General features: G+C 45.3%; 2 long non-coding RNA genes across 2 annotated transcripts; one reads left to right on the top strand and one right to left on the bottom strand.

The window, feature by feature from the left end:
• Positions 1-21,081: 21,081 nt before the first annotated feature.
• On the top strand, positions 21,082-39,806 carry LOC120883521. The gene is made up of 4 exons (XR_005725803.1): positions 21,082-21,224; positions 22,713-22,870; positions 39,046-39,189; positions 39,559-39,806. It is a non-coding gene; the product is annotated as an uncharacterized LOC120883521 (long non-coding RNA).
• A 5,212-nt stretch (positions 39,807-45,018) lies between these two features.
• LOC120883516 lies at positions 45,019-49,295 on the bottom strand. Its single transcript, XR_005725801.1, has 2 exons — positions 49,145-49,295; positions 45,019-45,634 (listed from the first exon to the last, which is right to left on the bottom strand). It is a non-coding gene; the product is annotated as an uncharacterized LOC120883516 (long non-coding RNA).
• Positions 49,296-72,089: the final 22,794 nt, after the last annotated feature.

The raw sequence follows: 72,089 nt of genomic DNA, 5'->3' as shown, positions 1-72,089 counted from the left end.
CACAATTCTGTGGGACGTACCTTTGCTGTTGCTTAGTTACTCAGTCATGACTGACTCTTCTGTGACCCCATGGACTGTAGCCCACGAAGCAACTCTGTCCATGAGATTTCCCATGCAAGAATACTGGACTAGAGTGGGTTGCCATTTCCTGCTCCAGAGGATCTTCCCGACCCAGGGATCAAGCCCATGTCTCCTGCATTGGCAGGTGGATTCTTTACCACTGGTCCACCAGGGAAGCCCAGGATATACCTACTGTGTACGTAAGAAGGAATTCTGAGATGTATCAGAATTTTTCTGGAAGAAAACATAAAGGTGGTGGAATTGTTCTTTGAGCCACACTTTTGTTACAAGAACCGTGAAAGGAGGGCCTCTTTCCTGGATAGTTTTCTTACCCCTCTTATTTCATGCTGCTTATTGTGTATTTTAGACTTGGACCACTCCTTGGACTGCAAGGAGATCAAACCAGTCAATGGTAAAGGAAATCAGTCCTCAGCATTCATTGGAAGGACTGATGCTGAAGCTGAAATTCCAATAGTTTGGCCTGATGTGAAGAACCAACTCACTGGAAAAGACCCTGATGCTGGGAAAGACTGAGGGCAGGAGAAGAAGGGGGTGGCAGAGGATGAGATGTTTGGAGGGCATCATAGACATGAGTCTATGTCTATGTTGATGAAGGACAGGGAAGCTTGGCGTGCTATAGTCCATAGGGTTGCAAAGAGCTGGACACAACTGAGCGACTGAACTGAACTGAATTGATGGTAAATTCGAGAATTAATGGGGGCTGGAGGGAATATTTCTCCTTTAAGGAAAGGTCTCCGGCTTCACAGTGCTTCCCACTCCACCTCCCTCCTTTCTTCAAGCCTCCCCCGTCAGGCTGGTCCTGGCCCAGCCCTCTACTTTCCAGCAGTGATTAGGCAACTGCCTTTTGTGGTGGCCTGAGGGCCTGCCTGGACTGTAGCTGTGCAGTGCAAGTCCCCAGGTTGGGGTTGGGGAGGGGAGCGTAGGGTCTGGCCTTACCAGGTAAGGTCCCAGTCCCAGAAGTCTTGCACAAGCTCCTTCCATCAGGGCATGGGTCCTGAGAGGCCTCCCTCTACTACTCCCAGGCCAGGGGGAGCTCTGCACACTAGCCCCTAACTCCTTGGACAAGAGGAGTCCTTTCCTGCTGACTCCTTCCTTTTGGCTTCATTCTGAAACTGCTCTGATTGACACACCAGACTATGTCCTCAGTCTGTGCATTTTAGACTCAGGCCACAGGAAGTCTCTGAGACACTATGGTAGGGGTCATCTGTCTCTAGCAGCGTGCACTAGGCCCTGTCTCTGGGATTTGTCTTGGAATGCTTCCACCAGCCTTTCCATGGTCGACCAATTCATGGTAGGGGTGTTCTCTAAATTTCTCCTTCTTTCTACCATATCTCCTTTCCAGGCCTTTGTGGTCCAACATGGTCCCTTGAGGTTGAAGAGAATCACCATTTAACACAGGGTTCTGCCCAACATAGATGCTCCGTTGTTGAGTGATGCTTCTTATCCTGGCTCAGTTCAGTTCAGTCACTCAGATGTGTCCGACTCTGCGACCCCATGGACTGCAGCACGCCAGGCTTCCCTGTCCCTCACCAGCTCCTGCAGTTTACTCAAATTCATGTCCATTGAGTCAGTGATGCCATCCAACCATCTCATCCTCTGTTGTCTCCTTCTCCTCCCGCCTTCAGTCTTTCCCAGCATCAGGGTCTTTTCAAATGAGTCAGTTCTTCACATCAGGTGGCCAAAGTATTGGAGTTTCAGCTTCAACATCAGTCCTTCCAATGAATATTCAGGACTGATTTCCTTTAGGATTGACTTGTTGGATCTCCTTGCAGTCCAAGGGACTCTCAAGAGTCTTCACCAATACCACAGTTGAAAAACATCAATTCTTCAGTGCTCAGCTTTCTTTATAGTTCAGCTCTCACATCTATACATGACTACTGGAAAAACCATAGCTTTTACTAGACAGACCTTTGTTGGTAAAGTAATGTCTCTGTTTTTTAATATGCTGTCTAGGTTAGTCATAACTTTTTTCCAAGGAGCAAGCATCTTTTAATTTCATGGCTGCCATCACCATCTGCAGTGAATTTGGAGCCCCCCCAAAATAAAGTCTCTCACTGTTTCCATTTGCCATGAAGTGATGGGACCAGATGCCATGATATTAGCTTTCTGAATGTTGATTTTTAAACCAACTTTTTCACTCTCCTCTTTCACATTCATCAACAGGCTCTTTAGTTGTTTGATTTCTGCCATTAGGGTGGTGTCATCTGCATATCTGAGGTTATTGATGTTTCTCCCAGCAATCTTGATTCCAGCTTGTGCTTCATCCAGCCTGGCATTTTGCATGATGCACTCTGCATATAAGTTAAATAAGCAGGGTGACAATATACAGCCTTGACATACTCCTTTCCCTATTTGGAACCAGTCTGTTGTTCCATGTCCAGTTCTAACTGTTGCTTCTTAACCTGCATACAGATTTCTCAGGAGACCGATCAGGTGGTCTGGTATTCCCATCTCTTTAAGAATTTTCCAGTTTATGGTGATCCACACAGTCAAAGGCTTTGGCATAGTCAATAAAGCAGTAGTAGCTGTTTTTCTGGAACTCTCTTGCTTTTTCGATGATCCAACAGATGTTAGCAATTTGATCTCTGGTTCCTATGCCTTTTCTCAATCAAGCTTGAACATCTGGAATTTCACCAATCATGTACTGTTGAAGCCTGGCTTGGAGAATTTTGAGCATTACTTTGCTAGCATGTGAGATGAGTGCAACTGTGTGGTAGTTTGAACATTCTCTGGCATTGCCTTTCTTTGGGATTGGAATGAAAACTGACCTTTTCCAGTCCTGTGGCCACTACTGAGTTTTCCAAATTTGCCAGCATATTGAGTGCAGCAGTTTCACAGCATCATCTTTTAGGATTTGAAATAGCTCAACTGAAATTCCATCACCTCCACTAGCTCTGTTCATAGTGATGCTTCCTAAAGACCACTTGACGTCAAATTCCGGGATGTCTGGCTCTAGGTGAGTGATCACACCATCATAGTTATCTGGGTCATGAAGACCTTTTTTGTATAATACTTCTGTGTATTCTTGCCACCTCTTCTTAATATCTTTTGGTTCTGTTAGGATCCACTGTATAGCGCAGGGAACTCTACTCAAAATTCTGTAATAACCTACATGAGAAAAGAATCTGAACATATATATATATGACTCATTTTGCTGTACATCCGAAACTAACAACAAAGGACCATTTCTGTCCTTTATTGTGCTCATCTTTGCATGGAATGTTCCCTGGGCATCTCTAATTTTCTTGACAAGATCTCTAGTCTTTCCCCTTCTACTGTTTTCCTCTGTCTGTTTGCATTGATTATCCAGGCAATGCTGTACTTCCTTTGCCATTAAAATTTTAAAATTGGTTTGTGTTACTTCTCCCTGGACCGACTGCTCAATCCCCAATCACTTTCTTTCTTTCCCCTTTAAACATTTTTATTGGAGTATAGTTGATTTCCAGGTAACGCAGTGATAAAGAATCCACCTGCCAATGCAAGCAAAGCAGGAAATGCAGGTTCGACCCTGGGTCAGGAAGATCCCCTGGAGGAGGGCATGGCAACCCACTCCATATTCTTGACTGAGGAATCTCATGGACAGAGGAGCTTGGCAGTACAGTCTATGGGGCCACAAAGAGTTAGACATGACTGAGTGACTGAACACACACACACGGTTGATTTAGTGTTAGCTGTGTTAGTTTCAGATGTACAGCAAAGTGAGTCATATATATATATGTTCAGATTCTTTTCTCATGTAGGTTATTACAGAATTTTGAGTAGAGTTCCCTGTGCTATACAGTGGGTTCTTCCCTATTACTCTCTTAAGCACAACTCCATCTTCCTTGGGACAATGGTAGCAAAGTCCATCACATCCAAAGGACCTTGTTACTTTTAAGTTCATCAGCTTCCCAACAAGGCAGAGAGGAGCTGGCCTTTGTGGAAATCATCTTCAGCTAACATCTTTAATAATTTTAGGATGAGTCAGCCTGCTTGGCTTTCTTCTAGGAATCCCTCCACAAGTTCACTTTATCTGCTCAGAGTAGGCCAGGGACAGCCTCTCCAAGAGGGAGACACATCCCTGAGTATGTCCCAAGTATGAAATGAGATTTATCTTTTTTCTCTCCATTTCAGAGCCTTTTACCATCTGAGTGGCCTAAGTCCCCGTAAGACTCTCCGGAGAGTGCTCCTGCCCCTCCCGCTTCTGCTAGCACCTCTGTGTCTGGACCTTGGGTTTCACCCTTTCTCCCAGGGTCCCCAGCCTGGCCCCTTGGCAGAGGGGAGTGCAGCCTCAGCTCTTCAGTAAAGAGATGATACCTAAGAATGAAATATACTCCAACATGTATATTTCCTGAGACTAGAGACTACACATTGCCCACATTAAGACTAACAAGCTATTTGACTAAGGAGATTCTTTTTCTTCTCTTTTCTGTTCACCACCCTATCCCCTTCCTTTCAGTTGCTTTTCACACCAAGACACTGAAATCACAGAGTATGGGCAGTATTTTTCTCTTTAGAAATCCTTTTTCAGGCAACAATGTCAAGAATGTTTTCATACTTTAGGTTGGATAGGAAGGGAGGGGAAAAAAAGGCTTAATCCCCCCAGATGGGTCTTTCTCTGAAAACAGACATGCAAATGCTGGGCTTGTCAAACCCTAAAATGTTTTCTTTCTTCCTAAGAATTATGGCATATTGCCCGCTGAGCCTGGGAGATCTGACAAGTGAAGGAGGAAGCCCCGGCGGGTGGAGGAAGCAGAATGTGGGAAAGGGCAGGAGGCAGAGGCACGCGCCAGATAAGCGGGGGCTCCGGGGACAACCTCCCTGTGCCTTGTGCATCAGGCCGTTCTGCCTCAGCCCCTCAGGCTGATGAGGTTGGAGGTCGCTTTCCAGGAACTGGAAGCGGGATACAGGAAAGATCAGATGGATCACACTCCTGCGCACGCGCACTGACAGCTCGCACTGACTCCACTGATGAGGGGCTAGCCCGAGTCACCCGATGTCCCAGCCAGCCAGCTGAAGCTCACACCTGCCAACGTGAGTGCAATAATAGAGACTTAGTGAGGCATTTTCATGCCTAGGATAGTCACTTGAGGCTTCTAGCAAGGACCCTCTCTAGATTCTCCTTCACCAAGCGACCTGGAGCTGGGAGGGAGACAGGTTTAGCAAATGCTTCCTGCGGGCTACTGAATAATTGCAAAGCACTTCACAAGGCCTTGCTGCCCCTAGGTGATGAGTTCACAGCTCTGTGGGAGAGAGAGACAAGAAAACATGCTTGCTAAAGGAAGGCAGCCTAATGCAAAAAGAGAGGTGCATCCCTACCCACACCAAAATATGGTTAAAACATCTATATCAGCTGAGAAAATGGCTGTGCAATATATGACTGCAGCCCTAGAGAAGAGCCGTTCTAGTATTTTAGGTTTTGGTTTCCTACTCCCCAAACCTTTGCCTGATGAAAGTACGGGTAGGAGGTGGCCTCCTATGCATGCCTGGCACGGTGTGACTGAGGCTGCAGAAAAGACCCTGGAGTTGGCTGCTGCCTGACTTACCTCTCTGAGTTATTGTTTTGAGGATCAAATGAAGTCATGGTTATGATAATATTTGGCATATTATACATCAGTAAATAACCAAAGAGCAGTATTATTCCCTTAAGACTTACAGCCCTGAAAAACCTTAATGACGTCTTCAATTTATTGAACATCTACTATGCTCCAGGCACTCTCTAGGGACTTAGCACATGTTATAGCCAACTAGAATGTAAGTTTGATGAGGGTCAGGATTTGGCCTTGTTCCTCTGTAGTCCAGGACCTAGAAGAGTGGTAGTCACAAATCAATAGATATTTCATAGAGATTGAAAAGGGAATCTCTAATGCTGGCAGATCCCCGGAAGTTAGCCCAGCTCCACACACAAGGATATGGAGGCTTGGAAAGGTTGAGTGGCCTGCTTTAGGTTCCACTGCTAGCTAACTACTAACTTGGGACTGGAGCTCAGTTCATCTGTCTCTCAGTCCAGGCCCTTTCTATGAAGCCCAGACCTGCCTGGAGCCCCTAGACTATCTGTCTCCTGGCTTTACTGGACTTAGTTGTCCTTGTCAAAGTAGGTTGCTATGCCAGGAATAAGTGGGAGTCCAGGGACAGCTTCAGCGACAGGCAGGTTCTTCCCTCCTGGTTCTAAGGACCAGGCAAAAAGTCTTACCCAGTTAACTTCATAAATGCCCCGAGCTCTTCTTTTAAAAAAGAAGTGGAACAATTTATCTATGGTAGACAGAAAAATGGTCCCCCAAAGAGATCAAAGACCTTTAGAACCTTTTGTTTTTCGTGTCAAAGAGCAATTAAGGTTATAGATGGGTTGCTAACCAGCTGACCTTGAGATGTGGAAATATTTGTGACTTGTCCTGGCAGGCCCACTGTAATCACCAGGATCCTTATAATGTGGAAGAGGGAGGCGGGAGAGTCAGTGTCAGAAAGATGGGATGTAAAGAAGGCTTGCCTTACCATTACTGACTTCAAAGGTGGACAATGGGGCCACAAACCAAAAAATGCAAGTACCTTCTAGAAGCTGGAAGAAGTAAGAAAAGAGATTAGCTACATTAGAGTTTCTAGGAAGGAAAACCCCTTGAGTTTTAGCCTTGTGAGGCCCATTTTGTACTTCTGAGCTCCAGTCTGCCAGATAATACATTTTTGGTGATTCATTACAGCAGAGACAGGAAACTAATATAGCATCTTAGTAAAGAGCAGGCCTCAAGTGGGTTTAGCCTTTGCCTTGGACTCCAGGGAGAGACATGATAGAAGCAGACACAACCCTCCCAGGCTTTCCAGAGACCACCCCTCCCCTCTTGCTCCTCTTACCAAGCTGTGGCATAGCACCCAGGTATGCACAAACTTTCACTAGCTTCTTGGAGGTGCTCCAGCTGTTTCTCACCCTGGACCACCTCATGTATCTCTCACTTCCTGTTTTGGGATTTCCACTGTGTGGCCTGGGCACTAACCACTGTGTACCTTGGAACTGCATGGGACCACCTTTGACTGATAACACAGAGGAACCTACAGGTAAATAAGTCTTCCTGTCGACTCTCAGGTGCACAGTTCTAGGATGCTTTTCACAAAGCTCTATAAGAGTTTCCAAGGAGCAGAGCACCCAGTTGCCTGATGAAAAGTCCCTCAGCCATGCATCCTTGTATTGGCTCTCCTCTCTTCCCTGTTTCCCTCAAAACTGGACCTTACTTCTGCCTCTCACTCCCACCCGGATCATCACCCATGTGAATACCTGTATGGAAACCTCTGTCCCCAGCCCTGCTTTTGGAGGAAGTAAGACACTATGCCTGAACAGACCAGCTGCTTCTCTCATATTTACTCAAGAGTGTTTGATCTGCCAGGTCTCTGGAAGCTGTGGGGAGTTCATGCAGGCAAGAGTGCTGAGTGGCAGCAGGCCCTGGGACTTGCAGAGAGCCACACAGATGGGGTCATGCCAGTCCTGGGGTCTTGGCTGAGGTCGCTTCCCGTCTAGAGAGGAATAAGTTCTGGAGGAGGAGTTGCCAGGCCCTTGGGGACATCAAGGATCCTGCTCATTGCATCATCCAAGTCCCCTGACTCTGGTAGGGCTTCCCTTAGAGCATATTCACTGTGCCTGTCATTGATAACAGATGGTTTTCTGATGAACTTAATTACATCGTTAGCAACTAGGCTACAAAAATGAGTGATTTGAGAGGGACTGGGAAGCTGGGAGTCTCCTAGCTGGGCAGCTGTTCCCAGGACTGGCTGAGCATGCCTTTGCAGTGGGCTCCTTCCCATCCCCCACGCCAGGCTGCCGAGTCATGCCCATAGGCTGAGCTACCCTCTCTCATCCCCAGGCTTTCCCACCAGCCCTTCCTAGGACAGATGGAAACGAGTCTCTTGGGTATCTCCAGCTGATGTGGATTTCACAGCGGGCGGAAGAAAGTGAGGGGGAGCAGATAAGCCACCCCTTCCCACAGCCACTTGGGAGGCCACACTGGTTGTTCAACTGTCCACCCTCACTCCTTGTGAAAGGCGTGGGGCTTGACACTGGGAGCTCCATTCCAATGGAGGTGAGCCTAGAAGCTAGGAATATAAACTACCCCATTTCCTTATGGTTTTTAACCTGAGCTCCAAGGAGCCTTGGGGGTTAGGGACCCCTTACCATCACTGCTTCTGCCAGAGTAGAGTTTCTTTCCAGCCTCATAAAAGGCTACTCTATTTGCTAGTTCCTTAAGTTTCCCTCTCCCTCCCCTCATTTCCTGTCTTGTCATCCATCTTCTTTATGCACAGACTCATCCATCTCATCCTCCAGACCTGGCTCAAGTGCCACTTCCTCCAGGAATCTCTACTCTTCTGTCTCACCTCCCTCCAGTTTTAGTGGTAATCTAGCCCTCTTGCTTCTGAAGTCTCCTAGGGCTCCATTTTCATTACTAAAATTATACCAATCGCTTTATGCCTGCAATAATCACTTATGTACTTGGTTCATTTCTCCCACTGGACTGAGTTCTCTTCAGAGCATGGAATGGCTCTTTCTTGGCTCCACAGTCTCCATGGGAGATGCTGGGGAAAATGTCTTTTTTACTTTGATTGCTTTTGTTTTTATTTTTAATGAGTCTATGTAAAAAATGCATATCAAAACTGCTTTTCCCAAAGACGCTGTCTTAGTCTGATCTGGGTGATACAACAAACTACCATAGACCCTGTGGCTTACCTGATAAATACTTATTTCTCACAGTTCTGAAGACGGAGAATTCCAAGGTCAAAGTGCTAGCTGATTTGTGTCTGGTAAGAACCCTCTTCCTGGCTTACAGGCTGCTTCATTCTTGCTGTATAAAGACACAGATCCTATCATGGGTGCCTTACTCTCATGACCTCATCTAAACCTAATCACCTCCAATGCCATACTTCCAAATACCACCATATTGAAGATTACAGCATCATCATACGAATTCTGGGGAACACAAACATTTCATCCATAATCTATCTTGCAATAACCTATAAATTCAATATAGAGAATTCCATTCAAAACAATCCCCTTTTGAGTATCTGCTGTGACAGGCACTGGGCTGCGAGTTGGAAGGAGGATTTGATGGGGAGACCCAGTCACTGCTCTCTGGCAGCTCATAGTCCAGTGGAGTTCCTACTGCACAGTCTGACAGCCATGCATCACTGTCAGTGCTAGGATGGCCGGGGCTGTGGAGGTGGGCCAGAGCTCGTCAGGGGTCACAGGAGGGAGAAGAGGCATCCTGGTGAGGGTATGCCACTGTGGCTGTCTCTGGGTGGACTCCATCACCAACTCTGGTCAAGCCCTAATGGACTTTGAAAATACAGTCCCGGTACACACCAAGTAAGAGTACTTTGAACACCAAGTTAAGAAGCCTCTTCCTCCTTTCAGTTGGTGTTTATTGTCTTACTCAGGTCTTTCAAGGCTTTACCAGTCCCCACATACTTGACATTTTGCAGTATTTTTGGATGATGGAGATGGATATAGAGTTGTGCCATCCAACATGGTGGCTACCAGACACAGATAGCTATTTAAATGTGTTCAGTTAAATGCAATAAAAGGTAAACAGTTTATCAGTTGCATTACCCTCACTTCAAGTGCTCCATAGCCATATGTGGCTAGTTGCTACCATATTTGGTAACACAGATGATATTCTATCATCAAAATTCTATCGTATGTTCTATTGAATAGCCCTCATGCAGAAAGTTGCTTTTTAGTCCCTAGCTTTAGTATTTTATTTATTTTTAATTGGAGTATAGCTGCTTTACAATGTTGTGTTAGTTTCTACTGTATAGCAATTGCTGCTGTACGGTAGAATCAGCCACGTGAGTACATATACCCCCTCCCTTTTGGACTTCCTTCCCATTTAACTTACCACAGAGCACAGAGTAGAGTTCCCTGTGCTATACACTTGTATATCTGTATACAACTCATTCTCATTAGTTATCTGTTTTATACATGTGGTGGTGGTTTAGTCACTAAATCAAGTCCAACTCTTGCGACTCCATGGACTGTAGCCTGCCAGACTCCTCTGTCCATGGAATTTTTCCAGGCAAGAATATTGGAGTGGGTTGCCATTTCCCTCTCCATAGGATCTTCCCAACCCAGGGATCGAACCCCAGTCTCCTACACTGGAGGCAGGTTCTTTATTGACCGAGCTACATGTAGTATATATATTATTTCTTTAACAGAATAAAATAAAATTTAGTTTTGTTTGTATGAGGAGGATGTGGCAGCACAAGAAAAATGAGACCAAAAGACAGGTTAGGCAATTGGGGCTTATATGCTCTCTAAGAGAAGGAGAAGGGGATAGTGGTTTGGGACTTTAAAGGGTTAGTGTTTTATTTTTAAAGGTTAGCTACTTTTTATCTTCTCCTTCCACTTTTCTTCTTAAAGGATCTCTCCCTTTGGTTTCTTCCCATAATTTTTTGAGGACTCAAGTTGCTAGTGATGCTATTGACACCCTGTAGGTCTAGCCTCCCTTCCACTGTTATTCATTTCACTGGAGCAAAGAACTGTGCCTAGTTTTCCATGGGCTGCTAATCCTGTCCCTCAAGCCCCTCAAGCCACTGAAAGAACCAATGGGAAGGGATTTAAGCCAGCCAGAAGAAAAACGAGCCAAGAGGTCAAAGTAATAAGGATCTTTCTGTACCTGGCGAGAACCTGCCCTACTTCAGGACGGATCACACTGACCTGTTTCTTTCTTGGGGATTGGGGGTACTTTGCAAAGGGAGCCAGGTTGTCTGGGAGACAGCTTTTCTTTAAGTTCAACTAGAATGCCTGAAAACACAGCGTCTGTTCAACAGATGGAGTGAACATCAAGACAAGCTTCATCTGAGCTATAAATGTACTATTACGATAATATGTAATTTAAATTGTACTGTTTCTCCAGACAAGTAAATTCCCTTCCACACTTACTATGATGTTTATACTGTGGATATCTCAAGAGTGAAAGGGGGCATCTTTGGTGGGACAGCCAATGCAAACTTCAGAGTGTTTTGCCATCTATTTGGAACTCATGTGTAGGTAACACCTTACATGCAGAGATTGTCACTGATTTCATGGTCTCAATGGCAAGATTTCCAGGGCAGTCCCTACATACATAAGCCCCTATGCCAAGGGACAGAGTTGGTCCACCAAAAGGGAAGACCTCAGTGGATAACATCATATACCGATTCCTTCTCTTGAACTTTACTGGTTTGTGTATCCTGTCACTGGTTTGTAGTGGGCAGAGAGAGAGGTGATGAAACCAGATTCTTGTCCTCCAGGCAGAGAACGAGTTTCTTAGAACTTAGTAAAGGCACTAGTTCTGCTGAAATAAAAACTAGCTTTATATGGATGTGATTCAGTGAGGCACCAACAAGTTTCCTTCTTCCATTTTCACTGTACCTTTAAATTCAAGTATTGGCCTAATAAGCATCCACTGAATACCTCCTGCAGGCTGGCCCTGGCTTGGAGCTGGAGCTGAAATGGATGTGGAGCTCATCAGTGGAAGCCTTGCATCAGGGATCTCAGAGCCTGTGATGGAGATACTGCTGTGTCAATGTACACAGAGACTGTGATCAGCCCTCTAAGTGGGGCCCCACAGACAAGAACCTTCGGGCAAGAGCAGAGACTCACTGAAGCACCATCAGAGATGGCAAAGCGCTTTTAGAGCTTCCCTCACCAGTGGGCTAGTATGACTCTCCCAGTGTCCTTACTCAGGGCTCCCTGTGGCTTTAAGCGGCCTCGGTAGCTGGTGTTTGCCAGGCATGGGTGGGGAGGCTCACTCTTGCTCTCCCAGTATCCTGAGATGCTCTGTTCCCTTGGTGGGGTCAGGGGAGAGACTACTTTCTCATGGCCTCAGTGGATGTCAGCCCTGGAAAATGCTCCAAAGAGGGTTTAGTCCAGCTCTCCTCATTTGGAGAAGCTGAGTCCCAGTGAAGGGAAATACCTTCCTGTGAGAACCCCAAAGTGGTAACTCAACACATCTCTGGGCCCTCAGGGCTTGCATTATTGCTCTGAAGGTATCTGAAGAACACAGAGCGAGAGGGGTAACCTGCTGCCTACAACACACAGAGACATCTGCAGAGGGAACGAAGGAAAAAACCAGCAGTGAATAAGCCATCCATTCTTGCCTGAGCCATTTTCCCACGTCAGGAGCAGACTGTGCAGAAAAATTTAAGTTTCTCCTTTCATGTTGCCTTTCACTGCTCTCTGGACAGAATGCTTTTCTTTCCTCCCTTTTCTTTGGCTGGATCCTCACCAAGTCAGTAGAAAAAGAATCTTTTAAGAATATATCTATCCATCGATATACATTCAGGCCCTGACAGTGACACGAAACTGTAGTGCCTCTTAATTACCCAGGAAGTGACAAGGTCAAGAGTGTCTGAGAGCTGCCTTGTAAGTCCTGCCATTGATTTTTCACCATTGTCTCTGCTTCACAAGTGAAAGTGGGGGCCACGGCTCCTGGGTTTTTCCACTATTTACTATTTGAATTTCTTCCTTTCTTCTTCCTTCCTTTCTTTTTTAATTTGAAAAGAAACTTCTGGCATTTGGGGTAGTAATTGGAAATTTATAAAAGCAGGATGTGTTTCAGGTTGGCTGACCAGTCATAATTGCTGCCTGGGCACCCGGAGAGGAGGTCAAGTTCTTGCAAAGACACCCCCTCCCCCATACCCCTGGGCTCTGGCTACTCTCTTCCACTTTCTTCCTATTACTTTTGGACTTTCCAGGAGAAAATGACAAGACAGATTTTTTAATGTCCTTGAGTAGTCACTGGCTCTATTTATAATGGACACATAGTTTGTGTCCTTAGTTCCTGACCCAGAGTTTTGGGGCAGAAAGTGGTATTTTTAAAGGAGGGGAGTTGACCACTGAACCATGGTCACTGAGAAATTACATTAGGATACAAAGACAGAATCAAAGGTGTTCCTGGACACGTCAGACTAAAGTTTTAGAAATTCCTGTGACGTTTTGTTGAGTTGTGCTTTGAGATGCAGAAGCCAGATCCTTCTTTAGAGAAATCAGAGAAATTAGTTCACAGAGGCTTACTTGAGTATTTTTTTCTTCAGTAAAAACAGTGAAATATGATTACATCACCAGAGTAGAGAAATATATTGACATCTACTTCTAAATGCTAGTAAAAAATCATCTGGCTTTAGGTTTGGGGGCAAATCAAAACATATCTGGCCCTTTGTCATCTGTAAATATTGACTGCACAGCACTTAAAACCTATCCTGAATTAAATATTCCCAGTACCTTTCTCTGAGATCAGAAATAGACTGTGGATAGATAGACAAGACAAAGAAGCTGTAGAATAAAGGTGAAGCAAGTAAATATATGAACATGATACAGATACCCAGATATGAGGATGTCCCATAACTCCAGGAAATGTTGCTACCTGTCCACTCGACAATTTGTGCATTTTCCAGCCATGCCCCCCACCTTATGTCCATACATCCATTCACCTGTCAGTTCACCAATATGCCATCTTGTTCCTCCATATACTACATGGCAGGTGAGTGTCATAACAGGAGGTTTAGAAATGTGTTGGGGGCTCAGATGAAGGGGGAGACCTTTCTAGCTGGAGTTTTTAGAGGAGGTTTCATGCAGAGTTGACATTTGAGCTGAGTTTTGAAGGATGGATAGCATGTGAGGAAGAAGGGATGATGTGAGGAAGAGAGTATGAGCAAAGACTCAGAGGCAGGAAAGTCCTGTGTTTGTCTAGGATGCATTGAACAGTCAAGAAAGGAGGTCAAATAAGAAAGAAGACTAAAGAAACATTAACTTTGGGGATCAAAGCCATTAAGGTGAGTAGCCAACAGTGTTTTGGACGATCTTGGAACCAGTCATTTTTACAGCAGAGAGAGCACCAAATGAGAAGGAAGTGGAGGAGCAGGGAGGGGGGCGGAGCCAGAACAATGACTAGCACATTTTGTTGTGGGAAAGAGTGTGTGAGTAAAACATGGAAAGGCAAGAGGAAACTCTGTGTATTGTATGAAGTTTTACAAGTGCCTTACATTCAGTCTCCAAGAGTTCTCCAAGTAACTCTTTATAAAACTCAGAAAAGTCAAGGAGATTGAGTTGGTAGGAGACTCATTAAGGAGTGGGAGGTAGGAGGATGTGAAAGGAATTTCAATGTTTTTGTATGTGTGTGAGACAAGAGCCTTTCCACCTTCCTGCACCTGGCCCTCTTATGCTATTTTTCTGGAATTGCAGACTTGGAACTTGGGTGGGCGGAGTCCATTGCTATGCCTTGAGCCAGATGGTTTTCCAGCTTGGGAAGCACCGTCTGGACTGAGGGCTGGAGGAGGAGCAGAGACCTGGGCTGGAATCCTGTGTCTTTACTCCTCATCAGATGCGTGATGCAGAAGAACTGCACAAACTCTTTAAAATGGTATCATTAAAAGGTTTCTAGTAAGGATTAGTTCCAATGACAGGAAAAAAACTAACCCAAACATTGTCTCCCAAATATGCTGGTTCTTCCACAGGTCATCTCATTTCATCCCTGAGATAGCCCACGGACGTAGGAATTATTTCCCTTATTTTGCAAATAGGATAATCAAGCCTAGAGAATTTGAGCAACTTTCCCACAATCCCACAGCTAGTTAAGCAGTGGCAGAACTAGATTCCAAACTCAACACTCTGGATGACCAGTTAGTTACTTAATGATTTTTGTGCTTCAGTTACTGAAAAACTCTTGGAATTAGGGATTCCTGAAGGCTCTGGGCTATTAAATATTTAGCATAGATCTTTGTAATAGTGATATATTATATAATTATATTAAGCAGAAGACGACTGGAAGATCATGGATGAAGGGCGCTTTGGAGGAAAATATGAGTGGAAAAACTAGGAGGCAAAGTAATTTTGCAAGTTCCTTAAAAGAATTCTTCACAAAGGAGAGGGCAGTAGGCGGAGAAAAGATGAACCGATCTGCGGGGATGACTAAGCCAGACAGCCTCAGCCTCAGTGGCCCCTGGCCTTCCAGACCATGCTCTGGCTTGGGGCGGGTGGGGAGGGGGGAACCTAGTAACCACAGTGTGCAGCAAAGCAAATACTGCCTTGTTGATTTTGCTAAAAGGAAATAAGAGAAACACAGTTTACTCCCTGAGGTTCTTGTGCTGAGCCAGCTGTCCTGTAGCCTCCATGCTGGGCTGTGGTGCTCTGCTCCTAAGATACCTTGAATGTCCAAGTGAAGAGAAATCCAGGCTTTTTCTTTCCTTATACATGGAGAAAGGCTCACATCTGAAGTACTCTGTTTTGATCAATACATATCAAGGCCTAGAACATTCCTGTCACCCTAGAAAGTTTGCTTGCAGTTCTTCCTAGTCAGTCCCTGCCTCCCCCAGCATTCATGATCTGATTTTTATCACCCTTGGTAAGTTTCAACTCTTCTAGAATGTCGTATAAATGCAGTTGTACTGGGTGTTCTGCTCATGTTTGTCTTCTTTTACACAGCATATTTTAAGATCCATCCGTGTCGTTGCCTGTCTCGGTAGCTCATCCATTCTTATTACTAAATAGTATTCCATTGCAGCTTGGTTATCGAGTCTCCTGTGACTGGAATCTGGGTTATTTCCAATTTTGGCCTATAATGAAAAAAGTTGCTATAAACATTCTTATGAGACTGTAGATATATGTTTCCATTTCTCTTAAAATATCTATGAGAAGAATTGCTGGGTCAGGGGGTGGTTGCAGTGGTGTGCTGGGGAGGGCAGATACTGACTGGCAAGAGGCAATTCTGCTCATCCCTTTCCAATTCAGCTCTCAGTGATGTCACTAGCAGCTTGAAACTGGCTATGATCGAATTGATACCAGGGAAACTGGCAAATGCTACAAAGCAGGCTTGTTTTTCTTTTGGGGAGTCCGTTGTTAAACATTTACCAGTACACCACAGCATAGATGTGTGTTTAACTTTTAAAGAAACTATTAGGTTTTCAAAGTGACTGTACCATTTAACATTCCTACCAGTGATGTATGAGAATTCCAATGGCTCCATGTCTTGTCCAACATCTGGTGCTGTCAGTTTTTAATTTCAGCCATTCTTATAGGTGTAGTCTCATTGTAGTTTTAATTTGCATTTTTCTGGTGACTGATGATGTTGAGGGCTTCCCCAGGTGCTTATTGTGGTCCTTTGTATAGGTCCTTTGTATATTTTCTTTGGTACAGTGTCTGTTTAGGCTTTGGCCATTTAAAAACATTGATTGTTTGTCTTTTTATTGTTGAGTAGCAAGAATTCTTTTATATCCTACATAGAAGCCCTATATCAGATACATGTTTTGTCAATAGTTTCTTCTAGTTTACAGTTTGCCTGCTTATTTTCTTGATGGTATATATTTTTAACGAGTTGATGGTTTAAATTTTGATGACACACAGTTGATCAATTTTTAATGTATGGTTTGTATTTTCTGTATTTGCTTTAAGATATTCTGCCTGGGGATTTCCCTTGAAGTCTAGTGGTTAAGACTCTGCTCGTCCAATGCGGGGGTCGGTGGAGGGGGGTGGGTACAGGTTCGATCGCTGGTTGGAGAACTAAGATCCCACATGCTGCAATGCAGCCAAAAGATAAAAAAATAAAATAAAATAAAGATATTCTGCCTGCAGTGTCCTTCCCCATTGCCTCTGTCTGGAGAACCATTCATTCTTCAAGGCCTAATACAAAGGTCATCTTTAGGGAACCCTTTCTGAACTTCAACTAGCAACATGCTCATCTCTTACTTAATTCATACCTCTGATCATGCTAAAATATAACTTTTTCTTTTTTTTTTTTTTTAATAAAATTTGGGCAAGCAGCACGTGGCGGCAGCAGTAGTGCTTCAGGCCCAGTGCGTCCAGGGCGTCCCCCTCAGTGTACTCGGCCTGCAGCAGGCCCAGGTAGGCCTCCCACTTGTTGCTGACAATCTTGCCACACGTGAAGCAGCGAACGGGGCTAACTTTTTCTTTATAGGTCTTTCCCACCTACTTGACTGGGAGCCTGAAGTGGGATCTGCAGGTCTTCTGGATTTTATTCTCCTTTGTATCTCCTCATCCTCCTAGCCTTCTATCCCATTGCCAACAGCAGCACCCTGCTAAGGTGTCTGGCCTATTCACAGTGAATGCTAGCTGACTGAGTGAAGGAGCTTGAACATACCCAGGACCTCATAAATCTCCATGGTTGACCTATTTGTCCTTGATTATGTTGTAAGCTTTGAGAGGATATTGCTTACGGATCAGAAGCTGGGGTAGTTTATTTCCCAGAGCAAAGGTGAGTTTGAAAATTCTACCAGGTTCAGTTATTGAGAATCCTCAGTGAGGCTCCACTGTGATTCTGCTCCAAGAAGGTTAAGGTTAGGCAGCTCTTTGTGCACTTGTATGCTGGCGGGCTGGGAGAGGGAGAGAGTGTGTGCCAGGTGTAATCTGAACTGCATCTAAACTTTGAGCCTGAACTGACAAAGCACTGGGCTGGTGGTTTGACAAACCTGGGGTCAAACACATTTATAGCTATGTGACCTTATGCAAGTGGCTTCACCACTTTTAGTCTCAATTTCTTTAGATATAAACCAGGGGCAATCAACCCACTCCAGTGTTCTTGCCTGGAGAATCCCAGGGACGGGAGCCTGGTGAGCTGCCGTCTATGGGGTCACACAGAGTTGGACACGACTGAAGTGACTTAGCAGCAGCAGCATACTACACATTGCCTTTGGAATTAAAGGCAATGTACTTAAGAAAGATCTAAAAGTAGTCAAGTTTCCAGGAAACTTGCTGACCCTAGGGTTTGGGTCACTCCTGTGGCGTACGCTTGGTGGGTTCCTGGCTCTGTGAGGTTTTCCATGAGTGACGGCTCCTGTGACTTCCAGCTTCAGTGGTACCTGTCTGGAGCAATATTAGATACAGTTCTGGGGGTAGGAGAGTTGGAGGAGTCCTGGGGAGTCCATCCAGAAGCCCAAGCGAGGCAGAATACCCGGAGTGCTTGCCGCTGGTAGACACAAATGTCCACCCTGAATCGGGAGGCCCCCTTTTCGAGGAATTTACTAATTGCCTGTTTTAGCAGCACTCAAATGGTGCCGGAGTGGGCTGTGATCAAGGCTTCCCTAGCCCATCAACAAATAGGGAACTGTGAGAGTGGGTCTTGGGTCGAGAAGGGCAGATCTCCTTACAGACTGAAGGTGGAATATGGAGTCTTCTTGCCCCCCACCCCCTGCCCCGCCAGCGCCCCGCCCCCTGCAGTTCCCACCTAAATCTAGAGGCAAGAGCGGCCCCGCCCCTAGCCAGTCACTTTCCCTGAGGCCAGTTTGCAACTTTGCAAACTTGGGGGTGGGGCTGTTGCTATTACCTCTCTCCCCTCATCCTTCAGGGTCTTTACAAGAATGTGCGGAAACAGTGGGGGTTCAGGCGTTTGGCAATTGTGAATAACTGCAGAGGCACGTGGTGGGTAGAAACCGGGAGCAGCTCCCTTTGCTTTGTTCTTCGTTCACTCGTTCGTGTATTCATCCCACATTGATGCAGCGGCTAGGTGGGCCACGGACTGGGATGAGACACAGAACACAAGACCAAAGCCCTCTGCAGTTATGTCTGGCCATCCAAGAGTTAAGCGGGCGGCGTGGGAGGCAGGAGGGCGCGCGGCGGGTGCCAAAGTCGGAACCTGCTCGGCGGCGGCTCCGGCGCTGCCTTGACTCGCGGCCAGGCCTGGCGCGGCCGCCGGCTGTGGAATGTGTGAGCGCCATGTGTCACCGCCCCAGACTGTGGGAAAACGCTGCTCCGCTCACCTCCCAGCAGCTGCCCCGCGCCCGCCGGCCGGCCGAGCCGGGAAACGGGAGCCGCCTGCCGCGCGGGCCCCGGGGCACTTCCGAGCGTGCCTGCCGCACCCGTCGCTCCGCTAGCCTCCGCAGCAGCCCGGCAGGGCCCTCTCCTTCCCCTTTGGATCCCGAACGATTTAATTTCTTTCCGTTTAGTTCAGTTGGCCCTGTTTAGACCCAGGAGCCTTCTAAACGCAGGGCCTGGGGAATGAGGGCGGGAGGGCTGTGGTTTGAAATACCACTGGTCCACCTGAGCACCTTCCTGGTTCCTTGCCTGGCGCCCTGAGGTCACGCTCAGTGATCACAGCTCTGAGTAGGAGGCCCCGATCTACCTTCTTCCCCCAAATCAGAAACAGCTTCCCCCAGGGCCAGGCAGGGCATTTGCAGGCCGCCCCACCTCCCGCCCACTGCGGGGTCACTTTTCCACTCCCGGGCACACCCAGGATGCCAGCCCAGCGCCAGGTGTGAGTGGGAGCCATGCAATGTTCAGACCCCTCCCCCTTCCCCCCCCCACCCCTGCCCAGACCAAGGACTTAGTCCAGTCATGCCGGGAGATTTATCCAAGGTCGCCCTGCCGGATGGCAGCAGAACTACCCCTAGAATCCCAAGTCCAGTGGCCCTCTGCCACACTCCGAACATGCTCCTCCTAGGTGTCCTGACTTCTCAGCAGTATAGGGCCCTGAGTTCCCTGCCTTAATCAGAGAAGTTGGGGGGCTTCCCTGGTGATCCAGTGGCTAAGATTTTGAGTTCCCAGTACAGTGGGCCTGGATTCCCTCCCTGATCAGGGAACTAGATCCCACATGCCACACCTACAGCTGCATGCAGCAGCTAAAGATCCTGCCTGCCAAGGAAGATTAAAGATCCCATGTGCTGCAACTAAGACCAGACACAGTCAAATGAATAAATAAATGGATGAATTAAAAAATTATAGAGAAGATGGAATTGAGACCCATAGGGATAGGAGTAAACCATGTGTACTGGGACCCCAGCTGCTTTCCCAAAGTCAGCCTTAATGCCTCCAGAGGCCTCCTCCTGTCACTTCACCCTGTCTTCCTAGTGGCTGCACCACCTGCAAGCTTTGGGCCCTGCCTGGTTAGGGAAACCCCCACTGCATCCCAGCACTCCAGCTTCTTCCTGTCTCTGCACCTGGCTTCTGCTCGCCCTTCAGGGTCTGGGTCTGAGGCCGGGGTCCATCTGGTCCCTCTCCTGGACTCCTGACACACTTGATTCCTGGCCGTTCTTCCAGCCACCTACGGCTCACGATCTCCACGCTCTCTCCTGTCTTCCACAATTTCTTACGGACGGGACCTATGTTGCCCTCTTTTCTATATCCCTCACAAACAATAGTTTGGAAGTTCTGCTTAGCGGTATCTGCTCTGTGTGTTGGCTGGCTGAACTAACACGTGACTGCTTTGACACGTGACACATAACACATGACATGATTCCCAGGGCAATCTATCACGGGCTCACTATTTCACTTTCCAGATGTGTGACCTGAGCAAGTTACTTAATTCACCTCTTTAAGTCTCAGTTTCCTCGCCTACAAAATGGAGGTAAGTTCAATCGTTCTTGGGTCTGAAGTGACTTGTGTAGTGGTTGGCACATAGCAGATGCTCAATTAAAAATACATATGTATATGCATATGTGAAATTGCTAAAATAGTTACTACATGAATGCTTAGCATATGCATAAAACATGCAAATAATGGCAAGTATTTTCAGTGACTATTTCAACATAGCACATCTGTCTGTTTGTTAGCTAGACTGGTGGTTGGGGAAACTCCTTGTTATATCAGTGTGTGTTGTCTTTTCTGTATATTCCCCTTCTCAGTGTCCTTCTGGGAGCTCTGGTTACAGAGCCAAGACTTGACATAGGGAAATAAATGTCTGGGCGTGTCTAAGTGTGTGCTCCTAAAAGTGTCCTGAGATGGTGGGACAGACGACTCCTGTCTTCTCGAGACCACTTTTCTTCCTCCATCAGGGCATGACTTGTAACCTGCTAAGCATGTCTCGAGCACCTGCTGTGTGCCATGCTTTGTGCTGGGCCTGCGGCTAAGTCCTCTTGTTCCTACCTACAGAAAGCTTCTCTTTATCGGGGGAGCAACATGGGCACCTGTGGGGGAAATTATTCAGTCAGCAGGACAGTGTCACTAATTTAGTGCTATCAAGTGAGGGGTAGGTGACAAGTGACACAAGGTTCTGAGGAAGGAGAGAACAGTGACGGTGGGTGTGTCCGTCTACTTGAGCTGCATAACAGGAGGCCATAGACTAGGAGGCTAGCCACATTTGCTTCTCATAGCTCTGGAGGCTGGGGAGTCCAAGATCAACCTGCTGGCCAGTTTGGGTTTGGGTACGAGCTCTCTTCCTGGCTTACAGATTGCGACTTTCTCACTGTGTCCTTACATGGCCCAGGTAAGATTGGCGGGGTTGGGGGGAGACAGTGCGGGAGTCTTTTCTTATAAGATTTTTCTCGGGGGCACAGTACTTGAGGCTCTAGCCTATTGTGTCCCCACATTGCCTGACGAAGTAATAAAACCACTGTTTCCTTCTCCTCCACAGCTCTCTCTCTGAATTTCTGTTTGGCATTCCTATGCAGAGAGCCAAGATTTTGGCAACAGCATGAGCCACCTATTCTCCTTGCTTGGCCTCACAATAAAAAACCTTTTTCTGCTAAAAAAAAAGAAAAAAGGTTTTTCTCAGGCATCTTTTTTTATAAGGACACTTATGCTATGGGATTAGGGCCCTACCCTTATAAATTCATTTAACCTTAACTACTTCCTTAAAGGCCTTATCTCCAAATATAGTTCACATGAGGGATGATGTTAGGGGTCAACATTTGAATCTGAGGGGAGAGCACGTCCATTTCAGTCCATAGAAGTGGGGAAAAGGTGTAACTCGGTCTAGAAAGAGACCTCCTTGGCTAGATGGGCAGAGGGCATGCCTGGTGAAGGGAATAGCTTGGGCAGAAGGGCAGTGGCAGGGGTGAGCAGGCCATGAGGAACCTGGCATAGCTGGTACCAGAAGCATGTGCTGGGTGAGAAATAGGTTTAAGAATCTGGGGGCATGGCCAGATTATGGGAGGTTTTGAATGCTGGGTGTTTGGAGGCTCTTTTAAATGCTTGGTCTGTGCTTCATGTGCCTGAAAATAGGAGCTGAAGAAAATAGGAGTGGAGGAGGAAACACTGATTCAATGATAGGGCAACAATAAAGCTTTGAAAATGCTCCTCATAGGCACCAGATATAGGAAACCTAACCCTAGTCTTCAGATGAGGTCGCTGAGGCTATGAAAGGTCAAGTGACCAGACTTAAGGCCAACAGTGAGTTAGTGGCATGCCAGGATTAACAGTGGCACTTGGCTGGCTCCACAGTGGACACCTCTTCCTTGGCCCCTGGGTTCCAAGCGGTCAGAGGGGCCCAAGGAAAGTCCAGGTGCTGGACTGGTGATGAGTGGATTAATGCAAGGTGAGAGCAGAAGTGAAAGCAGCTGGAACTCCAGCAATACTCTGGATGAGGCGCCTCCACCTCCCATCTCCCCAACCTGGCTAGGGCAAGATTAGCCTACATGAGACTGTTGAGCTGTTAGGGAACAGTGGAGAATGGATCTGAATGAGTTCTGAGGACTGAGAAGCACTTGGAATGGGTGAGCAGGCAGAAATAAGGAAGGTCATTTGATATCTGTTGGACATTTTGGTTGCTATCATCATTGCTGTTTAAGATGGCACTCCGAACCATACAATTAAAGTTAATGCTTTAAATAGTAACACACCAGATTTAACCAAAATCCAAACAAAATGACGGTACAGACAGAAACATCTGGGAGATATTAAGTGTCTGTGGAGCAGTGGTTTTTCTAAGCAAAGTCCATGGGACTGACTTATAGAAAAACTGTTTATTTTCTAGATGAAGAAACTGAGGCTCAGAAAGAAGAAGAGCTGCTAAAAGCCATGCAGACAATGAGTGGCCGAGCCGGTTGACCCCAGATCCATCTGGCTCCAATGTGTGTCCTCTTGCTATCCCCGTGATGCTGACACTGGGCCTTTTTGACACTTGGATATCAGGTATCCATCTGGTAACTTTATTTTCCAAACCCTAAATAGGGACACATGGTCTGACAAGTGTGAAGTCACTTACAGGGACAAGAGGCTAGAATGTTTTAAATTAGGACCATCCAGGCAAATCCAGGACATCTGGTCATCAGAGATATCTAGGGGCTGCCCACACCCTTGGCACGAGGTTGGCTGTTGCCATTTAATACTCTTCCCCATCCTGAATGCCCAAGGTCTATTTTTCGGTTGGAGCATATGCCACAAACAAATGAGAAATTTTTAAAAAGATCAAACAGCTGGAGAAAGATTGCAGTGGACATTCTTTTTAGGGCAGCCTAAGAAGGGGAAGGAGAGCAGGGGAGGGCAGGGATGTGGTTGAGGGTCAGAAGAACAGTCCGCAGCTTCCAGATCCCAGGAGGTGGGAGGCTGTGTGAGCAGAGGGCAGACTGCGACTGGAGGGCTCGTCACCAGTCTCGGGAATGGGGCTGCCCTCCTATCCTCTCTCTCCATCTTTCCCATCTCTTCCACTTGCTCTTTCATCTTTTTGGACTTCAACTGCTCCCTCCCTGCCTTCCTCCCACTCGTGCTGAGAGAAAGGGTGTGCAGCTGCGCCTGGTGCCCCTTAGGGAGGGCCAGCAGCCCCTGGGGAGGGGAGATGACTTATTAGCTAGTGATGTGAGGGCATCAAGCCCTATTCTGTGAAATGGGCCCAAGGGGACAGATTACTGTAGAATTCTGTCAGATCCTATGTGAAACTGTTGTGGAAATGATAAAGAATTGTTCATGCTCAGTGGGAGTTGGGGCTCACTATCATGTTGACATTGTTACAGTCAAATACCAGTCTTAGAAACATGCGTCTGGACAGGTGTGTGTTTGATGTTGTTTGTTTGACTCTTAAGAAAGGAGACGTGAGGTGGGAGGGTATGTGGATTTCTGTGTATATGTGCCTGTGTAGAGAGAGGGAGAGAGAGAGATTTGGCATTTGCTGGAAATCATTTACTCGTAGAGTATTAGAGACAGGCCTCAAAGAGTGTATAACCCATCCTCTTTACTTTATACATGGGGACACTATAGTCCAGACAAAAAGGTTAACTACTAGTCAGTGGTCACAGTGGACTTGGTCCAGGTCTCCAGGTCATCAAGCTGATGGCCCTCTGGTAGGAGCACAGGGAGGTGAGCAGGAGAGGTGTGATCTCTAGTGTCTGGGTCTCACAGACCAACTGGGAAGTCCAACCCCAAGCAGAGAACCACTCCAGACTGTGCTGGTTATGGTGGGAGATCCAGAGATACAGCCCAGGAGCCTGTGAGAATTTAGCTACAGTCACAGCCATCCGAGTTGGATGGTTGGGGAGGACTTGGGGGACAGCTGGAATGCTGTAGCATTTCCCTCAGTAATATTTTGGGCTCCAATTCTTGCCTAGAAGTGGTTAGTTAGGCTTTTAACCAGCATTTGAATTCACATGTACCAGTCCTTAGCTTTCCCTGAAAAAACCCATAAAATTATAGTAATGGCTCCTAAAACTTCTCTGCAAACGGTTAAATGTCTGTGATATTTAACCGGTTAGTATATACTTTGTCATCAGCCCAATGTACTAAAGGAAAGCCACTCAGTAACTGGCTGGCAAAGCTAATTTGTTATTCAAGTGTTTTAACCTATTGAGCTTTTAAAAGCATTATTCTTCCAAAGCATTTCAAAAGTCTATCTAGTTCCTCTTGGGGAGAACTGATTAGCAAGCAGTTTTTACTTCCCAGTACAAGTTCTCATTACAATAACTCATCTTGTTTTCCTTCTTTCCTGGAAACATAGGGAACCTCTGGAAGATGTTCATCTCTCCCCGCTCCATTGCCCCTCCCGTGAATTCTTGTCCAAGGGGGGCTCTTAGGGATCTTTTGTTGGATTGACTTGATGATCAGAGTAGGAGGCATGTCCAAGTTACTCCCAACTCTCTTGAACCCCAAGCCTTGAGGTGCTCACGACTCAAGTTATTGGCTCTGAAACTGTGGTTGTCCTAATGCCTCATGTGAATTTCCACCATAAGCAATGGCACCTAAGTCTGGGCATCCTGAGGAAGACTGAGTAAGATACCAAAATGAGACCAAAGATACCGTTTGGTATCTTTGTGCTTAGTGTAGTGCCTGGTACATAGTACGTGATCAGTAAATGTTTATTGGATGAAACAGAAATGAAACACACTTTTATTAGGCTACTTCTATCAGACTATGTATCATTACAAGTAAAAGAGATTTAAAAGAGCATTTCCTGCTTTTGAAGCTGTACTGTTAGCTTCTTTTCTCAAGGTCACTGTTTCTGATCTGATCTCTGTAGTTCACACAAGAAATGACAACTTCCCTGTTACTTCAAAGTCCCTCTCTCCTACCTGATTTTTTTAAATTTTAACTTTTTAAAAGCATAGACTCATCTTTGATCTATGCCGGACAATGGATCTGTGTTGACAAGATGTTTTCCCATAGTTTCCTCATGTAAGTAAGCTTTAATGAGTTTACTCCTGCCTTGTTCTCGTCCTAAAAGGATTTTCTTTTTTGGACCCAGAGTTTATCATGGAAATTCACGTTAGAGAATATTTCTGCATCTTTCTGGGCTTTTCACCTTCCAATGATTAGGATAAGACCCTCTCCCCCAAGCCTTGTCCATTCTTTGGATTATAACTTTTTTTAAGAACATGATCTTGGGCTGCATATTTATTCATGCGATGATTAACTGATCCAGAAGAACTTGACTAGCATGTAAATACTGCAGCTGGAAGGCAAGTTGAAAACCATTCCCTATAAAGAAATGTTAATCTTTCTTTTGCCAAGGGGAAGCTCAGCAGTTTAACAAGGCGATTTCACGCATTTTTACATTTAGTAGAATCTTGTTTCCTTTTCGTTTGGTTGAGATTGTTTACAAGTAACAGGTAAAGGCTAAAAGTCCACAGAACCACCCAATCTTCCTGTTTTAATGTCAGTCCCACCAAAGATGTTTAGAGACATCACTTCTCTTACTACAGTATTGATTAATACCACCTACTAGTATTTAAGTCACTTGAACTATGTCGCCAGAGGTTGAATGACAAAACTATGTTTCCATTATGTGTATGTGTGTGTGTATGTGTGTGTGTGTGTGTGTGAGAGAGAGAGATATGTGGTGGTGGAGTGCTGGGCTTTGTAGTTTCATACAAAGTAACAAGAGAAGAGTCTAAATTAAATGAACAGTGAAACTATAACAGGCTTTTCTTATGAAACAAACTCTAGATTTTTTTCCATATATCAAGAAATGGTTAAATTCTTCCATAAAAAAAAAGTAAATCTTTTTTGATTTTTAAGAATGTTTGGACTTCCCTGGGTGCTTGTCATTGGGTTACTTTTAGATGGAGAGCTTTGGAAAATTTGCACCCCTCTAATAGATACCAAATTGGAGACTAATAGTACATAAAATAGCCTGGGGCATTCTGGGATAAAAATGGCTCCAAGTTGACCTATTATCCAGACTTCCATACTTCTACTCTCTCCAGCTCAGCCCTGTCTCTTAGACCAGGTCTAAAATAGGCTGTTTCCAAAGAATGGGTATTACCCTTGGGTTAAATAAATATTTTGTGTGATTTTTCCACCTGGTCAATCAATTATTGGCTCAGATTAACCTAGAACCTTCTGGTTATTGTAATTTCTGTCTCTACTCCTAAAGAAAGAATCTTCTATTATCTCAACAACACACACACACACACACACACACTTTTATAGCATTTTGAAGTTTTGGTGATATGCCTTAACTTATTTAAGCAAATTACACAAATAAAGTAAAACACTCACATCTGTTTTGAGATAGACTTCGGTAGCACTAGTGTTATTAGATTTTATAAAAAGGAATTCCAGTTACAGCAACTACATTTATAAAAGCACAACTGGGGTGGGTGAAATTGGAGCAGTTCACTAGGTTAGATCAATATTCAATCCTGGCTACACATTCACCTGGGGAGCTTTTGAAATATACCCAGGCCTGGTCCACACATCAGACCAATTAAATCAGAATCTCTGGGGGTGTGGCTGGAGCATCTGTATTTTTAAAAGCTCTTCCAGAAGATTCTAATGTGCAGCCAGTGTTGAGAACCACAGAGTTAGATAAAAGGAATCTGGGAATCAGGAACACAGTGATTAATTTATGCCATGTTCAATAACAGAGTCTGATCTTTTAATTTAGGATAGATCTTCCGATGTTAGAGCTAGATAGGACTTTAGAGAGAATTTCTCATTGTAGAGAGGGGGCACTAAGGCAGAGAAGCTTATTAAGGTTGAATGACAATATAGGCAGCGAGCTCAACCAGGTACTCTGTGACAACCTAGAAGAGTGAGATGGAGTGAAGGGATCAGAGGTAGGTTCAAGAGGGAGAGGGCATATGTATATTTATGGCCGATTCATGTCATTGTATGACAGAAACCAACATAACATTATAAAGCAATTATCCTCCAATTAAGGTTAAACAAGGTTAAAATACACACACACAAGATAACATAGGCAGCACAAACTCTAGAAACCAGTGCCTTTCACTGTATGCCTCTGCCCCTAAAAGTTATATTGGAAATTAAAAGATCAGATACACCTTTGTGTTCCTGTGTATCCATTTAGGAAATGGTTTATGGTGGTGAAAAGAGCACAGCTTTGCTGCTCTCAGACCTGACTGGCATGAACATAAAGACTGCATCATTTATTAGCTAGATTTGATCCAGATTTGATCCCTGGTTCTGGAAGATCCCTGGACAAAGGAAAGCCTACCTACGCCTGGAGAATTCCACGGACAGATGAGGCTAGCGGGCTACAGTCCATGGGGTCACAAAGAATCAGACATGACCGAGCAACTAAATGCACACATCCTCTCTGAAGTTTTCTCACTTGTAAAACAGGAATTAAGAGGAACTCCTTCCCAGCATTATCACAAATAAGTCAAACATGTAGTATGTGCTCAGTAAATTAAATAGTAATTATAATTATTAACTGCATTTAAAAAATCTTGGACTTTATGTAGAAATAGCTGCAGAGGGGATAAAAAGATATGTTAGAGTTTCTTTGCATGAAATAATCTTGCAAAGGTTGTTTTTGGTTTCTGTTGATTGAAAACACAAATAAACCCCAACTGAAGCACTTCTTAGGAAGGAATGAATGGATTTCCAATCTGTGTTTTCTTGTTTACAGTGGAAAATATGCCATGCAAGGAAAACACAGGTGGTTAACTGATCAGTGCCTTCTATTTTTATCGTATGCATAGGGCTGTAAGCATACAAACGCAAATATTTTAAGTAACAGAAAATGAAGACTAACTTCTCAAGGTTAAATGGCTTCAGGTTTCCTATACCAAATTTAGACTTTTTTTCTTTCCGCCATTTCTTGAAAAAGAGCTCCAGATCCCACACAAGCTGAATTCCAAAACAATTAAGAAAAACAAAACAAAAAAAAGCTCACGATTAGCATTTTTAAAGAAACGTTTCTTTTCCCTTGGGGTCTTTTTGTTTTGTTCTGCATCCTTTTTGTTTTGCAAAAAGAGTATTCCAATTGGGAGAGGAAAGCAACCTCCGCGGGTTGTGTGTTTGTGAAACGAAGATGGGAACAGAGACGCGGCAGGTCCCCGGAGAAGCTGGCCGCCCCCGCGTCCCCAGCCCCCGGGCGGGCTTGTGCGGACGTGTCTCGGGCGTGACCTCTGAGCAGCTGCGCCACCGGCTCAGCCTCGCGGCGGGAGAAACCCGAGCTCCCAACAAAACAGTTCCATCTTTGGCAAGTCCTCTGGTATTTAAGGCGCTGCCGGTGGGGAGAGAGACCGCGTGCCTGAGAGGCTCTGGGAACTCGCTAGCCTTCCCCTCCTTGGTGTTACGTTTCTGAAGGGTCTGAGCATCTGCGGTGGAGCCTCGAGTGTCTGGCGGAGTGGGGGCGGGGGCGAAGCCGGCCGTGGGATCTTCCTGGAGACCCGAGCGAGTCTGGTTCTCCATCCTCCCTGGGATGCGCCTCAGGACTTGATTTTTCCTTCTTTTTTTCCTTTCTTTTCTGCCGATACTGTGTGGGCAACAGGGGCTAAGAAGATTTAAACCCTTACAAGAAGAAATCTTTCGAATATCTTTCTAATAAAATCTTTCCCTCCCTCAAACTGATTCAAGTTGTCACTTTAAAAGTGCCTCTACCTGCCTGAAGTGCTGGTGTGCAAAGTTGAAACTGACAACTTTCCCGTTCTTTGAGGGAAAGACTCTGAAAGAGGCTCCATCGTAGTAGTTAACATTTACTGAGTGCTTCCTCTCTGCTAACCATTTTAATGCAATAATTCACTTAGTCCTCACAACAATCCAAAAGTAGGAATTATTATCACTGATTTACAGCCAACAGAAGAGGCACAGAGAGGTTCTGTAACTTGCTAAGGATCACACAGCTAGTAAATGGTAGAGCTGGGATTAAAACTTAGGCAGTCTGTGCTTGTAACTGCTGTGCTCACCGGATGAAAGATCCTGTGTTCTTGAATTCCTCTCCTAGCACACCGTATCTCAGCAAGGTGGAGAAACAAGCTCTGGGAAGTTGGGAAATAAGTGACAAAGTCAGGATCTTCTGAAATGTCCTGAATTAATCGGAAGGAGCTGGGGCCCAAGTGCAGTGGTGGTGGTGGGGGGCTTGTATACAACATTCATCAGGAATTGTGTCTGTCCTGCTTTGGACATGTTGATGGTTTGTTAATACTCACCCTGTCATTCCCTGGAAGGGTTCCCTGGCAATTCGACTTATAGGAAAGTCATAGGACAGGCAGTGACAAGAGCTGAGGATTGTAGTCAAGCGGCTACAAGTATTAGTCTGAAAAAAGGAGGGGTGTGAGCATGACGTAAGGCTTCCCAGGTGGCTTAGTGGTCAAGCAGGAGATGCAGGTTCGATCCCTGGGTTGGGAAGATCCCCTGGAGGACGATATGGCAACTCACTCCAGTATTCTTGCTTGGAAAATCCCAAGGACAGAGGACATCCCCTTTATGGTATGCAGGAGTAAAGGGTGGGATGAGTCGTTAGAGGATGACGCTTTGGGGGAAGAGGGCAGTGAAAAAGCCAAAGTTCTGGAATGGTTGGGAGGCTCATTTCTCTGCAGTATGGAAGAGCTAGAAGCTTCACTTTCCTCACACACACACAAACTTCAGGAAGTTCACTTCCCGCTGGTCTGAATGTCTGTCTAGACTAATCCTCACTCACAGGTTCTATTACCTGTTTATGGTAATGGCTTCTATGGTGCCATTTTATACCTGTGAAAGTATGTATGCATGCACCTACCCATATGGCTCCCACTCCGGGTACCAGAGTGAGGGTCCTGGCTCACAGCAGGAGTGCAGAAGGTGCCACTGCTACCCACCTTTACAAGGACAGTGATTAGGGCACAGAGCAGCTGTGGGGCTGTACCTGGGTGTTACCAGGCCAACCCTCAGAGTAGTGTTCCTTTAGATGGGTAAACTGTGGTGGGACATGATACCTTTTGTGGGATCCTTTACACTTACTGGCTGTGTGACCTTTGGCAAGTTACTTAACTTTGCTTGCTTTGGTTTTGTTGTCAGCAAAATGGTCCTAATACTAATAATCACGTTAGAGGACTGTTGTTAAGAATTTAAATGAGTTAATAAAGGTAAGATGCCTGGCACATGGTAAGTTGCTTAATAATTAGCTTCTGCTTTTACTACTATTAGATCTATTATTATTAGGCAACTCTAGTCAGCTTACTTTGCCTCTCTGAATCTCATTGTTCTCATATGTAGAATGGGTGTATTGCTATCTGTTTTATAGGATTGTTGTGAGAATTAAATAGTGTTAATTACTGTTGTAAAGTGGGCAGTTTATATGTTGCTTTAGCCTAGTTTATTTCCTAGGCGACGACTTTATTTTCACATATGAGGGGGTTTCCTGTAAGAGCTTCAAAATACTGACCGTAGCTGGTGAGGGTGCGGGACACTGCGTTACCTCAGCCACATCCCCTTTCCCAGCTGTAAAATGGTATAATAACCACCCGGAGGAATCTCAAGGACATTACGAGGGAAAAAATAGACAATAATACACAAAGCATTTTGAGCTCCTCTGAAGAGAGACGCACATAAATGGAAGGTGGGACTATAAGGAGGAGTAATCACTGGTTTCTCTCCCCTTCTTTTTTATTTAATGAGAAGAAAACTAGTCATTAGGAAGCATGGTCTTGTTAAAGCCGTGGCCTGGGAAATCGTTCTCTTGGCTCCTCATCAGGGCTTGTGACACGGCAAGTTTTTGCAAAATGTGGGCAGCAGAGGACCTCCCCACAGGCTCTGTGATAGGTCTGCAGATTGTCAGGAATGTGCTGTCTGAGGGCCATGGCCTGAGGTGGGTGACGCCCAGCCACCAGGGGAGCCTCCCCCGTCTCCTGCTCCCTGAGGAGGTCTCCCCCACCAGGTCAACAAGGAGACTCCACCCAGCTCCAGAGCCTTAATCCCTGAGGCCTGAAGTCACCCTTATCTGCATGTTTGAGCTTGCTTTTGTCCTGGATCCAAGCTTTTCCACCCCTGGGCCCTCTTGGCCACATTGGGGCGACCGCAGGGCTCTGAAAGCTCCTCCCATCTGGTCTTTTTGCTTTAAGTTGGTAGAGGAAGAAATCAGCTTACTTTCCTCAAATTGGCCAGAGCAGAGTAGGTGTCTGGGGCCTCTGCTTGCCCCCTCACTGTGCCTGGCTTCTTAAAGCTGCCTCTAGCTGGGCAGGCTCCCACCTCTCTGTGAGACCCAGTCTGCCCATTGTTCTTCTGAATCCTGCTAAGAGTCTGCCTTAGGAGGCCTTCCCCAGGCTTCCCCAGTGCCATTACCCTCTGCTTCCTCTTCTACACGCTATTCGATAAAGTGTGGTTTTTGTGTTGTTCTTGTTTAGTCGCTGTGTCATGTCCGACAACTTGTGACCCTCTGGACTGTAGCCCCCTGTCCATGGGATTCTCCAGGCAAGAATACTGGAGTGGATTGCCATTTCCTTCTCCAGGGGATCTTCCCAACCCAGGGATCGAACTCTCGTCTCCTGCTTGGCAAGCAGATTCTTTACCACTGAGCCATCAGGGAAGCCCTTGAGTTTTGTGTTAGTTCTTGACTTATCTCGGAGAAGGCAATGGCACCCCACTCCAGTACTTTTGCCTGGAAAATCCCATGAGCGGAAGAGCCTGGTAGGCTGCAATCCATGGGGACACGAAGAGTCGGACATGACTGAGCACCTTCACTTTCACTTTTCACTTTCATGCATTGGAGAAGGAAATGGCAACCCACTCCAGTGTTCTTGGAGAATCCCAGGGACGGCGGAGCCTGGTGGGCTGCCATCTTTGGGGTCGCACAGAGTCGGACATGACTGAAGCGACTTAGCAGCAGCAGTAGCAGCTTGACTTATCTCATCTCTGACTCTGAGCTGCTGGAAGGAAGGGAAGGAGCAAAAATCGAAGAGGTAAAGTATACTCAGCCAGGTGCCATGGCCAGAATTATGAGCAGAACTGACTGAGTTGATTCCTCCTCAGTGCATTGCTGAAGCAAGTGGAAGCCTTTCTGTAAAACCCTGAGATGGGCAGTTCTTCTAGAAATTATGAATGATTTTAAATATATAGAAAATACTATAATAGGCAGGCATATATCTACCATGCAGGTTACCAGATACTAATATTTTACTATATTTACCTTAAATATCTTATTTCTTTAATAAAACTTTTAGACTTGGAAGCAACTGAAATGTCACTGACAGGTGAATTGAAAAAGAAGAGATGTGTGTGTATATATATATACACACACACATACACAATGGACTATTACTCAGCCATAAAAAGAATGAATTATTGCTATTTTCAGCAAGATGGGTGGATCCAGAGATTATCATACTGATGGAGAAAGATAAATATCGTATGATATCACTTTTATGTGAAATCTGAAAAATAGTACAAATGAACTTATTTACAGAACAGAAACAAACTCACAGACATAGAAAACAAACTTATAGTTACCGAAGGGAAAGGGGTAGGGGAGGGATAAATTGAGAGTATGAGGTTAACAGACGTACACTAGCATATATAAAATAAATAAACAACAAAGATTTAGATAAACAACAAAACAGATAAACAGATAAACAAAAGAGATAAACAACAAAAACTACTGTATAGCACAGAGAACTACATTAAAAATCTTGTAATCAGCTATGATGAAAAAGAATTTTTAAAAGGAATATATATACATATATATGTATAACCAAGTCACTTTATGTACACCTAAAACTAACACAATATTATAAAGCACCTATACTTCAGTTAAGAAAAAAACTCAAAAAAGAAACTTTTAGGTACAGTTAAGGCTCTCCGTCTCCACTGGAGTCCCACTTTCCCCTTGAGCTCCCCACTTGCCTTTCTCATTGTGCAAATGGCCCTTTATCTGCATCCGTGAATTGAATAGGGTTTAGGAGACTGGTAAACTGAATTGGTGAACTTGTATATACACATCTTTTCTGCACACATCACAGCTATTCAGGAAATCCTCTTGACTCAGTCTTCCTGTGGTCTCCACTGCTGCCACTGACCCACAAGCAACCATTATCTGCACTTGGATCCTCTGCTGCCTACGATGGTCACTGACATTGTAGAGTCTTAGCCGGATCCTCTTAACCCCTTTGCTCAAATCCCATTAATGGCTTCTGATTTAACTCAGAGTGAAAATCAAAATCTTAGCAGCGCACAGGTCCTACATAATATATTAATATGTCCTCCCAACTCCCCTGCTTCTCTAACTTTTCCCACCAAGGCTGCTTGCCTCTCTTTCTCTCCATCCAGCCACACTATTCTTCTCACATTTCCTTTGCCTTGAGGCTGTTCCCTTTGGTTTCTATGCTCTTTCTCCAGATACCCACATGGTGAAACCTCTCACATTCTTCAATTATATGCCAACATTTCACTTTTCAATATGGACAACCTAGCACACATTATTTAAAAATATAGCTGCATCCTCACCAATCTCTCTCTTACTCTGCTTGAATTTTTCCTTTTCCGTAGCACCTAATTTCTAGCAAATTGTATGTGTGCTTATTTACTAGAATGTAAGCTCCATGAGAGTAGAAATTTTTGTCTATTTTTGTCCACTAATGTTTCTTTGGTCTCTGCAATAGTACTTGGCCTATATGTGCGCTTTAAGTATTTATTGAATGATTAAATAGATAACTGAATATGAGCATTTCTTTCTGGAAAGTCCAGAATTTTTCATCAGATTTTCAAAAGTGTCTATGGCACAAAAGAGGTTAAGAACCACTGATACAGTAAAGCATCAAAAAATTGGCTGGAAATTTGTTGCTTGCCAGGTGGCCTGTCTAATGAAGCAGAAGGTCACAAGAGGGTTTTCTCTTTCTCCAGCTTGTGTTTCCTTGGAGAGCTACTGCTAACAGCTACTAGGATCTCCTTCCCCAAGACTGGTGGTGAGGCTCCCTGGACCCAGCCCTGGTCTGGCTGAGGTAGTGAGCCAGTGGGGCATTGCTGGAGAGTGGGGCAGGAAATTGGGCAGTGATCCAGATCCAGAGAAGCTGTAATTTTCTTTACTCCTTCTGTGTCTGGGGGCAGAGGCCGAATGTGGCCACAGCCTCCTGAACTTCCTTGGAGGAGCTAGGCAAGATGCCCAGACCAACAGAAGCTGCTTCCTGCCTTCCAGCCTTCAAGTCTAGGCAAGGAATAAGACCAGGAAATCTTGCTACAGGTAGGAGCCCCAACCAGAGAGACAAGACACTGGCCTGTGATAGAGAGATAATAGGAGAGTAGGGGGAACCTGGAAAGCAAAATGATACCAAAGGCCATCTGGAGGTGATAATGGGAGTGAGTTGGAGGTGAGTCAGTCGGCTCTCAGGGCAGTTAAAAGACAAGTGGGTAATTGTGGGTGCAGTCGGCGGGTCACACACAGAAAATGAGGAACAAGTGGTTAATTGGGCCCACAAGCCCAGGATCCCGCCTGTAATTAGCAAATTGCAGGGCTTTGATATTTGCTTTGGTAACAACTTGTGTAGTAAATTGCAGGGAGGAAAACTGCACCCCCAGCCTGGGAGGTGAACCTGTGTTTGTGCTCCTTGAACTATCTTCTCACAAACTTGTAGGCAGCACACACATGAATATACCCCCAGCACTGGGAAGGAGGAGGTTTACCTTACACCTTTCTGCAGGCTGACAGCAGCCTGTGATATGTTCTCTTTCCCCCTTTACCTCTTGCTTAAATTTTCACCAACCCGGGGCTGAAGTTGAGGCCTGGCTTCCTGGTGTGTATTCCCAGTGCTCACATGCTGATTCTTAAGTTCCCTTAAACCACAGCCCCTGGTGCAGAGCTCCTCTGGCCAGAGATTGGAAAGGCCTTGGGGAATTCCCATGTAAGTGCCATAGTAAGGGAGGAGGAGGAATTCTGTTCCAGTGTTGTTAAATTTTGTCAATGAAGATGCTAGTCCCTGATCAGAGACTGTCCTTCATAGACTTCAGATCTGTATTTACCTCTGCCAGTTTTTGTGAGGTTCTGACCAAAATGAAAATCAAAAATATGGGAAAATTGCATTGGGATTGTCATGGCAAAAGCTTATCAATTGCCACAGAGGCAGAGAGACTGGTGATCATAGGTAATGGAGCACTATGAGAAAGTATCAGGAGACCTGGGTTTGATTTTGGGCTCTCTACTGACTCTTTGTTGGATCTTGTCCGGTTTCTTAAACACTTGTATATCATCTCTGTCATTTATGGGTCTGTTTTTATGGACTGATTTTTCCCTTGTTTATGGGTGAACATATTCTTGCTTCTTTATAAGTCTAGTAATTTTTTATTAGATGGTAGACATTGTGGAGTTATACTGTTAAGTATTTGGACTTTGCTGCCTTCTTTTAAAGAGTGCTAGACTTTGTTTTGGCTGGAAGTTAATTTACTCATGAAATAGTTTGATCCATTTGAGTCCTGTCTTTGAGCTTTGCTATTCAGGGTCCAGAGTAACCTTCACTCCAGGAATAGTTCAGGATCTCTGCTCAAGTATGACTCCCCCGGGCTCTCCATCAATTGCCCAGGAGATCATCAAGAATTCTCCATTTTGGTGGTACACATCCATTTCCACCTTGTGAGAACTCTGGGTTGTTCAGCTTACTACTCTCTGGTCATTTCTTTTGCCTCATTTTGTAAAGTTTCACCTTATACATACACTAATAATTCTCAACAGACTCAAGAGGCTATCTCAGCAGACTTATGGTGTTCTTTTCCTGTGTATCGCCCCTCTTTTGTGAAATTGTAATCCTCAACTCCTAGCCTCTTCAGCTTCCCCAGTCTCTGGCTTCTGTCTCCTCTGCTTATCGAAGCTTGCAGACTGTGCTCATAATTTCCAGATGGGAATTGCCTCCAAGCATAAATCCAGAGGCATTTTAAGGCTCATCTCATTGATCCTCTCTCTCAGGGATCAGTTTTATACTGCCTATTTCCCAATGTCTTAAAGCAGTTGTAATCCAATCAAGCCTAGAAGATGACATCTTGGTGTGTTAATAAAGCAGCTTCTCCAAGTCAGTTTTTATTTATGCTAAAAACACTATTATTGTTACAATAATATTTTCCTCAAAAGTTAATTGCAATAACTAGAATACATAATAGTCTGAAATAATGTAAAGTGATGTATATAATTAACAATGAAACATAAAACAAGAACAGTTAATAAACACTCATTCTATTTTTACTTTCCATTGACACCAACAGTATGAATAAATTTGGCATTTTTATGAAATTATATAATTTTATAACTGTAAGGAATGTAGCTCAGAGACACTGAGTTGATCCAAATGCCTCATTTTGCATGAACAGACTAAGGCTTCATGAGTAACAAGTGGTTTTCCCAAGACCTTGTGGCCAGGGAGCAGAAGAATGAGACTGTCCCTCAGGTGTCCTGGCTTCCCAGTCTGTGACACATCCATTCATCCAACTCACATTTAGTGAATATTTACTAACTCTAAAGCACTGAACTAACTGCGATGTTGCCTCTGTATCATGTTCTGGTTTGCAAAAATGTTTAAAAATTGATTTGGGGACATTATAGTAGATTCAATAAATCAGCATAGAATTTTGGACTTCTCAAGAGTAAATCCGCCTGGCATTCATTAGAGTAGCCTACATTGTCCAAAGTACAGAAATGTGAAATGCTCCTCTCGCTTTCAACTCCCATGGGATACTCCATTGTAGTCCCTTAGACATGTGAACGTGTCAGGTAATTACTGTGGTTTTATGGCTTTGTCTGTCCTGATGTTAGGGAAACTGAGAATTTACTCTGCATGCCACCATGCCAGTGATCCAGTCCAAAGATGGACAATAAAACTTTAAGGAAGGTGATCAGTAAGTTGCAAAATGTGAAAAGAGCTCCATATACAGTGTCAGGAGGCCTGGGTTCTAGGCCTAGTTTGTTACTTCTCTTCTCTGGGCCTACATTTTCCTGACTGTAAAATGAGCCCAATAGACTGAATGACCTACAACGTCCACTCCAGGTTGGAGATCTTAACACCTGAAGCTCTACCTGGAGCTACCCCTACTGAGAAGCATGATGAAGCTGGGGAGTGGTGGTGGGTAGGAACTGAGTGTGGAAGTGGAAGATGTGGGAAGCCTTCTAAACCCAAGGGGCAACATGAGCCAAGGAGACCAAGCAGGGATCTGGCTAGCTTGGATTTCATAATCTGATGAATTGCTGCAACTTAGAAAACAACATGAAGACCCATGAGGAAGCATCCACCTGCAAATGTAGGAGACGTGGGTTCCATCCCCGGGCTGGAAGATGCCCTGGAGGAGGAAATGGCAACACACTCCAGTATTCTTGCCTGGAGAATTCCATGGACAGAGGAGCCTGGCAGGCTACAGTCCATAGGGTCCAAAGAGCTGGACACAACTGAGCACAAACACACACACACACACTTTCCTCTTACGATTACCACTGAAATAAAGACAGAAAATTTCAATATATTATATAGAACTCCACTCTTCTCCTAGAAAATGGTCAGGGTTTTATTGATTCTGGTTTGCAAAATACCAGTGAAAGGAGATAGTGGTATATGAGATGGGACATGTTGATCAGGAGGAGATCATAGATAGCCTTGAACATCAGGCTCAAGGATTAGTCATTTATTCTGTAGGTTGTGGGGAAAGATTGAAAATTTATGGGCAAAGGCTTAAATGATCAGATCTGTGTTTCAGCTTTCTGGTTATAGTATAGAGAATGGACGGAGAACAGGGGAGTTGAGACAGACAGACTGGCCAGGTGGCTGGCACAATAGCCCGAGTGACAAAGGATGAAGGATGCAAGAATGAGTTCCTTATCAGAGAGTAAGAGCAGTGTTCATGAAAAAACACCGAGGATGGAGACCAGTTGGGGCCTTTCTACTGACAGACATGGGAGAGAGAGGGGTCCACATTGCTTCCCCATGTTCTAGCCCATGGGATGGAGTGACTGGTGATGCAGAGTCACCCCCGAGCCAGAGCGAAAATAGAAAGGGGCTTGGGAAAAAGACAAATCTGGGTGTTCATTTGGTTCACTCTGAGTTTCTTCTGTGGTAAAATAAGGATGAGTGCATGTATGTCTTGGAGTTTTTGTAAGGACTGATGGATTCGTATACATGAAAGTGCCTAGGACATATAAGTCTATCCATCCATCATTTGATTAAATCTGTGCAAATATGGAGGGAAATAATTAGTTCAACTGGGACCATATCAAACATTTCAAATTCACTTTGAGTAAAGAGATCATGGCTGAGCGGATCCCTATGGGATTGGACCGTTCTACTCCCAGATGCTAGGCTGGGCCACAGTTCAACGCCAGGAAGTTGTTTTTGGCAACAATAGATGCCTTTCTTTCCCTTCCTTTCATGACCAACCTCCCACTGCAATCTATTTCTAGGTCTCTAATTCAAATGGAGTAAATGACAAAAGAAAGAACACCAACATAAAATTGATGTGTGTACTTTTTTGGTGGCCTCCTCTGAGGACACACCTGCGCTAGGCACCCATCCACAGATGTGTAAGAAATTGTTACTTGGACTTTTCTCCAGGATTGGACAGTAACATCAGAATTGGGTGGCCCAGGCAAGGGTGGCCTTGCCTTGGGAGATGCAGACACTTTGGGAGGTGAGAGTGTCCCATTGAGCCTAAGGTCAGCTGGAGATCTTTTTTTTTTTTTCCTTTTGCTGCAGATCTTCTGTGTGATGAGCAACAACAGGCACTCTCTCTCAGGCTTTCGATCCTTGCTCACTTTGCGCATTGCTCAAATCAGCCAAACCCTTCCGCTCTGGCCTCCTCCCTTTTTCTCAGCTCTCAGGGCCCAGCATCTTGAGCAGGTGAGAGCCTTCACTCAGCCCTTTAGTCATGACTGCAGTGCTGTGTGCCAGCCATGCAAAACAGAAGCAGGGAGCACTGTCAGGCAAGCAGGGATTTTAGCCTTGCCAGATCCCTCATTTCCTGGTTTCTTCCCCGCCCAAGGTCACAAAACCCCTGGCAAAGCAGCTGCAGCTACAATCTCAGATTTAGAGAAAGCCTGCAGGCGCTGACTCCCCTTCTTGGCTTCTAACCCAAGCTGGATGTTGTACTTTTAAACACTCAGCCATTGAGGGAATGGGCCCAAGTCCTCTCCCCTCAAATCTAAGTATGCTTGTGACTGCTTTGATAAGTAGTATGGCAGAAGTCATATTTTGTTCCTCTTACTCTAGGTCATCAAAAACCATGTAGCTTCCACCTTGTTCACTGGAGACTTAGTTCTCTGATCAGCAGGCCCTGCTGAGCCCAGCCCTGCAGCCATGTCCACCCATGAGCCTGCCAAGTGTGTGAAGCTATCTCAGACCCTTCAGACCAGCTCATCTGCCAGCTGAGTACCTCCAAGCAACCAGAGTTGGTGCCCAGCCTGAATTCCTGATCCACAAAAGCTATGAAATAATAATAAAGTGGTTGTTGTAACCTACCAGATTTTTGGGTGGTTTGATATGCAGCAATAGGTGACTAGAACACTAGACATAAATAGAAGAAACTTTGCAGATGGCTTTTGATGGCTTTTTGATTTCATGTGATTTGCCCTATCGATCTGCTTCTGACCATGACAATTCCATTTTGCTTGAAACTTGGATCACATTACCTCTTAACTGAGCCAGAACTTCACCTGGGTTCACAGACAGGTCCCTGAGCCACAGTAAAGGTTTCATGCTTGCCAGTGCAGGTTTGGTTGTCATTAACTGTCCACTCCAGTTATTCCAACACAGCCCTGCATACTGCCTTCATACAAAAGATTTGCAGAAATTTGAAGTGTGGCTGCACAAGTCATTTTCCGTGGATCCTGAGAAACAACGTGGAAACATTTTCTCACCATCTTCACATGCAGAAAGGGTATCTTGCCTTTTCTTGCCTTGTACCTGCCTTCACGTGTAGAGTACAGGATTTCAAGGTGGCGATTTTTCTCCCCTATTACCATCATTCTTGTCCTTACATGGCAGAAGCCTCTTTTTCAGCCTTGATTTGAGGGGAAGTTACCAGTTTCCTGAGTGAGGTTTAAGTATGGGAGTAAGGGTGGGCTGTGTCCCCATGGTTAACCTCTTCTTGCAGTAGGCCAACAGGACAGGTGTGGACCTAGAGTCAGAAGGATGTGGGTTCAGTCCTGAGCTCTACCACATACAAGCTGTGTAACCCTAGAGTGGTTCCTTAATCTCCGTCAGTCTTAGTTTTCCCATTAATTGAAAGGAGAGAGTTTTCACCATTTTCACAGGAAATTTGAGGCTATTATGGTTTGGGTTTGGCCGGAAGCAGATCCTGAGATGAGGATGTGAGTGCTAATGGTATATTTGGGAGGCAGAGGGAATGTAGGCAAGAAGTGTGGGCAGTGGATGGGGAAGGGAAGGCAATCAGTTAGTGGTTCGCTGTCAAGTCAGATACCACTGGGGACAGCTGCAGCTTGATCCCAACAGAGACAGTCTTGGAAAGTATAAAACAGATGCCCTGAAAATTATTCTCCCTGAGGGGCAAGGGAGTTGGGGTATTTAAACACTGACTCCTCTCAGTCTATTGGCTGAAGGCTGTTCCCCAGAGGGGGTTAATTTCCCAGAGAGAACAAATGTCCCAACTCAAGTGGACAGCTCCATTCTGCAAAAAACCCTCAGGCCCAGAGACACCGATCCTGGAAGTTGGATGTTTTCTGGAGCATACCGAAAGGATGATGTTGGAGGATGAAGTTGGAGGCTGTGCTGTGATAGCATCAGTTAGAGGGGATTGAACAAGATGTATGTAAAAAGCTGGGCTACAGCAGACGTCTAACACATACCAGCTTATTTCTCCCCTTCCTTCATCTCCTTGGCTCACAATGACCTCTGCCTTCTCTTGTCTTTATTGAATACCTAGGTACTTTGGTATTTGATATGTACTGTTTTAGGCTTCCCAGGTGGCACAGCTGTGAAGAATCTACCTGCCAACACAGGAGATATGGGGTTGATCCCTAGGTTGGGAAGATCCTCTGGAGAAGTAAATGGAACTCACTCCAGTATCCTCGCCTGGGAAATCCCATGAACAGAGCCTAGTGGGCTACCAGTCATGGGGTCACAAGAGTTTGACATGACTTAGCGACTAAACAACAAGAACAAAGTACTTGTTTAGCCACTGATAGCTTGTCCTTCAGATAAATACTAGTAAATGCAGCAAAGATCAGCTCCTCCCATTTCTTACACTTTGTTGCGTCTCCTATGGTAACCAGCTTTGCAAGAAATATATGGTAGATAATAAGTAGTACATACTAGTCAGACAACAGAGGCCAAAGCACCTTGGTTGATAATGGGAAGGGCTTGCACAGGTCTGGTGGAATAACATGTTAACGTGACACTTTAACATAAAGAGTTAATGTAGATAAAGCATAGTACTGATGCCAGGGATGATTCATTATGTAGTTGATTGTTCCTTTTTTATTTGTTCCTTTATTTATTTATTTATTTTTATTTTTATTTATTTAATCTCCATCATGAGGTTAAAGACAGCAATCATTCTTGGAGGAGACAATGACTCTCAAAGCAAAGAAAAAATAATATGTTCTGAGAAAATAGTTGTCTAGTTCCATTTTACTTTCCCCAATTATTGGGAAACAAACTGGTAGTCCTGTTACCTTCCACTTGACTTATGTGATAATATTTAGACACTGGTCTTGGCTGTGCAGTGTGTAGGTTATGGGGCAATGGACAGTTTACTATAAGCACTCTTATAATTTATGTGTATTAATTCTCATGATAAATCTATGAAGGAGATTTTATGTCCATTTAATAGATGAGAAAATTAAGCTGCAGAGAGATTCAGGCAACCTGCCCAAGGTCGTATGGCTATTCAGTGGCAGAGCCAGGATTTAATCCACTTGTCTGCTCCAGTGGCCATCAGGATGGACGCACATACCACTTTGTTCTAAATTAACTGTGGGGTAGCAGAGTGTCTTTGTCCTGAACCATTTTCTCTTTCAGCATCAGGGTTCATTAAGCAAATTCTTCTATATGGTTATTTGGAAATTGGTACTGATGAATTCAATATTTCTCTCTCTATACCTTCTCCTTTATCTCTAACATGTCCATTGTGATCAGGAGTTCACCATAGAGCTCAGCTGGATGGAGAATGATTGCCTAGTCACATTTGCTCTGAAGAGCCTGATTCTTGGGGAGAAAAGGATGTACGTGAGTGGGTCAGAAGGCATGGGTTCCTATATAGCTGGAGATTCCCTGAGGGGTGATAAGATGGTCTGAGCTTGTAGTAAGGTGACCAGCTGTCCCAGTGTGCCTGGGACTGAGGGATTTCATGGGTACTTACTTTAAGTGCTAAAACTGGTATAGTCCCGGGAAAATCAAGAAGATTGGTCACCCTAACTCATATGCCAAAGTATTAAATAAGAAATTTGTTTTTAACCAGAACACAAGAAAGAAGAGCTCTGTAAGAGCTCTTGTAAGAAGATTTTCAAGGTGCTAAGAGGAAAGCTTCTAGATGCATCACAAAGGTCAAATTTCTGAGACTTAATAAGAAACTCCAGTGAAAGAAAATCTGAGCCAGAAGAACTGGAGTCCCATTGATGAACTTTATGCTGTGTGACTTAGGAAATTTTGCTAACCTCTCTGAGCCTCAGCTTGCTCACCTGTGAAGTGGAAAGGAGAGCCCTATCCTGTTTTAGTCACAGGGGCTGAGGCCACCACTACAAGATCTAATGGAACTGAAAAACTACTCACTTGCAGACTCTCTCCATAGTCCCCTTAGGATGACTAAGGCTGCCATGAACAGTTTCCTTGGAATACAGTAAGTTCAGGTCATCTTGATGAATAAGTGAGAGATCAGTCGCATGAGGAAATATCATATCTCCATATACAACACTAAGACCATGCAGATAGAGTCATAGGGTCCTGTCCACTGATAGACCAACCACATTTCAGCTGGTACCTAAGAAGGCATCGATCCCTTCCAAGATCAAGGCCTGGACATTGTATATTGAGTAAAATGAAACACTCAAGTCATTAGAACACTTAGATCCCAAGACTGTAAAGCTTTGCTTGCCTGTCCTCTGCCCGCCTCTAGCGTTGTTCCTGTGACCTGGGTCAACTGCCAGGAAACCTGGACTCTGATGTCACCTGCAGTGCTGCCCTTCGTGCAGGGCACAGTGGTCCTTTTTATTACCTTAGTATTGTGCTGTGCTTCCTTCCTTCCTGCTAACCTCTGTTGTGATCTTGGCTCTAGTCAAGACTTGGCTCTGGACCCAGCCTCTCTCATCTGCTTTTTCCAGAATCAGATCTATGGATGTGGGGCCTTGAAAGCTGGGTCATATGACTGGGGCTCTACTAGATTTGTGTGTGCCTGGGTCTCCTCTTATGGCAGAAAGCAAAGAACTAAAGAACCTCCTGATGAAAGTGAAATAGGAGAGTGGAAAAAGTTGGCTTAAAACTCAACATTCAGAAAACAGACTGTGGCATCCAGTCCCATCACTTCATGGGAAATAGATGGGGAACAGTGAGAGACTTTTTTGGGGCTCCAAAATCACAGCAAATGGTGACTGCAGCCATGACATTAAAAGACACTTGCTCCTTGAAAGAAAAGCTATGACCAACCTGGAAAGCCTATTAAAAAGCAGAGAACAGGGTCCGCGTGCAGGGGCCCGGGGGCGGGGCTGAGTGGGGCGGGGCCGGACCCTGGACCCGCCCCGGCGATGACGTCGCGCGGCCATTAAAAAAAAAAAAAAGGCAGGGACATTACTTTGCCAACAGAGGTCCATTTAGTCAAAGCTATGGTTTTCACAGTAGTCATGTGTGGATGTGAGAGTTGGACTATAAAGAAAGCTGAGCACCGAAGAATTGATACTTTTGAACTGTGATGTTGGAAAAAACTCTTGGAAGTCCCTTGGACTGCAAGGGGATCCAACCAGTCCATCCTAAAGGAAATCAGTCCTGAATATTCATTGGAAGGACTGATGTTGAAGCTGAAACTCCAATACTTTGGCCACCTGATGTGAAGAACTGACTCATTGGAAAAGACCCTGATGCTGGGAAAGACTGAAGGCGGGAGGAGAAGGGGACAACAGAGGATGAGACGGTTGAATGGCACGACTGACTCGATGAACATGAGTTTGAGTAAGCTGCAGGAGTTGGTGATGGACAGAGAAGCCTGGCGTGCTGCCGTCCATGGGCTCACAAAGAGGTGGACATGACTGAGCAACTGAACTGAACTGAGTTTCCCCTCTTGGGGATCCAAGGATTGGCTGCTGAAGGACTTAGAGGAGGTTTGATGCCTCTTTGGCAGCACATTGAGGAGCCTCCAGATTAGTGGAGGCCCTTAACAGGGAGCACACATGACTTTTAGCCACCTGACATACACATTAAAATATGATTTCCCAGTCCTATCCTCCCCGCCTCCCCCCGGAAATTCTGATCCAGTACAATGGATGTGGCCTTTTAAGTAAGCTGCTGATTTGCTTCTGGAATACGTGCTCTGTTTAGTTACATACTTAGAACTACTGTTGAGAATTGGTGTGCTTCAGTTAAAGCGATGTTCAGGCTAAGCTAGAAATATGTTGTCATGAACTCTTTAAGACCGAGAATGTGATATTTAAAAAATAATTTAGCCTTTGGTGCTTTGCCTCAGGTGCTAGTGTAGGCTGAGATAATCATTATTTAGAAGAAAAAACAAGTTTTTGGGTGTTTTTCATTTTCTGATTGTTTGGATGTTGGTGAAATGAAAAATTGACCCAAGGTCTTAGAAAACGTTTTGTTACTATTATCTTTTCTGTCCTGACATTCAGGAAAGTGAGATGAAGAGCCTGTGGTACTCTTTTCATAGATGGAGAACTCGGCCAATTTCCTTGGCTAAAAAAACCAAACCCGTGAGCGTGCGTTATTTTACTGTTTCAGTGTGTCTGTGCATGCATCCCTTTCCTCAGCCTTCACAGGAGACTGTGCAGGTGAGAGCATGGTCTCTAATCTGCAGGGCAGGGAAGCTAGGCACCGGGCAGCTCTGCAACCTGCTGAAGGCCAAGGGTGGATGAGTGACGACACCAGCACTGACTGGCTTCTGTGTCTCCTGCCATCACACTCTTTTCAACACGGGCCTTCCTAGAGGTCCTCTGAGACTGGAACCCGGAGACCGTGATTGTTGGGGAAGCAAGCTGTTTTTTCCAGGCCCATGGATGCTTCTCACATGATTTAAGATCCACTGTGACTGTTTGCCAGCTCCGTCCTCACATCACTTCCCAAGCAGGGAAAAATGAAAAGAAACCTGCTCCTGATGGTTCCTCTTGGACTTCTGGGATTAAACAAGGATAGATGGCAACTTAATTTAAAAGAAATGGAGAAAAAAAATAGTAGACAGAAGTGACAAATGGACACAGCCCACATACGTGACACCCTCCCCCACCCCACTCCCCGGCTGTGTACCTGCCTCCCGTCACAGCTCTGTGTCTGGCACCTTTGCCTCCCCCCACCCCCTGCAGGGACCAGGGAGGCAGGGTGGTGAGCAGAGACAGTTGTTAGGATTTATGGGGCCGGGGCAGCCCCTCTTCCCACCCGCGTTGTAGGGAGGGGAGGCAGGATCCCTTTCCTCCTGGGTAAACATTTTCACAGGAAGCATTTATCAAATGTCAGCAGGGCAGTGCGGGGGTCTGGGATCAGTCAGGCAGGATCTGCTCCTCTCCTGCTCTCCTGGGCGGGCGAAGGCTGTGGGGTTTCTCTGGCCTGTTCACACCCTCTCTGTCTCGTGGCCCGTCTTCTCTCAACCAGCTGAGTGATGGGAGCAGAGAACAGATCCTAGGACACAATGGGTCCACTCCACTCTTTTTAATAAACAGGGTTTCTGCCAGCCTGAGCCCTGGGGTTCCTGCAAGCCTGAGCCCTGTAATGAAACGAGCTGTCCAGACCCTTCTAGAAGAAATGCTGATAAGGAAATGCCTGGAAAAGAGCTAAGCAAATAAAGCTCCATGACTCCTCAGGGGCTAGCCTGTGCTGGCCTTGGACTCTGAAACCATCTCCCTTCCTCCGAGGGGAGATTTGTACTTAACTTTTCAGGTTGGGAAAAGTTGGCCAAGCAGGACCCCTGATTCAAGGCTCTCTCCTGGATTTTCTTATTCTGGTCCTTCTACAGGTGCAGCAAGCAAGAAGCCTTCCCTCACCATGCCTGCTTTTCCCTCACCTGCCTACAACCTGTCTTTCCTTCTATGAGAAGCAGTATGAAGTAGTGAAGAGTTAAATCTCAACTCTGATGGCTACTAACTGTATGACCTTAGGCAAGTGGCTGCACCTTCCGGGGCCCAGTTTCTTTATCCATCATTTCTTTTTGTAAATTAGCTGAGCAACGTCTCTGTTGGCACTGGGTGAGGTGTTGGATAAAAATGTTACCTCCTTACAGGTTTGTTGTAAGGATTAAACCAGACAATTCAGGGAAACACTTAGCAAATCGTAAAACAGGGACTTAGTAACTGTGAGCAAATACAGTTATCCTCTCTCATTATTTCCCATCTGTCTTTGGAGAATTTGAAAGCCTATTGGTAGCCTTCCAGGCCTCCGACCCTCATGTCATCACATAGAACCCTCTTGCCCTTTTCTCTGGATCAAGGCTGCTTTATTCCCAGACTTCTCTGTGGAACCACAGCCCAGTCACTCTCACACACTCGGTTTTAACCATTCAACAAAAGAGCATGGAATGTGTTCTTTGTGTGGCAAAGAGGAATAAGAAAAGTCAGGAAGGGGGCTGGGGGCAGCAGAATACATCGCCAACTGCAGCTCTATCAGAGACAGAGGTGAGACTGAACGAGCAGTAAGTAGTGCTGCTTCTGGGGAAGAAGTGGTTATTTCCAGCCAGGAGTCCGAAGAAATGCTTTATGAAGGAGGAGCCACTGGGCTGTGCTTTGAAGGAGGAGGAGGGTCAGTGGGTCCTGTGGAGGTGGGAACATGCTTGAGCTGGGAGTCCCATCGCCAAGCAAAGGAAACCACTTCGGCCCAAGGAGGTGATGTCTTTGGTATCTGGGCTGTCACTTAATTGTGCAGACATTTTAAAGCTTCCACTGGATTGCCAATAATACTTGTGGGTTATCTTTCACATACATGCTGCTTAAATCTCACAAAATATTGAGTCAGAACAAGAATTCTTATGCTTACTTTCCAGATGAGGAAACTGTGACTCAGCCAAGTGAAGGGTTTTGACTGCGTACACAAAAGTGGCCTGTGGGAACTCAGGTCTCGTGGCTTCAAGTCCAGAGCAGTTACTGTGGCATAAAACTGCTCCCACTTCCCCTCATTGCCCCCTCTCCCCAAACCCTGTTGACTCATCCCACTTCACCCAGGCTGGTAAAGTTGGTCTTTGGAGGCAGAAGAGCTCTGAGCTGGTCCCTCGGCCTCAGCTGATGCTGCTTCAGCACTTGCCAGGACTCTGCAGTGACATCCTTAGATATCCTCCTGTGTCCATTGGATGGCCTCCAATCCATCTTCTGTATTCACGTCTACGACAACCTTGCTAAAGATGAGATCTGACCATGCTGCACTCTTACTTGAAAACCTTCAGTTGTTATCCTGCCTTTTATAGGACCAACCCCAACTCCTTCACCTGTTCTTCCAGGCCCTTCAGGATCCATCCTTCACTTTGGGTCTCTCCCGAATTCCTTCCTTGGGCTTCCTGTGTGTGAGATGCTGAATTTCTTATGGTTCCCGAAATCCTTCAAGCTGTCCCTCTCATAGTTTTGGGCCTATGGGGCCTCTGGAGCCAGACTTCCTGGTTGTAATAGTCAGACCCACCACTTTAACAGCTGTGAGAGTGATTACAAGTGTTTCAACAGCACTGAGTCAGCTTCCTTATCTGTAAAATGGGAACGATCCTAGAACCCATCCTGGGAGGATGTGGTACAGACTCTTTTTCATAGATATATGACAATTAGCCTAAGGTTTGGATCATAGTAGGTGTTCAGTAGATACTGTGGGGCTGTTTGCAGTGCAGGAAAACTCCCTGGCTGGTGAGTTTCCTCTGCTGGACCAATTCTCTGGCTCCTTCTCATGTTGCCTCCTCCAGGAAGCCTGCCTAAACTGCCTCTGGTGAGTACCTCTCACCCTCTCTCCTGTGCTCACAGGCGCCTGCATGTGTCTATTCTGTGCTCCTCCCACTGTAATTGCTGGCCTGTGTGGGCCTCCTCACCACACTTAGAGCTCCACACTTAGAGAGCTGGGGTCACATGTGAGCCTCTGTGGTGCTTGCTGTGTCCAGCACGACCCTGACACGTGGGAAGTTCTCATTCCAGTGTGTGGAGGGGGACGTCAGTGTGCATGGCTAGCTCTGAGAGCTCCGTCAGTGGCTCAGTCACTGCTATGTTGGGTGACTGACCATGGACACCCCTCTATCTCTTTCTTGCCCTGGAAACAGAATGGATGACTGGCCTCCCTGGTCTGACAGGTCCCAAAGACCACAGTACCTCCAGGCCTGCAAAGATACCACGCCGGAAGGTATGACAAGCTTTGGCAATGAAACAGTTAATGTCTTATCATGGCATGTGAGCCCAGGGTGGATTTAGCAGGGGGTCAAATGGCTCACCACAGAGCCCAGCTGCCTTCTGAGGCCCTGTGCCGCGTTATTCTTGGCACATTGTATTGTCTCTTAAAGACGTGCCCCCAAACCATACCAGCTTCAAGACCCCTGAATCCCGGCGGCCCTAGAGCTCATCTTTCCCCAGTGAGTCTCCTCTCCTTCTCTGCGTCTGGGGCTCCAGGTCCAGGAGGAGGACCAGGAGCCAGGGCCCTGTGGCACTCTGCCCTCTCCTGACTTTCCCACACTCACCTGTACTGAAGAGCCGCTCTGGGAGTTGCCAGCCTCCATGCAGAGCCCCTCCCGTCGCCCTCACCCATGGCTCCCTCAGGTCTTTAAAACCTCTGGTAGGCTGGGCGCTGCACCACACCCACCCCTCCGCAGGCCTGGGGGCGGCCTCCGCCTCCCGAGAGTGCAGGCCTCCTTGGACTTTGGGCCCTCCGGCCCCTCCCTTCCTGTGCCGCACCTCCAGCCTCCTCCACCACAACCCACAGCCACAGCTCGCACTCCCACCTCCAGGGCAGGCCTGTAGGTCAGCAAGTTGAAGTCCCTTGACTCGTACCCATGGGTGGCAAGAGGGAGTAGGGGGCTGGTGGGGTGATGTCAGATGCATTCAAACCATTTCCTTTGAGAGGAAGTGCCATTTTCATAAATACGCTATTTGGAGGCTACCTACACACACCCTACAGGTCACAGTCCTGAGTCCTGGTTGCACCTTTGAATGACTCAGGGAGCTTGAAAATATACAGGTGCCTGAGTCTCACTCCAGAGGTTGTGTTCTGATTGGTGTGGGATGCAGCCGGGTACAGGTATTTTTAAATCTCAGCAGATGATTCTATAAATGTGAGGCCAAGATTGAGAATCACTGCTTTGCAGAACGAGTATATGTTCCGTAAATATGAAGGCAGATGAAAACTAAGGGTTTGGAGCAAAATGTGTCTGTGCATGAGCAACATACCAAGGCTTGCTAAACTTGCCTCCCTGAGTTGACTTGAAAGAAACACTGTTGCCCCACCAGGCCCTGTGTGTGGGGTGGAGAGGCACACTGGCTCAGGCCACCCCGCACCTCCTGGAGGAGTTTTAAGGTAGAAGCAGTGACACCTGGGGGAGCAGGGCCAAGCCAGCTTTATTCTGTAGTGGCCTGGGCCTGAGGCAGAGGTCGCAGGCTTGCCGGGAGCTTGGGATGAGGATCCAGTGTCCTGTTCCAGCTGAGCCCCCGGTGCTGCTCCCGCCTGTTCCTCCCCTGTCTCCTCAGCTCAGAGACTTGTGTGGTCGTCATCTGTGCTGTTGAGTCTCCCCAGTTCACTCATCCTCGAGGAGGACTCCGCCTCGACTTCCATCCGAATCCAGGTGGTCCCCGCGTTTTGTGCTCTCCTGCACTAGCATCTGCTGGAAGCCCTTCCTCGCCCACTCCCTGCCCAGGCCTCCTGGGTCCTCTCTTGATGTCCTAGAAGTGTACTAGAAGACTTCCTGCTTTCTCTTTCTACATCAGATCATATTCCTGTCTTAGCAAGTCTCTTCCTTTCTTTTTTTGAATTTATGCTGAAGTGCAGTTGATTTACAATGCTGTGTTAATTTTCTGTTGTATGGCAAAGCAACTCAGTTATATGTACATACCTATGTATGTATATTCTTTTTCATATTCTTTTCCATCATAGTTGATCACGGAATATTGAATACAGCTCCCTGTGCTATGCAGCAGGACCCTGCTTATCCATCCTGTATACAATAGTCTGCATCTGCTAAACCCAGCCTTCCAGCCCATCCCTCTTTCACCCCACCTCCCCTTTGGTAGCCACGAGTCTGTTCTTTACCTCTGTGAGTCTGTTTCTGTTTCACAGATAAGTTTATTTGTGTCATGTTTTAAGTGATGTCATATGGTATTTGTCTTTTTCTTTCTGACAGTAAGTTCCTTCCTCTCTCTCTCTCTCAAACGCAGTCTCCAAGAGCCAAAACCACCTGTGAGTTCCCTTGACACAGCCCAGTGCTTCTTAATGTGTCTTCCGAGGACCAGCAGCATCAGTGTCACGTGGGGACTTGTTAAGAATGCAAGTTCTCGGGCCCCTGCACAGGCCCACTGAATCCAAACTCTGAGGGTGGGGCCGGGTAATTTGCTTTAACAAGCCCTCCAGGTGCTTCTGCTGTGTGGCCCGGACAATTCAGTCCACATTCCCGAGGGTGGCGTTCATGGGCTTGCACACTTCAGTCCCAAATGACCTGTTTGTCCACTTCTCAGCTCTTACACCTCCCACGTCCCTTCCTGTGGGACTCTGCTCATTCTGTTCCCTGCCTTGCAAAGCCTTTGGCTGCTTCCAAGTATCTAAGTCCATTTCTCCTTCAAAATCCAGCTCAGACGTCATACATTTTGGCAGATCCCAAAAATACTGCCTCCAGGAACATTCTTCCCTCTTCTGACTTCTGCAGCATTATTTTCTTCCCTTCTCTCTCTCTCCCTCTCTTTTCTTTCTCTTTTTTCTGAATTTTACCTTTAAAGCAGGGTTTCTTTCTGCCATGATTATCTATTTGGGACTCAAAAAAAAAAAAAAAAGAAAAAGAAATGTATGCCCAGGTCATACTCCAGAGCAATTAAATGAGAATTCCAGAATGAAGGCTATCATCATGTATTTCAAAAGTTCCCCAGATAATTTTAATGTCTACCCAAAATTAAGTCTTTCTCTCCTACAGTGACCACAGGGGAAACTATGACAGGAAGAGAGATGAATTTACAGTTAAGAGACCAGGCTCTGCTCCCAGTTGACCGTTAAACTTTGGGCGGGCCACTTGCCCTGTCTGAGCTGCTGTTTCCTAAACTGCCATTTGGGTCAGTGTTTTAGATTGGAGGCTCTCAAAGTTGGCCGAGGGCTGATCCCACTCCTAGAGATTTCCTTTTAATGGATCTGGAGGCAACCTGGTTTCTAACATGTAGCCAGTGTTGAGAGCCACGCTTGTAGATCTTATCTAAGGGCCGTGAAATGGTGTCTGGTGGTTTACTTTTAGGAGCAAGAATGCCTGCCTGTTCAAATACACAGACTTCTTTGCCCCGGTACCTACTAACTTTTCCTTCCAAAGAATGAATGCCCACCTCATGTCAGTGATGAAGGGAAACTTCATTTCCTTGTCTGCTGCAGGACAGCCAGAGATAGTTGAATGGAAAGTGATCGTGTTGGGTGTGTTTGTCCATGTGGCAAAAAGAGGATTTAGGATCAGATGAAAATCTTCACCAGAAGCCAGACAGCGGGTCACTGAAGGGGCCCATTCTTCAGTAACCCTTATGTGTCTCAGCTCTGAAAAACCCTGTCACACCAGCACAGAGGGAGAGATAAACTTTCCTTCACAGTCAGGTCAGGGGCTCATTTAAAGGCATCATAAAAGGAGACCTCATAAGGACCAGAAGAACAGGAAAGTTATGGAAGCAACCAAAATGGCCATCAACAGATGAACAGATAAAGAAAGATGTGGAATATATATTTGAGCGATTCGAATATATAATCATGGTTGAAAGACACCCTGCTTTAAAGGTAAAACATGGTTGAAAGAAACTCTGCTTTAAAGGTAAAACTATATATATGTATATACAATACATATACAACAGAATATTACAACAATAATACACAACAGCATATTACTCAGCCATAAAAATATGAAATAATGTCATTTACATTTGCAGCAGGGATGGACCTAGAGATTATCAGACTAAGAGAAGTAAGTCAGAGAGAGAAGGACAAATATTATAAATCACTTCTATGAGGAATCTAAAATATGACACAAATGAAGTTATCTGTGAAACAGAAACAGACGTACAGGCATAGAAAACAAACTTATGGTTACCAAGGGGAAAAGGAGTGAGAGAGGAATAAACTAGGAATTTGGGGTTAGCAGATACAAACTACTATATATAAAACAGGTAAACAACAAGGTCCTGCTGTATTGCACATGGAACTATATTCACTATCCTGTAATAAACTATATGGGAAAGAATATGAAAATGAATATGGATATATATATATATCTGAATTACTTTGCTGTGTACCTGAAGCCAACACAACATTGTAAATCAACTTTACTTCAATTAAAAAAAAAAAAAGGAGCAAAAGACAGGATGCACCAAGGGCAGTGGAGGTCTGGCACTGGATGAGAAGTCGGACTCCAGCCAGAGGAAGGCAAAATGACCCAGCTTCGAGGGAGGGTGGAGAGGAGGAAACGGCCTGCTTATTTAAGGGGTGGGGGCAGGGAAGGGAAGTGAATGCTTACAGCAGCACTTCTCTGATGAAGGTGTTACTGATCCCCAGAGACGCCCAGCAGCCATCCACAACAGGCCCTCTATTTATCTGCACATCAGCTTGTTGCCCAAAGAAAACCAGCCCAAGTTCAGAGAAGCCCAGAGCAGAGACCTCCACCTCAGGGCCAGTGGAAAAATGAAGATAATCCAGATGGGAGGGACAGCCCCTGAGGTCTTCATCCCCTCCCCCACCACTCGCATTGTACAGTGAACCCCTTCTTACCCTGTTCTGTTCTTCCACACCCTTCCCCACAGTGATCCCCTCTCCATAGAGATAGGCTGGTCCTAAGTCTGGCTGCTGCAGGAGCGAGGAGGGGCTGTATTTTGCAATGAGAGGTGATGCCACCTTTGCCAGAATTGTTTGCAGGGGAGGAGACAGTCCTGGGGGCGTGATGTCTGGCCCAGGTCAGTCCTGGCAGCCGGGACAGAGGTCAGGCCGTCTGTCCGGAGCTTGGAGCACTAGACCGCACTTCCTGATGACTTTACAGTCTAAGCCATAGAGGAGGAAAGTGCACAAGGAAAGGGAGCTCTGTTTTGACTCTGACGCTGGCTGGGACCAGCTCTCCCTGCCAGGGCGTGGAGCTGGGAGGAGGTGAGGGTGCGGATGAAGATGTCACAGGCAGCGGGAGTGACATGTCCCCAATCCCCTTCCCTGCTTTCCCGGTTTCTGCTGAAGGCTGAGGGGGTTGTTCCCCAGGGTTAAGGTGCCTGGAGATGCTCAAGGCCGACTGAAAGTTTTGGGGTGTGAAAGTCGGTCAGATAGAACTTTTTGGTCCCGAGAAGGGAGAGCAGTCATAAGTCATCCATCCAGAAGGCTCAGCATGACTTTGGAGGCATCTATCCTCTTTGCTAGGCCACCCTTCAGTCGCCTTTGAAGTAAATGGGTCAGAAGGGCCTCAGTCCTATTTCCCTGGCAAGGGCTGGGTGGGAACAAGAGAACTACATCCCAGGTTTGGTGTGGTCAACACTCCAAGTGAATGGGAAAAGGCCAAGGGGCACTTCCAGACCCCTAGATTTTTAAGTGGGAAAAGGCAATGGCAACCCACTCCCGTGTTCTTGCCTGGAGAATCCCAGGGATGGAAGAGCCTGGTGGGTTGCCGTCTCTGGGGTGGCACAGAGTCGGACACGACTGAAGTGACTTAGCAGCAGCAGCAGACTTTTAAGTAGTGGAAGAATCCCAAAGTTAGAAGGAAGCTTAGACCAATTTAGTATCTGCTGCCTTGGTGGCCTGATCTCCTGGTTTTTCAGGTGAAGAGACCAAGGACCTGCGAGGCAGGGTGAAGCTCTCCAGGGAGCTGTCAGCAGTCAGGCCCGCAGCAAGCTTGCCATCCTCACCCCCAGGCACTTGCTGTGGCTCCCCGGATGCTTCCTCCTTGGGACTCGACTCTGGCCCTTTGGCTTCCTCTTAATATCTCAGCCCTCTGGAATGGCCTTCTCCAGCTCTGTGATTTTTGGCAACTCTCTTAACCACACTGTCACTCAATCTAATGCTCTGGGAAGTCAGGCATGACCCAGACTCCTGGGAACACAGCTGTGGCACCTGACTGGCCCTTTTCTGCCAACTTCTCTAGAGTCTTAGAAAGAAGATCTGGTTGGGGAGAAAGGATGGGGAGAGTTTAACATGGCTTCCTGTGCTTAGCCGCTCAGTTGTGTCCGACTGTTTGTGACCCTGTGGACTGTAGCCCGCCAGGCTCCTCTGTCCGTGTGGATTTTCCAGGCAAGAATACTGGCGTGGATTGCCATTTCTTTCTCCAGGGGATCTTCCCAACCCAGGGATCGAACCCAGGTCTCCCACATTGCAGGAGGGTTCTTTACTGTCTAAGCCACCAGGGAAGCCCTTAACATGGCTTAGCAATACCCTGATAAAGACTTGGCCTATACAATGCCCTGTCCTCCTTTCTCAAACCCTAGGAAAGGTGTAAAGAAGAAACATCTTAAATGATGGACCATCACAGACTCTTTGGTTTTATCCCAAACTCATTCACGGGATCTGTTTTAAGAAAAAAAAAAAGGGGGAAAAAAAGAAAATTGAAAGGAGACTAGAAGTGGTGATTGCCTCCAGGGAGAACGTGCCAAGAAACCACCACCAACGACTGACTTCTGACCGACTTCTCAGGTGCAAAAAGGGAGAAGTATTGTCTATTCATGCTGGCAAGAGGTCTGAAAGTCAGGGCAGAGAAAGGGTTGAGTCCAGTGAATGCGTGGAGATGATGCGGCCATTCTGCTAGGTGGTCAGCATGGAGGTGCTTCTACCAAGGCCTCAGCTGTGGAGGAGGAGGTGGTGCAGGTACTGGAAGGTAGCAGGTAAGGATTTCCTTCCCCACCCACCCCCTCCCCACATCCAGCAAGTGACAGTGTTGTCAGCCTCAGAGATTAGAAGTTAAGAAGACAGGTTTAGCAGCCAGATAGAAGGGGCTGACTCCATCTCTTTCTAGCTGCATGAATGTGTCCAAATGACTTCTCTCCTTTGAGCCCTTGTTTCCTCACCAGCAGGACGGGGATTAGAGTACCTGCCTCGCAGGACCTTGTGAGAATTCAGTGCAGCAACACACATCAAATGTTTATCACAAGGCCTGTCATTGAACATAAAATTATTATTGCTTTTTTTCTTTCAGGGGTTGTTTCCAGATCCCATGAAGCTGCTGGTTTATAGAATGGGAGTCCTTCTTTTGACACCTGGGTGAGACATCAAAGAGGGAAGACAGAGGCTTGTGTGCCTTTTTGAGGGCCATTGTGTGCCTATGTTCCTTTTGACTTTAGCTAAAGTGTGTGGGAGCAGTAATGTGAGGAGGGCTTAAGGTGGTCTGTGGCTCCCTGGTTGCTTATAAATGCTTTCAAAGCACAAAAGGGGCATGGTCTCCCTTAGAACATGGGCTGAATATGAGGTCCCTCTAGTCCCTGCTCTCGTTCAGGCCACTGTCACCCCAAAGTCCTTCTCACACTGTAACATTCCTTTCTGGTTCCTCACAGTTGGCCTCGCAGAGCAGGAAGGGACTCAGACAGCTAAAGTCAGGGTTGGCTCAGGCCTTGTCTGGCTGGGTGTGACCTCCCACTTGTCCTGGGAGTTGCCAGGGTCTTGGCCTCTCTACCTGGAGCTGGTGTCCTCTGTGGTTGCCATCTCTCTGAGTCTGTGGGCTTGCTGGGCCTGTGTGGTTCCTCTGGGGAATTCCTGGTTCAGGAAGTGTCTCCTGGTAAGGGCCTCAGGACCCTCCCTCAGTTTTGTGCTTCATTACACTCAAGGGCTCTGATTTCAGCAAGGATTAAGAATGTGCTATACTAGAGAGGGGCTGGGAAAATTAATCAACCGTGGAGCTGGCTCAGGAGTCAGAGCAAGGGTTTGGGCAGGGTTTCCTCAGGTCAAGGTACAGCTCTCTTCCTCCCTGTCTCTACACAGGTCTTGGTTTTGCCTCAAAGTAAACTTTGAATAAATATTTAAAGAAGCATTCAAGGGGAGGGAGCAAATTATTAATCTTCCTGGGGCAGTCACAGGTCTTGGTATGAACCCAACTTCATATGAGCCCGTGAAACAAACAAACTGTGTCAGAGACTGCTAGGAAATCTTATTCTCTTCTTCCTGATCATCAACCAGACTACATTTCCCAGACTCTCTTGCAGCTAAGCATGGCCATATGACTGAGTTCTAGCCAATGGAGAGTGAGCAGGAGTGATGAGCACCACTTCCAGGTCTGGCCCATCAAAATATCTCAGGTGCAATCCTACATGTTCCTTTGGGCCAAATGAGGATAATGCCCAGGTTCCCTGAAAACCACATATTATAATGGCTGTGTCCATCTAGCCCTGAAGATTCTTAGATTCCTGCAGACCTAAGTGGTGGAGCGTCACCCCTGGGTTGTCCCATTCACCTGCTCAAAACTGATATGTGAATAAGAAATAAATATCTGCTGCATTTGAACTATTATGAATTTGGGGGTTTGTATGCTGGAGTAGTGCACTTATACTAACTTGTACAGAAATAAACATTTGAGTTAGAGAGACATCTTCTAGTGCTTGCAATCTGTCAGTCTATTCGTGTAATTCATGGTAAGTGTATTCTGTAAAGATGCTGTGAACATTGAATTAGCAAATACTGAACCATTGCTTGTAGGAGGAATTCAGGGTTAGTTTCCTGTGAGTCTCTGGTCAAAATATTTTTGATAACTGATCAATACATAGTCCAGTTTTACCTATGCTTCTGTTCAAAGACACCTTTTAAAACATAGTATTGATTAATAATGAACTCACAGCCAATAGCATTATAACTCACACCTAAATGAAACTTATCTAACACAGATATTATTTGCTTCATAAGGTGCATCATAGTCCTCTAGCAATAAGGAACACCAGACGGAACTTCAGTGCTATCCCTGGGCTTAATTTTAAACAGTGATATCACTAAAACAAAAACAACACACACACACACACACACAAATGTTAAAAAGAAAGTGGGACTAAATAGACTGTGAAAGGATACTTGACAGTATGAGAACTGAAACAAGAAAGCACAACGTGGGTATCGGTTGGGAATATGTGCTTCAAAATATGCAAAATTTCCACCCCTCTACAAATATCAAACACCTGGGGTAACAGGCAAATTTGGCCTTGGAATACGGAATGAAGCAGAGCAAAGGCTAATAGAGTTCTGCCAAGAGAACGCACTGGTCATAGCAAACACCCTCTTCCAACAACACAAGAGAAGACTCTACACATGGACATCACCAGATAGTCAATACCAAAATCAGATTGATTATATTCTTTGCAGCCAAAGATGGAAAAGCTCTATATAGTCAGCAAAAACAAGACCGGGAGCTGACTGTGGCTCAGATCATGAACTGCTTATTGCCAAATTCAGACTTAAATTGAAGAAAGTATGGAAAACCACTAGACCATTCAGGTATGACCTAAATCAAATCCCTTACAATTATACAGTGGAAGTGAAAAATAGATTTAAGGGACTAGATCTGATAGACAGAGTGCCTGATGAACTATGGACGGAGGTTCGTGACATTGTACAGGAGACAGGGATGAAGACCATCCCCATGGAAAAGAAATGCAAAAAAGCAAAATGGCTGTCCTGGGAGGCCTTACAAATAGCTGTGAAAAGAAGAGAAGAGAAAAGCAAAGGAGAAAAGGAAAGATATAAGCATCTGAATGCAGAGTTCCAAAGAATAGCAAGGAAAGCTAAGAAAGCGTTCCTCAGTGATCAATGCAAAGAAATAGAGGAAAACAACAGAATGGGAAAGACTAGAGATCTCTTCAAGAAAATTAGAGATACCAAGGGAATATTTCATGCAAAGATGGGCTCGATAAAGGACAGAAATGGTATGGACCTAACAGAAGCAGAAGATATTAAGAAGAGGTGGCAAGAATACACAGAAGAACTGTACAAAAAAGAGCCTCACCACCAAGATAATCACGATGGTGTGATCACTCACCTAGAGCCAGACATCCTGGAGTGTAAAGTCAAGTGGGCCTTAGAAAGCATCACTATGAACAAAGCTAGTGGAAGTGATGGAATTCCAGTTGAGCTGTTTCAAATCCTGAAAGATGACGCTGTGAAAGTGCTGCCCTCGATATGCCAACAAATTTGGAAAACTCAGCAGTGGCCACAGGACTGGACAAGGTCAGTTTTCATTCCAATCCCAAAGAAAGGCAATGCCAAAGAATGCTCAAACCACTGCACAATTGCACTTATCTCATACGCTAGTAAAGTGATGCTCAAAATTCTCCAAGCCAGGCTTCAGCAATATGTGAACCATGAACTTCCGGATGTTCAAGCTGGTTTTAGAAAAGGAGGAGGAACCAGAGATCAAATTGCCAACATCTGCTGGATCATCAAAAAAGGAAGAGAGTTCCAGAAAAACATCTATTTCTGCTTTATTGACTACCCAAAGCCTTTGACTGTGTGGATCACAATAAACTGTGGAAAATTCTGAAAGAGATGGGAATACCAGACCACCTGACCTGCCTCTTGAGAAACCTGTATGCAGATCAGGAAGCAACAGTTAGAACTGGACATGGAACAACAGACTGGTTCCAAATAAGAAAAGGAGTACATCAAGGGTGTATATTGTCACTCTGCTTATTTAACTTCTATGCAGAGTACATCATGAGAAACGCTGGACTGGAAGAAACACAAGCTGGAATCAAGATTGCTGGGAGAAATATCAATAACCTCAGATATGCAGATGACACCACCTTTATGGCAGAAAGTGAAGAGGAACTCAAAAGCCTCTTGATGAAAGTGAAAGAGGAGAGTGGAAAAGTTGGCTTAAAGCTCAACATCCAGAAAACGAAGATCATGGCATCTGGTCCCATCACTTCATGGCAAATAGATGGGGAAACAGTGGAAACAGTGTCAGATTTTATTTTTGGGGGCTCCAAAATCACTGCAGATGGTGACTGCAGCCATGAAATTAAAAGACGCTTACTCCTTGGAAGGAAAGTTATGACCAACCTAGACAGCATATTTAAAAGCAGAGACATTGCTTTGTCAACAAAGTTCTGTCTAGTCAAGGCTATGGTTTTTCCAGGGGTCATGTATGGATGTGAGAGTTGGACTACAAAGAAAGCTGAGCACCGAAGAATTGATGCTTTTGAACTGTGGTGTTGGAGAAGACTCTTGAGAGTCCCTTGGACTGTGAGGAGATCCAACCAGTCCATCCTGAAGGAGATCAGTCCTGGGTATTCATTGGAAGGACTGATGCTAAAGCTGGAACTCCAATACTTTGGCCACCTCATGCGAAGAGTTGACTCATTGGAAAAGACTCTGATGCTGGGAGAGATTGGGGGCAGGAGAAGGGGATGACAGAGGATGAGATGGCTGGATGGCATCACGGACTTGATGGACATGAGTCTGAGTGAACTCCGGGAGTTGGTGATGGACAGGGAGGCCTGGTGTGCTGCATTTCATGGGGTCGCAAAGAGTCGACACAACTGAGTGACTGAACTGAACTGAACTGAACAAATATCAGTGAATGACAACCAAAGTGCCTACTTGACTTTGGGATTACAAATAGGTGTATCTGCAAATGATGAGGATAGACCATAACTGGATACCATCAGAGTATCCTGACCTGGAATCTTGATGTGTGTTTCCTGGCTGGTGAGCAGGATTGGGATCAGATGAACTGAGGAGAGTGTAGGGCTAGTACTGAGAGTGTGTGCAGAGATAGGGCTGGGGAGTGAGGGATGTGCATAAAGATGGTATTTGTGTCTCCTCAAAATGTGGTGTATCAGCAACTGCTGCCTCTACTTGCATTGGTCATTCAAGGATGCCTTTGGACTGAAGATGGCACCTGGGTCTTGTCATCAGGCTACAATTAATTTAAAGGAAATGGTAGGGTCCCTGGCAGGATCTAGAGTAACCACACGCTCAGTGGCTGTTTTTGAAGACAGGACTACCTCTTGGGACCATTTTTGGTTTCATGAAAGCATCATGTTCTTTCTAATGTTAAGCCTTTGTTTCTCTCTATACCCTCCCTCTTCTTTTTCTTCTTCCCCTCACTTTGCCTGCCTAATTCTATCCACCCATCATATCTTGGTCAGTATTATGCTCAGTACGCTATTCTTCCTCCAGTATTAATATTCATTATGCTATGCATTTTCTCTCTTAACTGGATTGTCAACTCCCTCAAGACAGGAAACTTACCTATTGTTTTTCTAGTTACAGATGTGAGAGTTGGACCATAAAGAAGGCTGAGTGCTGAAGAATTGATGATTTTGAACTGCGGTACTGGAAAAGACTCTTGAAAGTCCCTTCAACAGCAAGGAGATCAAATCAAGTCAGTCCTAAAGGAAATCAACCCTGAATATTCATTGGAAGGACTGATGCTGAAACTGAAGCTGAAGCTCCAATACTTTGGCCACCTGATGCAAAGAGCTGACTCATTGGAAAAGACCCTTATGCTGGGAAAGATTGAAGGCAGGAGAAGGGGACGACAGAGGATGAGATGGTTGGATGACATCACTGACTCAATGGACATGAGTTTCTGCAAACTTTGAGAGATAGTGAAGGACAGGGAAGCCTGGTGTGCCACAGTCCATGTGGTCACAAAGAGTTAGACACAACTTAATGATTGAACAACAACAATCTCCAATCCAATTGCCTTAAATAATGAATATGTGTATTGGTTCTTGAAAATAAGCATTCAAGAGGGTTAGCCTCAACATTTCTTTAATTGAGTAGTTCAGGGATGTAACCAAGGACACAGTTCCTTTTGCTACCCCTTCTTTGCCTTCTGTGTTTCAGCTTTATCATAAAGCAAGCTTCTACTCTGCTTACAAAGTATCTGTAAGAGTCCCCAGGATACCTGCTTTCCTTCCATGTAAAGAGAAAGAAGTACATGTTGTTTCTACTGGAACTATCAAGCAAAAGTCCTCAGCTTTCATCATTGCTTGATCTGAAGTCATGTGCCACTCTTGAACCATGGAAAGAGAAAGAGAATTACCATGCCTGATTTAGTTCTTGGAGATAGGTTGGGGCCAGTTGTACAAGACTGACTATTGTAGAGGAAGCATGGAACAAGTGTTGAGGTGGCTAACTAGACTGTCCAGGGGACTAAAGACAGGTGGCAGGAAGATCTCAGAGAGAACAAGTCCTAGGTGATCTGGGGTCCTGGACCACCTATTGGTGAAGAGCCTCAGACTCACATAGACCAAGGGTGGGACCATTTCCTTCCTGCTGAAGTAGAGGAATTTGCAGCAAAGCAGCACTACTTTTAGAAGGAAGGTTCAGTAGGATCAAAGCTAGAATGGGGTGATCGAGGGGAAGACAGAACTGTGAGATGAGGCTGGAGAGTTGGGCAGGGGCCAGATGATGCAGAGCTTTGCAGGCCATTTTAAGATTTGAGAGATTAAGCATGAACAGACCATGCTTCCACCACTTCCCCAGAGAGGGTTCTGAGGAGAGGCAGGCACATCACCACTGATGTCCTGTTTTGTATCCATTTATAGGAATGTTATGCTCACCTATCAAAAACTTTTCTTAGTGACAAGTGAAAATAAAGGGGACTGCCCAAATGTGTGTCCAGATGACTGGCCAGAAATTTGCTTCTCCAAGAGAACTGATTGCTTAAGGTCAAGCTCCTCAGACCAGGTTATCTGGTTTCCTATAACTATTGTAGAGGAGGCATAAAATGTGTGTTGAGATGGCCAACCAGACTGTCCAGGAGACCAAAGATTGATGGCAGGAAGATCCCAGAGAAAACAAGTCCTAGATGACCTAATGTCCTGGACAGGCTGTTGGAGAAGAGCCTCAAACTCATATAGACCAAGGGTGAGACTTGGTCCACGTGAGTCTGGACCAAGTTTCCATCTAGTTATAGGAATATTGCTCACCTATCAAAGGCTTTCTTGGTAACAACTAAAAATAAAGGCTGGTTGCCCAAATGTGTGTCCAGATGACTGGTGAGAACTTTGCTTCTTCAAGAGAAGTGATTGTTTAAGATCAAGCTCCTCAAACTGGGGTACCTGGTTTGCTGGTGGGATGGTGACCCAGTGAAATACATTAATCCACAAGATAAGCTTGGTATATCTTCATGGGATATAAGTTCCCTCAGTGGTCATTTGAACTATTTTTGTAGTAAAGCAAAGATATATTATGGAGTTGTTGTTTAGGCCCTTAGTTGTGTCCGACTCTTTTGTGATTCCATGGACTGTAGCCCATCAGGCTCCTCTGTCTATGGGATTTCCCATGCAAGAATACTGGAGCAGGTTGCCATTTCCTTGCCCAGGGGATCTTCCCAACCCAGGAATTGAACTTGTGTCTCTTGCACTGGCAGGCAGATTTCTTTGCTGCTGAGCCACCAGGGAAGCCCATATTATGTAGTAGTGGGCTACAAATTATGTGTGAATTTCTAAGCTTAACCATAGGCTTTAGGGAACATTTGGGCTTGAATGCAGATGAGAGGAGGTTGGAGGGGAGTGTATAGAGTATGCAAGGTCCTTGCATTAAGTCGTTGGGGGTATGTTTTCATTTTCCTCTCCTATTTGGGATACTTTAGGGAGAAATGGGAGAAGACAATGGCACCCCACTCCAGTACTCTTGCCTGGAAAATCCCATGGATAGAGGAGCCTGGTAGGCTGCAGTCCATGCAGTCTCGAAAAGTTGGACACAACTGAGCGACTTCACTTTCACTTTTCCCTTTTATGCTTTAGAGAAGGAAATGGCAACCCACTCCAGTGTTCTTGCCTGGAGAATTCCAGGGACAGGGAAGTCCGGTGGGCTGCCGTCTATGGAGCTGAACAGAGCTGGACACAACTGAAGCGACTTAGCAGCAGGGAGAAATGAGAAGCACTGGCTTCGTATTGGCAAGGCCACTAATGCCTGTGCTTCAGGACCAGGTGCTAACACCACTCTTTTATGACCTCATACACCACAGAGCCAGGTTAGGGGGCCAGGTGCGTCTTCCCCCTACCTCACGTACGTAACAAGATCTTTCAGGGACTGGGCAGGTAATACCCTTTGGATTTATCCCAGACAGAAGAATATGCATTAGCGTGAATCTGTGCTTGAACGAGTTCTCTCAAAGTGAGTTAGGGACTGGAGTCTGCTGAGTCTCATATGTGAAGCCATTGAACTCCTGGCAGTGACCCAAGGAAAAAGCGGGGCTGGTGCTGGGGCGTGGGCACCTCGTAAACATTCTGCCTGTCATTCGCTTCCATAATGGTTCTGTTTGTTCAAGGTCACCGCCTTTTGTCTTTCCTTTCTCTTTCTTTTCTTTTTCATAAATCTCAGTTCTTGGCATCAGTTTCCCCTCTCCCAGTCCACTCACTGCCCTCTGAATTTCTTCTGGACAATGGGTGTTAAGCTTTTCATCTTTGTGATTTTTCTGAGTGCCCACTCAGGGCAGGAGGCAAGTGTCTCTTTGGTGACTCACTGAGTTTTTGTCCCTGAGGGCTATTAGGAGGGGAAAGGACTTGGAATTCTTTTTCTTTTTTTATGAAGAACTTTCTGTGTTCTTCCATGGGTAGTTCTTGAATGATCAAGTCCCAGAGGGGGAGGGGGTGAGGAGCGATGAACCTCTTGGTGTCTGAGGGTGTTTGAAATTTCCTGTGTGTGCCTCAGGGGCAGCCTTCCCAGGAAAGTGTCCCTGAATTTCTGCAGGGTGGCCTCCCTCCCACAAAGTGGGACCTGTTCTCCAAGGGCCGCCGGAGAGGAAGGAAATGTCAGGCAGGTGGAGTTATGAGAATTACAAGGAGGAAACAGTCAAAATGTCACCCTATAACTAATTCAAGTGTAATAGAAATTTAATAATATACAACCACCCATTCTGCATGTACATACCATCTTTCATCCGACTGTGGAAAATATTACTCTTTTCAGTCCTCTAGTCTGGTTTTTGCGAAGAGTTCGTCTGTGTTTTGTTTTGTTTTTTTTTCCTCCTCCCCAAGGCAAAGAAAGAGTAACTGACTTATTCAAGTTTGCACAATAGCGCCTCAGATTTGAGAGAAGTTGGTGTTGGTGTTATTTTCAGGCCCTGGGGACGGGAGAGGGGGTTGGAAAACAAAGATGGCTTTTCTCTGGCCAAATGGTCACCCAGTGAAATCCCTTCTGGATGGACCAGCCCTGTCAGGTGAGCACACCAATTCAGTTAAAAAAAATATGGAAACAGAACAGAACAAGACCAGCGTGACCTGTCCTCTGCACAAGTTTCTGGTGAGAGAAGAGGGTGTGGCGTGGCCCTTTGCACCCGGGACCTCTGACTGGTGGTTCAGGAATTTGTCTGCCTTATTTCACAATGCTGCCCAACCTTTGGAAGAATATATTTCAGGGTCTAAGGCAGATCTTTGAAGGGAATGGTGTCCAAGTTTGGGGATAGCATGAAAATGTTAGTAACATCCAGGAAGATGTAGCGGGGCATGTTTTACTTTGTGATCCAATCTGTCATCTTCCCAGTTAAACTATGTCTGGGGAAGAAATGCCACATTTCTGGAAGCTAAATTTAGACCACTTATGAGTAAGACCACTTATGATAAGATTCATGGAGGTTTTGATCTCCCTATGTTTCTATTTATTTATTTATAGTTTATATCTCACCTATTTCCATTTGAAATTAGAGGGGTCTGACAACAAATACCTGAAATGAACATCAAAGATAAAAAACAAGAGAAAAGAGGAGGGGAAAAATGTACTTCAAGTTGCAAACAAATACAGTCATTAAGATCGGCAAGCTTTAACTCTGCAAGCACTGTACTGATTTCCGAAATAAATTTATGTCAAAAATCTGTATATGAGGCTCTTTGAAAGACTTGATGACTATATTTTTAGCTGTATTTTGGCAACAGATGCAGCTGTGTGTGTGTATGTCTGGAGGGCAGCTATATTTCATCAGACCTTCCCAGAAATCCTTTCTGTCTTCCCTCTCTCTGAGAGGACATGGAGGTTTAGGGATTGGATACAGGCAGATGTCTCCTTAGAGTTGTGGGTTGCAGGCAATAAAAACTGCTTCTGGTAGTAGAACCAGTCTTGATTACCTCTGGTGTCCAGGCAGCAGGCGCTAGTGGACAGTGCCTAGGGCATCAGTAGTTTGATGAATGAGGATGTACATCTCTTCTTTCTTGTGTCGCTGTGCTTGGCTCACCCCAGAAGTGAGTCCAAGCAGCAAGGGGTGGGCGGCATGACAGCTCCTTGTTAGGGGATGTCAAGGCATTTTGACAGGTTGTATGGAAAACTCCATTGGGCTTCCCTGATAGCTCAGTTGGTTAAAGAATCCGCCGGCAACGCAGGAGACCCCGGTTTGATTCCTGAGTCAGGAAGATCCGTTGAAGAAGGGATAGGCTACCCACTCCAGTATTCTTGTGCTTCCCTTGTGGCTCAGCTGGTAAAGAATCCTCCTGCAACGTGGGAGACCTGGGTTCGATCCCTGGGTTGGGAAGATCCCCTGGAGAAGGGAAAGGCTACCCACTCCAGTATACTGGCCTGGAGAATTCCATGGACTGTATAGTCCATGGGGTTGCAAGGAGTCGGACACCACTGAGCGACTTGTACTTTCACTTTCACTTTCTTCATGAAAAACTGCACACAAGAAGGACAGAGGACAGACCCTAAAGGAAACTGGAATGCCGTTATCAAAGGACTTGCCTCCAGCAGGGAACGCTAACTCTACCCCACACTGGCTTTGCTTAAGGAAATTTCCTGATTCAAAAATAAAGCCGCTTTTTCCTGTTTTCCACGAGCTGAGCTTATTCTAGTGATGTTTTCAGGCTGACCCAATGATTGTGCAATGATCCATCTGAAAGCCATCAGAGTATGCATTTTCTATTACCAAGAACACCTGTTGGCCAGAATCTTAGAATTGCCATAACAATACCATAAACTGGGCAGTTTAACACAACAGAAATGGCTTCTTTTACAGTTCTGGAGGCCAGAAGTCTGAAATCAATGTGTCAGCAGGGCCGTGCTCCTCTGACGGCTCTAGCGGGGAGTCCTCCCTTGCCTCTTCCAGCTTCTGATGGTGGTCAGGGATCCTGGGCATTCCTTGGCCTGTTGACTACAATCCCTGCCTCTTTGTCACATGGTTTTCTTCTCTGTGTGTCTGTCTTCACATGGGGTTTTCCCCTGTGTGTCTTCTCTTCTTAAAGGACGTCCGTGACTGGATTCAGCTCCCAGTCTAACGGAGCATGACCTCATCTGCTATGGTCCGAATGTTTGGGTTCCCCAAACCCACAAGTTGACATCCTATCCTGTAACATAAGATGAGGACTTTGGGAGCTGCTTAGGTCTTAAGGGTGGGGTCCTCATGAATGGGATTGTGCCTTATAAATGAGGCTCCAGAGAGCTCCTAGCCCCTTCCACCGTGGGAGGAGACAGGGAGAAGTTGCAGTCTGCATTTGGGAAGAGGGTCTTTGGCAGAACCAAACCATGCTGGATTTAGCTTTTGCAAACACTGTAGCAGATTCTTGTGCAAACTCAAGTTTGAGAGCTATTAGATAACGCGGAGCCTAGAGGATAGTGAGCTGACTTGGGTTTTGACAGGAGTATTTTGATGTTGTAGGAAGACAGTGAAGCTAGAAGGCTGTTTAATAATCGAACATTTTATGAAACACACACAATCTTGGTCTTCTAGCCTCCAGACCTGTGAGAAACCAATTTCTATTTTTTATAAGCCACCCAGCCTGTGGTATTTTTGTTACAGCAACCCAAGCAGAGGACTACAGGAAACAAGTATGACCTCATCTTCACTTCCATATTAATTATATTTCTGCAAAGACCCTATTTCTGAATAAGGCCACCTTCACAGATTTCAGATAGACATACATTTCAGGGGACACTATTCAGTCCAGGCAGAGAAGGGAGTTCCTCCTCTGTTGGCTGATGGAATTAACTTTAAATACAAAAAAAATGAATGGGCTTGACCTGGAGTTCACTGAGAAGGAAGCTCAGGGACTTTTGCTTTCCAACTAAACACCATTTAAAAGTGTTCGGATTATATAACTGGGAAAACCAGGTATTACCAAGTTCTTGGACTAGTTTGTCAAGACTTAGTTTTTAGGGAATCGAACTTTGAGTTGGTCTAAGTAGCTTTGCCAAGAAAGAATAAAAGCCGTACTTTGCATGGCTTCTCGGTCTGGATCAGGGCATTCCTAGCCCTCAGCCTGCCATCTATCTCACTGAGTCATCCCTTGACTTTAGGACTGTTTTTGTTTCCACTCCGTTCCTTCTCACCTTCCTCGCCTCAGTTGAGAACTGACAGCCCCTGGAGTTACTTTAAGAGAAGAAAAGAAGAGGTCTGGTCTCTCAGGGAGGTTGAGCAAGAGAACAGGAACTCAGAAACACGATGTGTTTTGTCCCTCTCAGCTTTTATGCTCACTCTGGACTAAGTCACACAGACGTGGTTCCCATGGTGACCCATTGGCATGGCCCACAGAGACTTTGCTGGGTGCCAACTCAGCTATTTTTCTGTAATCTCGTATAACACAGCAGTCATATGGAGAAATGTCATTGGGCTTGACTTTAACAAGGCTTTTCATTTTTCCTGACGCAGGTCTGGCAGGCAGGATTAGGGGCGGGGTTTTGAGCTGTGAGGTAGAATAGTGAACAAGGGCCAGATGACCAAGGTCACTGAGAGCTGTGTAGACGTAGACTTTATTTGGGAGGTCTTTCCCCCTTCCCACTGTGCTATGAGACCACCTACATCGGAATCCCTTGTGGGTATGTGGTAAAAATGGAGATTCCTGAGCTTCACCCAGACCTTCTAAGCCAGAGTCCCAGGAATGGCTCAGAAGTGTACCTTCTTTTTTTTTTTTGGCAAGCACTCCAGTGGATTCTTGTGCAAATTCAAGTTTGAGAGCTACTAGATAATGTGGAGCCTGGACGATAGTAAGCCGACTTGGGTTTTGGCAAGAGTGTTTTGATACTGTAGGAAGACAATGAAGCTAGAAGGCTGTTTAATAATCCAGCATTTTATGAAACACATACTGTGCTGACTATGTGCCATGCACCATGTTAGTTGTTTTAGAAAATCAACTCATTTAATTCTCATAAAAATCCTAGGAATAAGTTCTGTTGATTTTCTCCACATTCTGGAGAGAAAAACTGAGGTACAGAAATTTACCCAAGGTCATACAGCCAGGTTATTTCAGAGCACATGTCTGCAACCACTATACTCTGCTGAGATGTAAGAATGTGGAGAACTATTGGTGACTTGGGGGCTTGAAGAAGAAGAAATCATGTACAACCAGAAGATGATGAAACCATTAAGCAGAACTTGAATGTGAAGATGTACTGGTTTTTATGTATACATGACCAGAATCTCTCCTATTACTTGTGAGCTATTTAAAGGGAGGGATACTGAAGTCACTCACAGCCTCCAAAATGGAACTCATGTTGGGACTGCACAGGCATCAGCCTCAAAACTGGGGGTGGAGACTTCAGAATCAGCTCTGTCAATGAGCTGCTGTGTGGTGAGTTACTGAACATCAGTTTCTCCATCAGTAAAATGCAGATACTGGATATGTGATGTCTCTTCCACTTTAACACAGGCAAGTCTGCGGGATTGCACAGCTCCCAGTGGTGCCCTCCTCTTGGCGTTTTCAAAGCTAATGTCAAAAGTGGTACCCAGGATTTAACATGATGGGATTACTGCAGAGGGAGATGATAGTACCTACCTGCTGGGGATTAAATGGGTTAATACAAGTAAAGTGTTTTAATCATACCTGGAATACGCAAATATCAGTTGTAATTTTTTTTTTCCAATTTCTTCTAGCTGGAATATTTGGTGTCTAAGATCCTTTGAAATAGAGAAAAACCTTTTCCCCCAAGAAATAAAGTGAATTTGAACTTGAAGAACAAAATAGACTACAGGCAGACCATTTTCTCTCTTAACTGATTCATTCCTTCTACCTAGTTATGTCTACTGAATTCCTTTGGCCCCCTTTCTAGCAGCTTCTTCCCTGGAAATTTCCATAGCTGAGTGGTGTAAGGAAAGTCAGTGTCTCTCTTGGGCTGCTTGGCTCCTCAGTCACACTCTCAGTTAGCCAGTGAAATCTGGAGTTTGGAAAAGTTCCATCTGATGAGACCCTGTTCACAAGTCCCTAGGGCAGGCTGGAGCTCCACAAGGCCCTGATTACTTCTCCTGAAGATCTCATGAAAATCTCCTTGATTTCAGCCCTATTCTGCACACTCATTAAGCCCTCAGATTTCTATTTGGAACATAAGACAGGTCAGTTTCCTGGACCATGGTGAACCTGACCACTTTCTAGAGTTGTGCTACATGGTGTGACTGCCACAACCACATGTGGGTATTGAACACTAGAAATGTGGCTGATCTCTATTGACATACACTGAAAGTGTGAAAGAGTCACCAGAGCCTGAAGACTTCACACAAAATAGGAATGTAAAATATCTCATGAGCAATTTTTAAATATTGATTGCATATCAAAATGATGATATATTGAATATATCAGTTTCAATAAGGTATATTTTTTAATTAACTTTTTAAATTGAAATATAGTTGGCATACCATATTGTGTTTTAGATACAGCACATAGTGATTTGATATTTGCATCCATCATGGAATTATTACCATAGTAAGTCTAGCAATCTTCTGTCCCCACACAGAGTTGTTACAATTTTATTGACTGTATTCCTCACACTGTACATGACATCCCCCATGGCTTACTTATTTTATAACTGGCAATTTGTACTTCTTTATCCCCTTCACCTATTTTGCTCAATCCCCCATCTTTCCTTTCTCTGGCAATCCCTCATTTGTTCTCTGGACTATGAGTCTGTTTTCATTTTGTTTTGTTTTTCAGATTCCATATTTGAATGAGATCATACGGTCTTTGTCTTTCTCTGACTCAATTCACTGAGGATAATATCCTCTAGATACATTCATGTTGTTGCAAATGATTAGATTTCATTTAAAAAAAAAGATTTCCTACAACAATCTGTCGGGACCTCAAAGAACCGTGAACATTCCTCCCTTGTGTTGCCTCCTCCTGAGTTCAGCATGTTTTCCAGTCCCCCGTCCGTATTGTACGCCCCTGTTTCCTCTTCTGCTAACAGTTCCCTTTGTTGTCTGACAGATGAGGATGATTTAAGAAGCAGCAGCATCAGAGAACACCGGTGTTTTGAAGATTTGAGACAAGGGCTGACCTCAAGGTTTTATATCCAGATCTACATAAACACACAAAATCCTTTTCCCCCATCTTAAATTCTTTCAACAAACTCATTTGACTGAAAGATAAAGTCATATGTATGAAAATATCCATGAGATTCTGAACATATTTATTGGTAAAAAAATTTCATTTTCCATAGAGAACTCTACTCAATCCTCTGTAATAACCTATATGAGAAAAGAATGTTAAAAAAGAATGGATACATGTATATGTATAACTGAATCACTTTGCTATACACCTTATTGTTACTTACTATACTGCAATATAAAATAAATGTTAAATCAAAAATTAAAAATAAAAAGAATTTCATTTTATAGAAAACTTAACTTCTGTTAGATAGTGAGGGTAACCCACAGCTCAGGAAGGAGAATGCTGAGCCACATGAACTCTAGAATTTCCTTCCAGCTCTAAGATCGAGTCTGTAATTCCCTGTCCCAGGGTTTTATCCACCCCGGAGGGGAGCTGTCTTGGGGATGGAGAGAGAGCATGTAGACAGGTACATCTTCAGTGGAAGTCTCATTTTCAAAGGCATTTGTCTTCTCGAAACAGAGTTGAGGTCAATCCCTTTCCCAAGAGGTGAACAAACTCCCTTCTCAACTAGGTCAGTAAAATAGGTGTAAAAGACCTCAAGTACCATTAGACTTTTTGAATTTTCAGAACATGCGTCAATACACTGGCCTAGACCCAGAATCTTCTGAATAGAGAAAAACACAAAAGACTATGAAAGACCCAAGGATTATCTTCTTGGCATTCCCTAGAACAGCTGTTTGGCAAATGTTACACCACGTCTGAGATTATTTTAGAAACTTTGCCTTAAGGAAGAACATGTAGAGAGAATACCAGACAAATATGCCTTTATTTTTTTTGTCACAGAATAAGAATTTCAAGGACATTTGTACTTTCAATGAGATCATCCTGGCTATGATCTTATCATTTTCTGAAACTTAAATCATGTTATATCTAATAAATTTTTAGCCAAATGTGGTCACAACACCGAGGTGCTACCAAGAGCTGTTTAGGTCTTCCTCCTTCTCTTCCTGTTTCTTTTCCTCATTATCATGGTAAACCGAATATTTGCAAGATGTGTTAAACAAGAGAATTCTGCCAAGTGGCCATAGAAACCCATCTTACTTGAAATACATATTTAGTGGTAAAATGATAAGTAATATTTGCTTTCCTAAATTTCCTTCCAGACCTCATTTTCTGCCCAAATAGCGTGCTTAGAACAGATTGTGCGGGAGTGGAGGGTCAGGGTGAGAGAGAGAGAGAGAGAGTGAAAGAAAAGAAGAAATGGTA

This window comes from Oryx dammah, unplaced genomic scaffold (assembly GCF_014754425.2).
Source record: "Oryx dammah isolate SB20612 unplaced genomic scaffold, SCBI_Odam_1.1 HiC_scaffold_2, whole genome shotgun sequence".
Lineage (NCBI taxonomy): Eukaryota > Metazoa > Chordata > Mammalia > Artiodactyla > Bovidae > Oryx > Oryx dammah.
Note: the sequence above shows the minus strand (reverse complement) of the source record. Positions and strands in the feature narration are given on the sequence as shown.